The sequence below is a fragment of the Terrapene carolina genome, unplaced genomic scaffold (assembly GCF_002925995.2).
Source record: "Terrapene carolina triunguis isolate 2854851 unplaced genomic scaffold, T_m_triunguis-2.0 Scaffold68, whole genome shotgun sequence".
NCBI classification, from domain to species: Eukaryota; Metazoa; Chordata; order Testudines; family Emydidae; genus Terrapene; species Terrapene triunguis.
The window spans coordinates 74,061,516-74,133,604 of record NW_020664419.1 but is presented as its reverse complement, the minus strand read 5'-3'; the positions used below and the strand labels follow the sequence as shown (position 1 = coordinate 74,133,604).

Below are 72,089 nucleotides of genomic sequence, written 5' to 3'. Positions count from 1 at the left end.
GGGGTGTGGGCTCTGGGGTGGGGCCAGAAATGAGGAGTTCAGAGTGGATCATGGCTCCCAAAGTGGCTGTACCAAGGCTGCAGTCTCTCCCCACACTGCTCCAGAGATCAGCCTCACTTCCTGGTCTGGTGCAGCCTTTTTAAACTGCCTCCCCAACTGGACCATGCCCTGCAGCTGTTGAGGAATGGGGCCTCCCTGACCCAGTTCTGCTCCAGGCCTTGCTCTGGTTTAGTGTGGAGTCTGTAAACTGCGCCACACAGCCACAGTCCAGGAGGAGAGACTGGCTGGCATGTTAGACCCATCCAGTAAACCATAGGATTTAGAGATGGAAAAAGACATACTTGTCTTTACCCTTCTCTCAGGTTTGATTTTTCCCTAAAGTATATTTTCTAATGCAACAGACATTAGTTTTAGATGTGTCGAGCAATGGGGATTATAAGGCTATTGCACAGCCTAAACTATATAATTATCAGAAAGTTTGGTTAACTGTTGAAATATTTTCACACATAGGGGGGAAGTAGTGTGATAAAGGTACATTTGCTTACTGGATGTTCACACCAGTGGGCAGGGAACCGAGTTAACAGAATACTGCCAACGTTACCATGGGGGAGTGCTTTATTATCAGTCATGTAAATATACTGTTAAATCATTTCCTCAGGCTGATGCTTTTTACCCCTACAAAAATTACCCTGGTTTTGTACAGTCTCAGTGTTTGTGAGTGGGGGAAGTATTGCCCTTGAAGGGCTTCCAGGAAATGTAGTTAGTGATTCCAAAAGTACTGGGAGGGGACTTGAGCCAGTGGTGTTTGTAAGTTTTAACAAACTGGCTATTTGAACCCAGCCCTTGTTGCTGCTGGCAACACCTAACAGAAGGCCTAAACTGTCCTTGTCCACTTCCCCCACCCTCCCCACCCCCAAATTTCCAGTCATACATTGGGGCAAGAGAGGAAGAGAAATAGGAGAGCTAAACCCTGGAAGTGACAAGGCATGGGTTAATGAGTAACTGAAGAAAGACAGCAAGGAAGAGGAAAAGAGAAGGGAAGGAACAAGACTGAGGTTGATCTGGAAGAGAGAACTTTTAAAAAGTGGGACAAAGGGGAGCTTGGGGTTAAAAAGAAAGGAGGAGGAGCTGAGAGCAGGAGGACCTCAGGTGAAGCTCTTTTGTTAACGAAGGTCTGCAAGTCCAGAAGGTTGGGAACCATGACTCTAAACTGCCTCCTGTAGTAGGTCATGGTCTTTTACAAAACCAGAAATTCACAACCCCTCAAACTTTTCTAGTATTACTTGCTTCAGAACTAGCAGGGGAGTGATCATAGTCAGGAAAATTGTCTATTGTCTGGAATATTGTTTAGTGATACCATGATTAACATGTAATCCAACACTTTGGCATGGTGAAGCATGCAGGATCTGTGCCCATGTGAAACCACCACCACTGAGCATTCTTCAAATCATTCATTACTATATTCTGTGCACTGTTACATGATGTGGAATAGCCTTTCCAAATAACTTCCAGGAAGAATTTAGTAATAGGTCACAACAATTAATTTTGTTAATGATTTGTTGGAAGCCATGTGAGAAGGCAATGTCAGTTTGCAAATCAGCTCTATAATGTTCTGACTCTGAACCCGCATCTTGTAAAAACATGCAATCCGCTGTGTACTTAATTTTATTGGCAGAGACATTGAGCAGTGGATGTTCTAAGGTCAGTGGCCTATTATAAGAACAAAAGAATGGCCATACTGGATCAGACCAATAGTCTATCTAGCCCTGTATCCTGTTTTCCAACAATGGCCAATGCCAGATGCTTCAGAAGGAATGAACAGAACAGGTAATCAGCAAGTGATCCAATCCATTATCTTTGAGTGACACTCTCACTTGCAGTTTGTCATGGAGTAATGTGCTACATCAGACCCGTGCAGATGCCTGGTCACAAGACAGGCATACCCACAAGCTCAGAGGCAAGCGCTGTAGATACTTTAAGTTCCAGGCCCTGTTGACTTTTGCTTCTTGTGGGTGTCCAGTTAACAACCAAAAGTAAAAAGTCTTTATTTTTAGCCTGGCAGAAAAGAAAAGAAAAAGAAAAGGGTGTCAGTGTCCTAGCTGAAAGTCTAAGTTGGGTGGCTACAGAAAGAATATTTGCAGATTGAGTCCTAAGTATAGACTTCTAGGGTGCAGTCCAACAAATGGGTAACCTTAATCCTCATGACTCTGCAGATCTCACATATGGGGTGTCCCATCAAATCCATCTCATTTAGGGAGGGCAAACATAAATGTGTGTCTTTAAGACACGGTGGTGTGTATTACTTCTGTCTTCAATATCTTGGGTGAGATCAGGTGGTCTCATTTGCAGAATAAATTCATTATTGGACAACTGTCACCTAGAAATCAGAGGATGAGAAGACCACTTGAAGAGAAAAACATCATGAGATCATCCTGCCTCTTGAAATAAAGTCACTGAACTTTAGAAGATATAAGCAAAAACAGAAGTCATATTTGGCATCCATCACTAGACAAGAGGCCAGAGCTTTTGCAAGCTGAGAAAGATGTACTGGGCCAAGTACTATTTAACATATTCATAAATGATCTGGAAAAAGGGGTAAACAGTGAGATGGCAAAATTTGCAGATGATACAAAACTACTCAAGATAGTTAAGTCCCAGGCAGACTGCGAAGAGCTACAAAACAATCTCACAAAACTGGGTGACTGGGCAACAAAATGGCAGATGAAATTTAATGTTGATAAATGCAAAGTAATGCACATTGGAAAACATAGTACTACCTATACATATACAATGATGGGGTCTAAATTAGCTGTTACCACTCAAGAAAGATCTTGGAGTCATTGTGGATAGTTCTCTGAAATCATCCACTCAATATGCAGCAGCAGTCAAAAAAAGCGAACAGAATGTTGGGAATCATCAAGAAAGGGATAGCTAATAAGACAAAATATCATATTGCCTCTATATAAATCCATGGTACGCCCACACCTTGAATAGTGCGTGCAGATGTGGTCGCCCCATCTCAAAAAAGATATATTGGAACTGGAAAAGGTTCAGAAAAGGGCAACAAAATTATTAGGGGTATAGAATGGCTTCCGTATGAGGAGAGATTAATAAGACTGGGACTTTTCAGCTTGGAAAAGAGGCAACTAAGGGGGATATGATAGAGGTCTATAAAATCATGAACGGTATAGAGAAAGTAAATAAGGAAGTGTTATTTACAGCTTCTCATAATACAAGAACAAGGGGCCACCAAATGAAATTAAAAGGTAGCAGGTTTAAAACACAAGAAAGTATTTTTTTTCACGCAACGCACTGTCAACCTCTGGAACTCCTTGCCAGAGGGTGTTGTGAAGGCCAATACTATAACGGGGTTCAAAAGGGAGCTAGATTGATTCATGGAAGATAGCCATTGATGGACCTATTAGCCAGGATGGACAGGGATGGTGTCCCTAGCGTCTGTTTGCCAGAAGCTGGGGTTGGGTGACAGGGGATGGATCACTTGATGATAACCTGTCTGTTCATTCGCTTTGGGGCACCTGCCATTGGCCACTGTCAGAGGACAGGATAGTGGTCTTGATGGACCTTTGGTCTGACTCAGTATGGCCATTTTTATGAGTTCTTCAACCAAGGGGCAAGGGTTCAAGTCTCCAGAAACTGAATATAGGTGAAAACCCCACATAATCAATTATCTTTCACGGAGGAAGACAAGGGAAGCCAGCATCTGGTACTTCTGTAGAAGGTCCTGACTGAGGAAAAATCAGCCATGGCTGGGAAGAAGAGTGAGTGAGAAGAAACCATCTGGAACAAAGTCTGTACCTTGCTAGATTAAGTTTTAGACTTTTAGATGCATGTTTTTACTTTTATTTGCTTGTAACCCTTTCTATCTTTGTTCCTTTTACTTGGTATCACTTAACCTATGTCATATTGTTAACGACTTCTCTATTAGTAAACCAATTCAGTGCTGTGTTTAAATGGAAGGGTGTATTAACCCCCAGTTAAATTAGTAAACTGTGAGGTGCTTTTGTGTCTTTAGAGGAATAAAATAAACCTTATTTTCTCTCTCAAATTGTCCAGGAGAGGGCTGGACTTTGCAGAGCACATGGTTTTAGGGAAATTTGGGACTGGGAGTGTGGTGGGGTCACCTTGCTGATTGTAACCAAGGCTGGTGGAAGCCACAGTACAGCTGTAGACAGGCTGCTTTGGTCAGAGCTCCTGAGCCAGGACTGTCTAGCGCACGTGCAGGCGCGCGCACACACTCTTCAGGGTATAACCTGCATGCTTGTGAACATCCCAGGCTAGGAGTACCAGCCGCAAAGCATTCATTGCAGGGCACCCAAGGTTGCAGGACAAATAGTGACAACCCCTCACTGGTCTGGATTTTATCTCAAACCCTGTGACATATGTGGGCTTCTGTCCAGATAACAAGAAAGGAGGGAAGAAGAAAATTGTGGGAAATATGGATAATGTTTTCCTCTCCCCTTCTGGAGTAACAATACCTGGGGAATTGGTACCAGAGATGGTGTTTAGGGTCTGAAGGTTCAACATCAGGTGAGAATGATAGACAGATGGTTTTGTGATGTGAGGAGAGATGTTAAGAATGGGAGTGAAGAAGCTCTTGTGCTGAACTCCAGTGCCTACAATGCTATCTCCTTCAATATGATCACAATACCATTGTGTGTTTATTGCAGTAGTTTAGCAGGGAGGGGAACCTATTGTATTGCACATTGCAGAAGATCTCATACTCCTTACACTAGCCAAAAAACAAACAAACAAAAAAAGCAGATTTGAAGGCATTCATGCGTTTAACATTCACTGGGATTTTTCCTTGTGTAGATAGTATGAGATAAGGCCCTGTGTGTGTTTATTTCAATCTACCGCCATCCAATTATGTGCATGTCTGATGCATGAAAAGAACATACTGCATGAAAAGAACAACTGGATAGGGTCATAATTCAAAATGATCTGGACAAATTGTAGAAATGGTCTGAGGTAAACAGGATGAAGTTTAACAAAGACAAATGCAAAGTGCTCCACTTAGGAAGGAACAATCAGTTTCACACATACAGAATGGGAAGAGACTGTGTAGGAAGGAGTACGGCAGAAAGGGATCTAGGGGTTATAGTGGACCACAAGCTAAATATGAGTCAACAGTGTGATGCTGTTACAAAAAAAAGCAAACATGATTCTGGGATGCATTAACAGGTGTATTGTGAGCAAGACACGAGAAGTCATTCTTCCGCTCTACTCTGCACTGGTTAGGCCTCAACTGGAGTATTGTGTCCAGTTCTGGGCACCGCATTTCAAGAAAGATGTGGAGAAATTGGAGAGGGTCCAAAGAAGAGCAACAAGAATGATTAAAGGTCTTGAGAACATGACCTATGAAGGAAGGCTGAAAGAATTGGGTTTGTTTAGTTTGGAAATGAGAAGACTGAGAGGGGACATGATAGCAGTTTTCAGGTATCTAAAAGGGTGTCATAAGAAGGAGGGAGAAAACTTGTTCACCTTAGCCTCTAAGGATAGAACAAGAAGCAATGGGCTTAAACTGCAGCAAAGGAGGTTTAGGTTGGACATTAGGAAAAAGTTCCTAACTGTCAGGGTGGTTAAACACTGGAATAAACTGCCTAGGGAGGTTGTGGAATCTCCATCTCTGGAGATATTTAAGAGTAGGTTAGATAAATGTCTATCCGGTGTGGTATAGACAGTATTTGGTCCTGCCATGAGGGCAGGGGACTGGACTCGATGACCACTCGAGGTCCCTTCCAGTCCTAGAATCTATGAATCTATGAAGTATGTCCTGTCTACAGGCATGTCTATGGTAGAAGCACACACTGATAAGGACACCTGCTGCTCACTTTTTCCTCAAACTCAGGTAAGTCAAAATGGCTGAACAAGCTCTCAACATTTAAAAGGAACACCTTATATAAATGAGAGCAAAAGCAAACATAAAATATGTCATTGCAAAAGATAGTTTTAACATTGGTTGAAAATGTGTTTTTGAAAACAAAGGGTTAGAATTAGCATTCTTCTTCAACCAGAACTGTAGTATCTCTCCTAACAGCACTGGAGGAAATCCAGCAAAAGAGTTGAAAAGCCAGATGGATGAGGGAAGCGGTATAATAGTGAATACAAACTGTTATGAAACAAAGGCACTTTTTTTTCCATTTGAACTGGTTTTACTTACAGAATAATGAAGCTTTTAGGCACAATCAATGCTTCAAGCTACTCCGGAAAGAATCCAACAGAAATGAAATGAGAATGGGGCACATCAAAGCTTCTGTGTTTGCAGTAGTGACAGCTGTGTCTAAAAACTTGAGCTGAGGTGGAGAGTTTGTTATTCAAACAAGTCTGTTTGAAACAGCATTTTGAATTCAAGTGCACATAAATGTCTATTAAAACAAAGGGAAAGTGTAAGGATATAGAACAAATGACATATGATTTGAAATAAGATGCTTTTACAATAAAATGCCACAAAATTTAGTGCAAGAATAGAGTGCCGAAAATGTATTGCAATTCTATTGAATTTAGTCTTAAGGAGTTGTAAAAAGGAACAAACATTCTAGGACCAATGCCCATTTATCCTATTCTGCTCCACATGAAAGAAATGTGTATTAAACCAAGTGCATATCTGGAAAAAATTAAATCATCATCTACCATTGGCAAACCTAAAGGAAAAGTTCACAAAAAAGCTCAGTTTTGTATAATAAAAGTTCTCATGTTTCTTGGTCAGAATGGAAAAGCATGACTGCCAAAGGGAACATTTTTTATTGCCTTCAGTTATTCTCCTCCCTGGATAATATATTTTAGGGTTCTCCATTGCACCCTTTCATTCAATGATCCAGTGTTCTGTACTTTGTACCAGTGTTATCTAAACAATGTTCTCTAAATGGAGTCAGTTCAAACTATCACAACAAACACCGTAGGAATGAGGGACTCAGTGATATCTAACGGCATTATTCATTAGCAATAAAAGTTAACTGCCCCCCCCCCCCCCAGCCATGTTCCTTTTTAGCTTTTGAAAAATAAGGGTTCTTTTAACTAGTCCAAAGGTGCTTGATTTATTGAATGTTTTTCATGGGCCAAAATCTGCCATTAACAAATGGGGTTCAATGGGTGTGAATGAGTACTGAATTTGTTCCAAGGGACTAAATTCACCCCTGGCTCAAATTAATTTACCTCAAGGATGCATGTGATTCAGTATTGTAATGCGGAGAGGTGTGGGGTGTAGTGTTCTAAAGAGTTACAGGACACAAGCAAAATAAGTTTAGTGGTTTCATCCTGTCACCATAGAACATTGGCAAATATTAAGCCACTGACAGTTTTCAGGGCAAGATGCTCAGCTGGTGTCAGTGCTCCTCTGTGGAGATAATTTACACCAGCTAAGGATATGACCCTCAGTCTTTACACAGGAGAAACCCATAACTATAATATAAAACATGTTGTGGATCATAATTGAGCTTTAATAACAGATGTATAGAAAGTTTGCTTTTTAAATCTGGCATCAGAAAATGAAATGATTTACCACTGCTGTGCAGCATTAATGGTTTTAGCATGCTTAGCTTTAAAACAAACATATGCACAACAGCAATGAACGGTGATTTAATTTTGCTTCTTTATGCAAAAGTACATCAATATGCAAATGATAAACTTAGCAGCTGGTAAATTATTCACCATCGTGTCTTTCCTGAGCTTTTAAAACTCCATCCATTCCTGGTTCTCCTCCTACTTCTTTCATTCCTTCAATATCTCTTTAAGGCTATCTCCACAATTTCGCTAGGAGTGTGATTCGCTGCTTGTGTACATATACTTGTGCTTCCTCTGAGAGCTAGCACAAGTATAACTAGCAGTATAGCTATGGTAACACAGGTAGCAACAGCGGGAGGCACAGCCAAGCTGTGCAAAGTATAAACCTGCCTGAAAGCAGTGGGTATGTATTTGGCATAGCTCAGCCATGCCTCCACTACTGCTACCAGTGTTACCATGGATACACTGCTGTCTCTACTCATGCTAGCTTCATGAGAGCTAGTGAGAGTACGTGTACCCCTAGTTCCTCGTATAGGCATATACCCACTGAGGCTGTCTACATAGCAAAGGAAAAACCTGCAACTGGCCTGTGCCAGCTGACTGTGGCTCGCAGGACTTGGGCTGTGGGGCTGTTTCATTGGTGTAGACTTCTGGGTTCAGGCTGGAGCCCAGGCTCTGGGACCTTCCCACCCCACAATGTCCTAGAGCCCAGGCTCCAGTCCAAGCACAGCCATCTCCACAGCAGTGAAACAGCCCCACAACCTGAGCCCTGCAAACCCCAGTCAGCTGGCATGGGCCAGCTGCAGGTGTCTAGTTGCTGCGTAAACATACCCAGTGAGTCCTTTACTCCACTTTCCCCTTGTCTGGAGAGTCTGTTTTTTACCTCTGCTATTCTCCCTTTATTCCTTTTTCTTAGGTAACCTTTTTGTAGATGAAGTCGCAGGATAGTCTTTATAGTGATGACTCACAATCCCAGCCTCTCTCTCTCTGACATCTCCTGAATGTCACACCAATAACTTACATTAAATATGGACAAAGTGAACTCCTGATTTTTCCTTGAAATCCTCCCCAGGCCCTCCTTCTCTATCATCCTTCCTGCTACTCAGAGCTCAAAGTCATTTTTGATTCCTCCTCCTCCCTAGCTGTGTCCAATCTTACTCCTTCTTCCTCCATATAAAATTTTTCTAAGATCTGAACTTTTCTTTCTATCCACACCATGAAAGCTCTTGCTATCTTCAGTCTTCATTATTGTAACTGCCTTCTCTCTGGGCTCCCTGATAACCACGTCATGCCATGTCACGTCATACCCCCATCCCCATCTGCAGCTTCTAAGATCAGCTCCCCTCTCATCCTGACCATGTTACTCCCCATTTTCATCCTTCCATGACTCTCCCTTTTCCACTGCATAAAGTTCAAGCTTCTTGTCTTCACATTCCAGGCCCTCTATATATCTGCCCTTCCCTACATATTCATTCATCTCTTTTGTGCACTTCACTTTCTGCCAGCAAGGTGCCATTGTGCAATAAATCTATTGCTGCAAGTCCGAACTGGTCAGGAAACGGTTTTCCAGTACAACAAAACTTCTCAGAGTATTGAAAGATTTTCCCATCCAAAATGGGATGAAAAGTAAAAGTCTCAAAAATGTTAATGAAAAAGAGAGCCTAAAGAATAAATTTCAGTTTGGGTAAATTGAAGTGTTACATTCTGATATTTTCTAAATGTTTCACTGATTTCAAATATTTCATTTTTTAACTATAATAAAGTTCTAAAGGAAAAGTTGTTACACAATGAAAAAACAGAATTTTTCATTTTGAAATACCAAAATGAAGTGTTTTTGACAATTCAAAAATTCAAAAGTTTTCCAAGTTGAAATATTTCTCACTAAACCTCTCACTGAAAGTTTCAGTTTTGACTCATCGGCATTTGGTGATGAAAAATTATTTCCTAAACAAATTTTTGACCAGCGCTATTACAAATGAATTAACAGTAATCAACCCTACACATCTGCAGAGCCTAGAATCCTTATGCTCTCTCTCTGTAATACAAGCAAACACTAGAATGCAACATTGCCCACTCACAGTGGACAGGGTCCTTACGCCATTTCTGTTACACACACTATAGGGTTTTGTCCCAGACTCATTCCATCTACCCGGAGTTGCATCTAATTTAAGCTACAGAAACATAACTAAACAACAGTAGAACTTAACACACATGAGGCAGGGCTGTTCCACGAGTTTGAATTCAGTTGGCTCACAGTGGCTTATGGACCTGGTATTTTTCATCTCCGAGACTGCCATCTTGTACCTTGGAATTTAAGCTGCCACTTAGAGATCATTTTAATTAAGTGTAACCTGCCTTGCATTGTGGCTGCTGTACACCTGGTAAATCTCACTGCTTGAGGATCCCTCTGTGTAGAGAGATGAAAGCCTCCATGACAGATACTACATCACTCCCTGCCAGCCCATCGGCATGGGCCAGATAGCCTTGGATAAGGAATGTTTAGCTAGGGTATCAGTATTCCCTGGTGATCCCCAGCTGCCACAAGGTACCCTGGGCGCTGTTGAAGAAATGTATTATGAAGATTTGTACAAGTGACATTTTTTGTGTCTCCAGTCAATGGAGCTCTGTTGGGTAGACCTTGGGATAGTACTACTGCTTTTCTCCCAGTTCAACCCCTGACCACTCAAAAAGAGCTGCCTACAGACCCTCACTCTAAACAGATCTATCTTATTCAGTTAGATACGGTTTATTCCCAGTGTTGCTCCCTGTAAGACTTCTTTTCTCTCCCTCTAGTCCCCTCATCTCAGAGGACTACCCATTTTTTCCTCTAACTGGTGCTAGTGAGACCTACTTGGTCTGGCTACTAGGATGAGTCAGTAAAATAACTCTACACAAAGCCTGACATCCAGTCACACAACACTAATGCATATTGTAGTGATTATTAAGGACAGAAACAAAAGTGAAAGGTACATTTATCCAATGAATGTCTAATCCATTCCTCTTCTGCATGGCTGCAGAGTTCCCCTGTGTAACAGAGCCAGCGTGGTTCTATTGCCCTAAAGGAAGGTGGGACTGGGATGAATATAAATGGAGGTTTTCACCTTCTTGCACAGAATGAAACCTTTCTCTTTTTGTTAGCAGAGTAGTGAGAGAGAATGGGGCATGAATTGACCAGGATTGTTGCTCAGGGATCCAATGCTGAGCAGACCCTCCTGTCCTCCCTCCTACTCATGAGTGAGCTGCACCAGAGCCTCACAAGACTACTGCGTCACTGAGCTACAGGAGCCTCTGTAGAGTGAATCCTCAGCCACTTTCAGTCCTGAAGGAAAGGGGGGGGGGGACAAAAAACAAACAAAAAAAACCATCCTGCCTCTGTGATTTTCCTAATACTCAGCACAGCTACTCAGGCCTGGGCCTGGTTTCTGGATGTATCCCTTTCTTCTGATATACAGTAGTAAAATTCTGCCCAATGGGGAATTCCTAACTACACTGGCTCTGCCAGAGAAAACCCTTTCACAAAGTTACTCAGATACTGTTTTTATTAAAGCAGGGGTTCTCAAACTGGGGGTCATGACCCCTTAGGGGGTTGTGAAGTTATTACATGGGGGGGTCACAAACTGTCAGCCTCCACCCCAACCCCCCTTCTCCTCCAGCATTTATAATAGAGTTAAATATACAAAATGTGTTTTTAATTTGGGGGTGGTCGCACTCAGAGGTTTGCTGTGTGAAAGGGTTCACCAATGCAAAAGTTTGAGAACCATTGTATTAAACTAATAATAAAGAGATGACAGCTTTCCCTCCTAGAACAAAGAGTATATGGTAACTGATGCAGACAGTAGTCCATTAAAGTTTCCGTAAATGCTGGTTGCAGACTAATTCTTAGTAGAGAAAGTAAATGACAATGTGAAAGCAAGGAAGCAAAAAGTAAAATAACCCTTAACAAATAAGATCTTTCAAAGCCACCTGATGAGAATCATTTTTAGGCTCTGTCAAGTTAGCAAAGTCATGTATCAGTCACAGGCACACATGAAAACATCATGCAAAAATCATACAAGAACTGGAAAAATGGGTTATGTAAAGCTAGTTCATCAAAAAAGCATGAAGCACCAATGTAAATGTTTCCTCTGAAACATTTATTCCTCAAAAATATGGCTAATGTCTGATCTCCATCATGGTAGCAGAAATTCATTTTTTGTTTCTGAACCAATATTAGCCTTCACCTGTGTTATGCAAGTAGAAATCTGCACCTTTGCCAATTTGATACCTAGGGTGATCTTTTCTGGGAACCAACGTTTTGTTAAATATATTACAATGATAGGTTTAGAAACCTGGTTAATGTGATATTTTACTCTGAGCTGCTCACATAATATTTCAAATAATTTAAAAAGTCTCACTGACAAAAAATAGTGTTAATTTTCAAATGTACCCTTCTGCCAGGTGTTGCTGGCAGCAAAGAGAGCCAGGTTCAGTTATCTAGGAGTTCCTTCTGAAAGCTTAAACCACACCAGCTGAAACGCCAATCCAGAAACCCAGGAAATCTAAATTACCTCCCTTGAGTGTCCTTGGTAGGCAATACTTCCCCACTCACAAGCACTAATTTTGGGAAGGATATGGAATAAACTTGGGAAAGCCAGCAATTACAACCTCAGGCCCTCTCTCATTTATGAGTAGCTAAAGAGGCAATGTATTCTAGCATTAGCTACCTCCCTCCTCCCCAACTCTGCACTCAGTTTGTTGTCCAAGGTCAGCGGAGGCCAAAATTCAGGCAAATCCAGTTCATAATGGAAGTGCTGCTTATTCTGTTCCAGGGGCTTTATCATATATCCCAGCTGAAGCAATTACAGTTTTGTTGCTGCGTAGGTAGACCATCAGGTAGGTTGCTGCTGATTTGTATAGCTTCAGCCCAAGCCACCTCAGCACATATCCACTGCCTCAGCTCTACTGAGTCCTCAAAGAGAGATCAGTGGCATATAGAATCCTTAACAGACCCCTTGACATAAGTGAGACACGCCCAGCCAAAAAAAAAAAAGTTCTATTTCTTTGTGGTTAGCCCTGTGCAAGCTCCTTTACCTAACAATTTCAGATTGCAGTTATGGTCACTGTGACCCCTCGCCCCAGGTAACATCAGTACAGTTTACTGGCTCGTTAGTTTCCCTACAGGGATAATAGCTTTACAACATCCCCAAACTTAACTGAACTTTTACCAAAATTGCAAAAACTCTTCTATAATAGAAATGCAAATGACTGCTGGCCAGCTCATTCTTTTCCCCAACAGATGCTGGCAGAAAGCTCCCTCCCATAGGGCACTTCTGGAGTTTTCAAGCAGCTCTGGGGTACTCTTCTCTGTGTTCACCAACAGCTGTCAACAGCAACCTCAGTACACTCCAGAACACAGGGGTTATACTGTAAATTCGGAGTAATCCCATAGTGTAGACATACCCTAGAAGGCAAATCTTGTGTGATATACAGGACCCTCCCTTGCATAACGGAGCTCTGTGGCCATCTCCCCAATCCTGAGATCCCACACCCTCTCCACAGTTTCTGCTTGTGTGTCTCTTCTCAGAGAGATCTAGTACCAGAAGACTTTTCAATATCTGCGCTGCTGGGACACTACCATTATACACTGACTGTCAGTGAGGCACCCCACCCACAGGGACATATGGCAGTAGGGAAAGGAGCAGACTTTCAGACTGCACTTCTAGGATAGGATACAGGGCAAATGCAAGTAGCCACAGAGCATAGTTACAGCCTCTGCTGGAGAAATATAGCAATGCCTGAATCAGATGAGGTCTACGTAGTCTAGTATCATGTCTCTGATAGTAGATAGTATCATGGCCAGCATATGTTTCTAACATTTCCTCTATCAGAGGCTCCTCAACTCAGGATTCTCAGAGGTTTCCACAAGCATAAAGACTGCCAGATGTAGGTCAGACAGTCAAGATCAGTTTTACCAGAGGTCCCTGAGCAAGCAGCTAGCCAGGTCTATAAAGCATGCCACACTAACAAGTAAGGATTGTATACACCTGGCAATAGGTAAAGTCAGCAACACATGACGTGGGGGGAGGGGAGGCAAGGGATATGAGTGAAAGCCCACTCCTGTTCACTACCACTGGCTATTAGGATTGCAGCTCAACCCATTGTCCTACTCATAAGTATGACCCTGACTTCATTCCAGATGATTTAGGCTGTTTTGTTACTATCTGGGCCAATGGCAGCAACAATTCAAAAAGGGAAGAATAGGCTCAAGCTGCCCAAAGTATAGATACCTATATTTTCTTTATAAAGCTGTGCCTATTACTAAAAATAATCCACCTGATATACATAGTGTGAAAAATGCTTACAAGGGACACTACCTAAACGTGACAGGAAATTTTACATGGCTGCTCTATTTCTGCCTTTAGACACATTGATGCAGTCCTACTGAAATTCAGCTCAATTCCAGAGAGTGGGTGGTCCAGTCCTGCTTTCAAATAATTACATACGACTGTCACTGCCCTCTCTCTGAGCCCTTTGACTCACTATTTACACATGGTACCGTTGACAGCTTACTTCAAAATGTTAGTAGAAGATGACTGTCTTTTAGGCCTGTATAGTTCTTAAAAAACAAAAACAAAAAAACCCCCACACCTACAACTAAAGTTGGATAAAAAAAAAGTGTTTGCATTCTCTAAGATTCTATGAAAAATGCTGGAATACATTTTTTTTAAAAAAAATTGATTCTGGCTGTTTACAAGTTTAGAGAGAAGTGGACATTTAAAAAAAAAGTAAAACAAAATACACACAAAGAAGGTTTTAACTGTGAAAATGTTTCTTCGTTTTTTAAACCAGTTCTACCCACAGCCATTTTTCCATGGCGTGCTTTCCCACAGCTTGTGTTTAATGCAGCCTCCCTTTTTCCATGGCCTGTCTTTGCTCAAGCATTCTACCAAGGAAAGATATCTTTTAAGTTGAGACTGGTGCCATAAGAAGTTATTTGGTACCCAAGAGATGCATTGAATCATTGTGTTTCCTGAATTCCCAGATGGAGTAGGAGTTGCAGACGCTTATGCCACAGTGCCCTCCCATGAGGCAGACTTTCCACCCCGCTGACATCAATAGCTTGAATTCTTCCAGTTGAAGAAATCATTAGAGCACAGAGTAGAGAACTGCTATTGTGATGGCTGCCATATTGGCTGACACGTACCCAAGATTGAACTGGTGGCCTCCAGAGCTAAAAAACATGAGCTGCTACAGATTGAGCTAAAGAGCCAAGTCTTTGTAACTAACTGCTGTAACTACTCATATCATCTGTAGAGGACCTAAAACACACACTGAGTGGGTTACGCTGTTACTGCAATGCACACAAATCTAGGTGTTACTACCTAATAGAAATTCACCTGATTTTGCAATAAGTGATATGAAACACAGATGGCCATTAGGTCTGAATTTTAGAAATTAGATGAAACTAAGTTTGTACACTTCTGATCTTCATCCGTAAGCATTTTTAGAATGACATTAGAGGACATTAGACTCTGCAGGGATATTGAATGTCCATTTCCAAACTAAAAATAACCAGGTGCCACAAGTACTCCTGTTCTTTTTGCATAATTTCATAGTCGAACATTATATATAGGAAATAGGGTCTCCATAAAATTTATGGTAATGATAATGTGTGAAAACCCACTTATTTAAACTTTGTTTTCCAAATTTCAAATTTGCTCTGGATGGTGGTTGGCATTAATATCCTTGTGCTATGTAAAGGAATTCTAGGGGCTATATTTAGTAACTATAATATAACACACTGTCTTGAATGTGGGTGTATGTGTATCAACTCCGAAAGTGGATAGGAGAAACTGCAACATACAGCGTGTCCAATGGACACTTTAAAACTCTTGCATTATTGAATCCTGCTTCTGGTTTATTGCTGCATCCCAAATGAAACTTTATAGTTCTTTCAGTGAAGAATACAATAACTCACATCTGAACTGTATTTGTTTAGCTAAGCAAGAAAATTCTAAACTAAAGTTTTCCATCTCTGTGGCCAGGAACTGCATTTTCCTGAGAGGGTCTAACACCAATCCACAAGCTGGGCAGGAATTACAGGCCATAACTTTAAACGTTAATAAAGAAACATTCTGCCACACCACATGTTTGCATGCTCAGCAGAGCTCCCTTATGTTCAGCTATGATTAAAGAAAGATCATATATTCCTTTTGCCTCTCTCAAAACTCTGGCAAATTATACCTTTTCAAATGTAAATTTGGTTTTAAAAGAATGGTAGTCTGTAATGTGAATGAAATATAAGCCAAGAAGAATCAGATCCAGCAGCTATTACACAGGCCATTGGCCTTTATGGGATTTCTGTCTGAGTAAGGACTGAAGGATTTGATCCTAGAAGATTTCTGTCGTCTACTGTAAGTTCTTCAGAAATGTCCCCTGCCCCGCAGGTATACATTAGGCACTGCTGAAGAAGTTCTGATAAAGTTAAACACCTCTCCAAACTATGCCAAAGCAAGAACCAAACCTTATTTTTGACATGCCAAACAGTGCATCTAACTTTCTTCTCCCATCTTTTAAAAAAAGTTTTATGTAGCTTTGAATTCCCAGATTCTGACAGAGTCCAGAACTAGAGATGACAACATCTCAAAGAAAGGGTATTCTCAGGGACACCTCGGACCCAAATAAAAAGAAGGGGGTAGCAGAAATCTCATGAAAAAGGCTATCACTGAGAGATTCTTCAGAAGTTTTAGCAGACACTAGAGGTTTGGACAGTTTGAATTTATACCGTGTGAACTTTCAGATGCTTATTCAAGGCTAACAGCTAAAACTGCCATATGGTTTGCCCATCATTAACTTATATTGACAATCTGGCTTGTTTTTCATCTGCCTGGGCATGCATAGAAAAAAAATAACACAAGGAACACCACAGATTGAGGGATTTCACTTATTGGTTCCTTGTGAAAACAAAGTTTAAAGGGACTTGAAGCTGGAAGAGGATTAAGCAGGATCTCTTTAATTCTGAAGAACTTCCATGCCAATAGGCCTGTTCTAAGGATCATTAAAGTCAATGGGCAGTGGATCAGACCCAAAGTTTACAGCAAGGATTGGGGATTTCAGAAGCAGGTTTTGTGGATTCTGTAGCATCTCTGCAGTGTGGCATCTGGGAGGCATCCATTTCCGCCCACTTCCTCCTCCTCTCTCCCACCCCCCATATATAAAATATGAAAAGCAATATGAAAAAACAAAATCAAATAGCTATATACAGAGCTCTATTTGACTTTGTACAAATTTTTCATATTTCTTGCCTAAGTTTACTTTTTAATAAAGTTTGATTATGAGTCTTAAGAATTTTCAAATAAGTTGAATGCAATCCTGAAGAGAGTCAGGATTGCAGCATCACTAATCCTGGTTTAGTGGATGCAAACATTTATGATTCATGCCTCCATTCTGGAATATATTAAATTCCAGGAACCTTTGTAGACCATCTTGAGAACCCTGAAAAGCCAGTGTTTTTAAAGATTTTGAGATTTCACAATTAGTGAACAATACCTAGTATAAAGCAACAGAGGGTCCTGTGGCACCTTTAAGACTAACAGAAGTATTGGGAGCATAAGCTTTCGTGGGTAAGAACCTCACTTCTTCAGATGCAAGTAATGGAAATCTCCAGAGGCAGGTATAAATCAGTATGGAGATAACGAGGTTAGTTCAATCAGGGAGGGTGAGGTGCTCTGCTAGCAGTAGAGGTGTGAACACCAAGGGAGGAGAAACTGCTTCTGTAGTTGGATAGCCATTCACAGTCTTTGTTTAATCCTGATCTGATGGTGTCAAATTTGCAAATGAACTGGAGCTCAGCAGTTTCTCTTTGGAGTCTGGTCCTGAAGTTTTTTTGCTGTAAGATGGCTACCTTAACATCTGCTATTGTGTGGCCAGGGAGGTTGAAGTGTTCTCCTACAGGTTTTTGTAAATTGCCATTCCTGATATCTGACTTGTGTCCATTTATCCTCTTGCGTAGTGATTGTCCAGTTTGGCCAATGTACATAGCAGAGGGGCATTGCTGGCACATGATGGCATATATAACATTGGTGGATGTGCAGGTGAATGAGCCGGTGATGTTGTAGCTGATCTGGTTAGGTCCTGTGATAGTGCTGCTGGTGTAGATATGTGGGCAGAGTTGGCATCGAGGTTTGTTGCATGGGTTGGTTCCTGAGTTAGAGTTGTTATGGTGCGGTGCATGGTTGCTGGTGAGAATATGCTTAAGGTTGGCGGGTTGTCTGTGGGCGAGGACTGGCCTGCCTCCCAAGGTCTGTGAAAGTGAGGGGTCATTGTCCAGGATGGGTTGTAGATCACTGATGATGCGTTGGAGAGGTTTAAGCTGAGGGCTGTAGGTGATGGCCAGTGGAGTTCTGTTGGTTTCTTTTTTGGGCCTGTCTTGTAGCAGGAGGCTTCTGGGTACACGTCTGGCTCTGTTGATTTGTTCCTTTATTTCCTTGTGTGGGTATCGTAGTTTTGAGAATGCTTGGTGAAGATCTTGTAGGTGTTGGTCTCTGTCTGAGGGGTTGGAGCAGATGCGGTTGTACCTCAGTGCTTGGCTGTAGACGATGGATCGTGTGGTGTGTCCGGGGTGGAAGCTGGAGGCATGAAGGTAGGCATAGTGGTCGGTGGGTTTTCGGTATAGGGTGGTGTTAACGTGGCCATTGCTTATTTGTACTGTGGTGTCCAGGAAGTGGACCTCCCGTGTAGATTGGTCCAGGCTGAGGTTGATGGTGCGGTGGAAGCTGTTGAAATCATGGTGGAATTCTTCCAGGGTCTCCTTCCCATGGGTCCAGATGATGAAGATGTCATCAATGTAGCGTAGGTAGAGAAGAGGCGTGAGTGGACGAGAGCTGAGGAAGCGTTGTTCCAGGTCAGCCATAAAGATGTTGGCATATTGTGGGGCCATGCGGGTGCCCATAGCGGTGCCACTGGTCTGGAGGTATATATTGTCACCAAATTTGAAATAATTGTGCGTGAGGATAAAGTCAGCAGGGCGCCAGGGGGGAGGGCGGCGAGCCCCAGCGGGGGCTCGGCTCTCCTCCCGGCGGCCAGAGCGCCGGGGGCAGGGCGGCGAGCCCCGGCTGGGGCTCGGCTCTCCCCCCGGCGGCCAGAGCGCAGGGCGGCAAGCCCCGGCAGGGGCTCGCCGCTCTCCCCCCGGTGGCCGGGGGGAGGGCGCGGGGGGGAGGGCGGCCAGAGCGCCGGGGGGAGGGTGGCGAGCCCGGCTGTGGCCCCGCTCTCCCCGGCGGCCAGAGCGCCGCGCCGCCCCCCTCCAGGTGCCGCCCCAAGCACCAGCTTGGTTGCCTGGTGCCTGGAGCCGGCCCTGGCTCCTGCAGAGTTCTTCCTTTGTTGCTTGTTGTCTTAGCAGGCTTTCCCTCCCTTCCCCCGGGACTTTGGCAGCTTGTCCTAGGGATCTCCCTAGTTTGTCAGCTCTAGCTCAGGGCTTCCCCCACAGGATCCTATGCTGCTCCCTATGGGTCCACCTCCCTGACTTCTGGCCTGTTTAAGCCCTGTCTCAGGACTCCCAGCCTCTAGAGCCTGACTCTGCTCCTTGTGGGTTTTCCTCCTTGTGGGAAAGCACTGCTTTCTCTTCAGTCTCTCTGTGTATATCCTTTTCATGACCCTTTCACAGCTGGAATCACTAATTATCTTTAAGATTCCATATCGCCCTCAGCTGGGGGCTAGCTGGTAGGTCACAGGCAATGCTGAGACTGGCTTGCCTTAAAGGGACAGTCAGTCTGTGACACTGAAGTATGGACATAAGTGAATTTGGACCCAAGCGTGCAAGGTGGGGGAACTACAAATGATCCCTATTCATCAGCCTCTAAGCACTATAATCAGTGTTAAGAAGTTGTCTGCATTCTTACCACCATGTGAGAGGACACAAAGTGCCATGAAGAATCTATTACCTTTTCTTAGTATCCCTCTCCAATTAGAAGTAAAAAACTTTTAAGGAAAGGGTAGCACACTATAGGTATGAGTATGTAACAATAATTAGAGAGATGAGATCTCAAAGGGTACGTCTTCACTACCTGCCGTATCGGTGGGTAGCAATCGATTTATCCGGGATCGATATATCGCGTCTCATTAAGACGCGATATATCGATCCCCGAACGTGCTCACCATTGACTCCGGAACTCCACCAGAGCGAGCGGCAGTAGCGCAGTCGACGGGGGAGCCGCGGCCGTCGATCCCGTGCTGTGTGGACCCCAGGTAATTCGATCCAAGATACTTCGACTTCAGCTACACTATTCGCGTAGCTGAAGTTGTATATCTTGGATCGATCCCCCCCCCAGTGTAGACCAGCCCAAAGGTTCATCATGTGGCACAGGCCTTTCTCGTTCATTCATTCCTGAATAACAGCTGAGATTCAATCTGTACTGGTATTTCTTCCAAAAGCTTCAAAACTTCTTAAAAGAGAACTGAAAGGGGTTTTTTTTAGATGTCCCAACATATCAACTTTTACATATAGGAGAACTGGGCAGACAATTTACATCTAAATAAATTTTAACAAACATTTAAGAGTTCTCTCCCTGACCCAAAGATAAAGGTCAATCTTCTCTGGCTTGAGGGAACTCCAACAATTTAATCTCTCTGCAGCCTGAATGAGAAAGGGGTTATTGTTACCCTACAAGTGAGAATAGAGTGTTCCCCCTCTGTTGTATCCACCTGTTCTCTTATTTTATGCTTAGATCATACAAGCTCTTTGGCCCTATCTTGATGGGCAAAAGGGAAGTTGTTTTCATTTGAGTTAGTTTAACCTGACTGAAAGTTTCATCAAGACTCATTTAAAGACTTATTAGCTGGTCTTGTTTTAGCCAAGTAATCCACAACCTCTGGAGTCTCCCTCATATAGCCAATGAAATTGTTGTGTGCAAATTAGCTGTAGAGTAAGGGCTGTGATTGGTTGAGTTACCACTGATATCACAATATTCTAGGAAACTTGTTATGGGATAGATATATGCCTTACTGTCACACAGGTGCAAGTTGTAAAGTCAAAATGGCTGAAAACTTAAACATTGGATGGTAACAGATCAGTTACTGGTAATCCCAGTGATTACTGAAGCTGGTGATATTCTGAACAAAAATAACTCTCAACCATGCTTGTAGCTGTTTCTATCACTTCAGAGTGACTCAGACATTCTAGATTTCAGAATAGCACACACAGTGACCATCCTGAAATCTTATTACATAGATAACTATGAATAAATAATATCACTAGAAATGAGCATAAACAGTTTCAAAAGACCAAACATATTTTGCACTATTGCCCAAAAAGTGATTAGTAACCACTTTTCCCTTAAATCACTGATATAGTGACAGTTCAGGAATTTCATACTGATGTCACCTCCTCCCCAGAGAAATGCACAAATACATAAAACTACTTGATTTAGCATTCAGAGAGCAAGAGAACGAGCACACACTTATTGGGGAGGTACTCTCTTGCTCAAGATCCTTCCCTGGACTTTTGTGCTACTTATTAACTATAGCTGACTATAATAGCAGTGAGTAGGGAACTGGATGGGAATAAGGAGACCTCGATCTGCCACAGACCTGCTGTTTAATCTGGGGCAACTCACGTCACATCAGTAACCCTATTTGTAATGATATTCACCCTCCCTTGTAAAGATTTTTTCAATCTATGGATGAAAAGCACTATACTAGGGCTGAGTGCTGTTATTATTGAGGGAATTAAGAGATAATCATTTCTTAAAAATCCAGATGCAACCAGTGGAACCGTATATCTGTTAACCAGGGGAGTTTAGAGCTGCAAAAGAACTGGTACTTTCCAACATGAAATACATTGATTTGGGATTTTGTAACGTCAATTGACTAATTTTACTTTCAACTCTTTACCCTGTATTAAAATTCAAATTAAAGAGGAGGAATTCCTTGCAAACATTAGCTTTAATTAATAAAGGATGTGTGTGCCACCAGAAAATCAGAAATCCAAAAGAAATAGGTTACAGTTGGAGTTATCTATAGACACTTAAGAAAAGAGTGCAAGCATTTATAGAAAGAAAATGTATGTGTAAAGCAATAACATGATGCAATATAAGAAGCATTACCACTTCAGCCATGAATTCTCTTCTGCTACATGCAAAATGTACTACATACTATATAGGGCTCTTAATGCAATCAAACTAGCTCTTTTTGTAAAAAAAATAAAAATAAAAATAAAAAAGGTAACTCCTTGTCTGGATCTATGGATGCCAAGTGTCTGCCTAGAGAACAAGTTTAGAAATCAGATTTAAAATGACTAAACAGAAGTTTTAGCATTTCCATTATGACACACTTACAACAATGGCCTGATTAAGTATAGGTGGTACCCTTTGCCTCTGGTGAATCCCCAACAAGATCTGTGAGAGTGTTAGGGGATCCATGGTGTACACCTACACATGGATCAAGGCTCCTGGCACAGCTGCAGCTTGCCCGGGTCAGCTGACGGGCTTGTGGGGCTTGGGCTGCAGGGCTAAAAATTGCTGTGTAGGCATTTGGGCTCAGGCTGGAGTCTAAGCTCTGGGACCCTCCAACCTCTCAGGGTCCCAGAGCTCAGGCTCCAGCCTGAGCCCAAGAGTTCACACAGTGATTTTTCAGCCCTGGAGCCTGAGCCCAGCTGCAGGGTTTTTTTAATCTCTATGTAGACATAGCCAATATTGTAAATGGGCAAGAACCCCTAGCTTTTTCAACGGGGGCCAGACAAATGGAATTCCTCTCCTGTATGTAGTTTAGTTCTATGCAGGTGACAATGTGGCCTTAAGCTTATTGTTCTAATCTTTTATGGATCTTTTACTACTTTTGCTATATGATGTAAGATCTAGGGGAAGATCATGCAACCTTAGCTTTGCCAATTAGTTCTTCCTTATTCATGTGAATAATCCTGATGAAATCAAAGCAACCTTTCACCTGGGACTCCATTCTGCCCTTCTTACTTATGCTGAACACTTACTTACTCCACATGAGGAAGGGTGGCTGACTAACGGTCACATAAGGACTGTAGGATCTGGCCCTTGTTAATAGGAAAGACACAACATAGCTCTTTTAGAGACAGACCTAATTTTCAGCTTTTACTGTAAAATAATAGCTTGTTTCTTATTGCAAAGTTTTTAGATCTGAAGTCTGTGATCCCAAAAGAAAACAAAGCAAAAAAACAACAACAACCCCCTAGTCAAACAGATGCGGACAGCTGGAAACACATGCTGAATATTTTATATGGCACATTGTGGAAGAGCAAGATGACACTGAAGCTTTGGGACTGAATTCAAGTTCTCAGTCAGAGGCCTTTCCACTCCAATAAAGCTGAAATGCAAACAAAAACTTCTGCAAAACAAGTAAATAAACTAATTCACTTAACTTTGTGAGCTATTAGATATCAGGAATGCATGTTAGATAGTAATGTGTTAGGCAATAAACCACAGCTGTGTGTAGTTGCATCTAAGGCCCTGATCCAAAAACAAAGGAAGGGAATAAGAATCCCTACATTGACTTCAAATGGACGGTGAACCAGGCCCTAAGTTAATACATGTGACAGCAAGATTGGCAAAGTTTATAAGGCAAAGTAACGTGGTGCTTTAAGATAAGAAAGCCCTGTTAATTACATACTGTATATGGAAAAATAGATTTAAAGTGTATGCTAGCTAACCCATTTCATGATCCTCTGTGGTAACAGGCTGCAATACTAAGACCTGGTCTACACTACGAGGTTAGGTCGAATTTAGCCATGTTAGGTCGATTTTATAAGCAATGCAGCTACACAACCAACCCCGTTCTGCCGACCTAAAGGGCTCTTAAAATCAACTGCTGTACTCCTCCCCAACGAGGGGAGTAGCGCTAAAATCAACCTTCCTGGGTCAAATTTGGGGTAGTGCAGATGCAGCACTGTGCAATTCGATGGTATTGGCCTCCAGGAGCTATCCCAGAGTGCTCCAATGTGACTGCTCTAGACAGCACTTTCAACTCCAATGCACTAGCCAGGTACACAGGAAAAGCCACAGGAACTTTTGAATTTCATTTCCTGTTTGGTCAGCATGGAGAGCTCAGCAGAACAGGTGACCATGCAGTCCCAGAATCACAAACGAGTTCCAGCATGGAGCGAACGGGAGACACTGGATCTGATTGCTGTATGGGGAGAAGAATCTGTGCAGGTAGAACTCCAATCCAGCAGAAGAAATGCTGATATATATGCCAAAATCGCACAGAGTATGGTGGACAGAGGCTACACCAGGGACACACAGCAGTGCCACATGAACATTAAGGAGCTAAGGCAAGCCTACCAAAAGACAAAGGAGGCAAACGGTCACTCCGGGTCAGAGCCCCATACATGCTGCTTCTATGATCAGCTACATGCCATTCTAGGGGGGGACCCTACCACTACCCCACCACTGTCCGTGGACACCTGCAAAGGGGGAACCTCACGCAACATGGAGAAGGATTTTGTGGATGAGGAAGAGGAGGAGAATGTGCAGCAGGCAAGCGGAGAATCTGTTCTCCCCAGCAGCAAGGACCTTTTCCTCACCCTGGAGCCAATACCCACCCAGGGCGTATTGTTCCTGGACCCTGAAAGCGGAGACGGCACCTCTGCTGAGTGCACATTTGTAACTACACTACATGGATTAAAAGCAATTGTGTTTAATGTTTGATTTGCCCTGAAGAATTGGGATGCATTTGCGGCCAGTACAGCTACTGGAAAAGTCTGTTAACGTGTCTCGGGATGGAGCAGGAATCCTCCAGGGACATCTCCATGAAGCTCTCCTAGAGGTACACTGAAAGCCTTTGCAGAAGGTTTCTGGGGATGGCTGCCTTATTTTGTCCTCCACGGTAGGACACTTTACCACGCCAAGCCAGTAGCAAGTGGTCTGGAATCATTGCAGCACAAAGTATGGCAGCGAATAGTCCTGGGTTTTGGTCACATTCATGCAACATTCGGTCTTAATCTTTCTGTTTCAGCCTCAGGAGAGTGATGTCATTCATGGTCACCTGGTTGAAATAGGGGAATTTCTGTAAGGGTACAGTAATCCCCTCTGTTTGGTGATCCCTGGCACATTAGACCCCGATCATGCTGGGCTGTTTGCGCTTGGCTAAAAGGGATCATCCCAGAGAATTGCCACGCGGGGGGGAGGGGTGTGCTGCACATCCACCCCAAAACCCACCGCCCCTCCTTTTAAACGGCAACCCGCAGGCCCTCTCTTTAAACGGCAAAACCAACCGGCATTGGTTGCTATGGGAAAGGAGGGCGCTGCAGTTTGAAACCATTCCCACATGTTATGAACGCGGAAGAAGCCAACCCCATGTACCCTTTGGCTTACCATGGCTGTCTGGAAACTGAATTCCGTTGCCCAGCTGTGTGTGATGTGTCACCATACCAGCAGGCGCTCAATATAAAAGTCAAAATGCGACCTTGTACCTAAAGCACATTTGCCGTCTGCTGTGAATTACTTGATTCACTGTGAAAGAGTCTCCCTTTTGTTCTCAGACATGTATCTTCTTAAATTCTACTCTCCCTTTCCTCCCCCCCAGTCATGAACATACAGCTAAGAGTAGCATAAAATCCCTCCTTTACCTGTAAAGGATTAAGAAGCTCAAATAACCTGGTTGGCACCTGACCAAAAGGACCAATAAGGGGAGAAGATACTTTCAAATCTGTGGAGGAAGGTTTTTGTTTTGTCTCTCTCTCTCTGTGTTCTCTCCGGATCAGCAAGGAATCAGGGCAGGAAAAATACATCTCCCAAAGTCATACCTGAACTAAGCATCTAAGATTACAAATTGTAAGTAATAGGAAGGAAATGCGTTAAATTATCTTTTGTTTTAGCTTGTGAATTGTCCCTATGCTAAGAGGGAGGTTTATTCCTGTTTTTTTGTAACTTTAAAGTTTTGCCTAGAGGGGAATCCTCTGTGTATTACCCTGTATAATTATTTTGCATCCTGATTTTACAGAGGTGCTTCTTTTACTTTTTTCTTTATTATAAAGTTCTGTTTCTTTAAGAATCTGATTGGTTTTTAGTGTCCTAAAAACCCAAGGGTCTGGTCTGTGCTCACCTTGTTAACCTATTTGGTTGGTATATTATTCTCAAGCCTCCCCAGGAAGGGGGGTGAAGGGGCTTGGGGAAATATTTTAGGGAAACAGGAACTCCAAGTGGTCCTTTTCCTGAATCTTTGTCTAACTCACTTGGTGGTAGCAGCAGTACCCATCCAAGGACAAGGAAGTATTTGTGCCTTGGGGAAGTTTTTAACCTAAGCTGGTAGAAATAAGCTTAGGGGGGTTTTCATGAGGGTCCCCACGTCTGTACCCCAGAGTTCAGAGTGGGGAGGAAACCCTGACACCCTCTGAAGCTACAAATGTTTCAATGCTCCCCGTATCAACTCCATCCCTCAGGTTATCGCAGATTAGAAGGCGAAAAAACGTACTCGCAATGACATGTTTTCAGAGCTCATGCAGTCCTCCCACACTGATAGGGCACAGCTGAATGCATGGAGGCATTCAGTGGCAGAGGCCAGGAAAGCATACAGAGAATGTGATCAGAACATGCAGGAGGAGATGCTGAGGCTAATGGGGGAGCAAACGGACATGATGAGGCATCTGGTGGAGCTGCAGGAAAGGCAACTAGAGTACAGAACCCTGCTGTATCCATTGTGTAACCGCCTGCCCTCCTCACCAAGTTCCATATCCTCCTCACCCAGACGCCCAATAACACTGTGGGGGGGAGGTTCCGGGCACTCAGCCACTCAACTCCAGAGGATGGCCCAAGCAACAGAAAGCTGTCATTCAAACAGTTTTGATTTGTAGTGTGGCTACAATAAGCAATGTGGCCTGGTCCTTCCCTCCTCCCCCACCCCATTCCCTTTTACTAGTCAGCATTGTCAGTGATCTCAATATATTTTAATAAAGAAAGTATGAATGGATTCAAAACAATAGGGACTTTATTTCCTGTGCCAGCTGGGTCGAAGGGAGGAGGAGGATTGGCTTACAGGGAAGTACATTCACCAAAGGGGGCAGCTTTGCATCAAGGACAAACATACACAACTGTCACACAGTAGTCTGGTCAGTCATGAAACTGTTTTTCAAAGCCTCTGATGTGCAGCACACCTCGCTGTGCTCTTCTAATTGTCTGGCTGTTCAAAGCTGGCCACCAGGCGATTTGCCTTAACATCCCACCCTGCTATAAATGTCTACCCCTTACTCTAACAGATATTATGGAGCACACTGCAAGCAGCAATAACAATAGGAATATTGCTTTCACTGAGGTCTAACCTACTCAGAAAACAGCGCCAGCACTCTTTTAAAGGTCCAAAGGCACATTCTACCATCATTCTGCACTGGCTCAGCCTATAGTTGAACTGCTCCTTACTGCTGTCCAGGCTGCCTGTGTACGGCTTCATGCGCCACGGGAGCAAGGAGTAGGTTGGGTACCCAAGGATAACTATTGGCATTTCAACATCCCCCACAGTAATTTTCTGTTCTGGGAAGAAAGTCCCTTCTTGCAGCTTTTCAAACAGCCCCGAGTCCCGAACAAAGTGAGCGTCATGCACCTTTCCGACCATCCCACATTGATGTCGGTGAAATGGCCCTTGTGATCCACCAGTGCTTGCAACACCATTGAGAAGTACCCTTGCGGTTTATGTACTGTTTGTCAAGGTGGTCCAGTGCCAAGATAGGGATATGCATTCTGTCTATTGCCCCACCACAGTTAGGGGACCTCATTGCAGCAAAGCCATCCACTATGACTTGCACATTTCCCAGAGTCACTACCCCTGTTAGCAGAAGGTTATTGATTGCCTTGGCTACTTGGATCACAGCAGCCCCCACTGTAGATTTGCCCACTCTGAACTGATTCCCGACTGCCCATAGCAGTCAGGCGTTGCAAGCCTCCACAGGGCTATCGCCACTCGCCTGTCAACTGTCAGGGCAGGTCTCATTTTGGTATTCCTGTGCTTCAGGGTGGGGGAAAGCAACTCACAAAGTTCTATGAAAGTGGCCTTACACATGTGAAATTTTTGCAGCCACTGGGAATCATCCCATACCTGCAACACTATGTGGTCCCACCAGTCTGTGCTTGTTTGCCGGGCCCAGAATCGGCGTTCCACTGTATCAATATGCCCCAGTGCCACCATGATATTCCAATTGCCACATCTCGTGCTTTCAGAAATGTCTGTGTCCATGTCCTCCTCACAATCTTGCTCATGCTGGCAGCTCCTAGCCAGGCTCTGCACATACTGCAGGATAATGTGTGAGGTGTTTACAATGCTCACAAAAGCAGTGCGCAGCTGAGTGGGCTCCATGCTTGCTGTGCTATGGCGTCTGCATGGATAACCCAGGAAAAAAGGTGCGAAATGATTGTTTGCCATTGCTTTCAAGGAGAGAGGGGGGGGGGAGAGGAGAGACTGATGACATGCACCCAAAACCACCCGCGACAATGTTTTTGCCTCATCAGGCATTGGGATCTTAACCCAGAATTCCAATGGGCAGTGGGGGCTGTGGGATAGCTATCCACAATGCACCACTCCATGAGTGATGCTAGCCACGGTATTGAGGACGCACTCCACCGATCTAATGCGCTTAGTGGGAACATGCACGATCGACTGTATGAAATCGCTTACTAAAGATTGACTTCTATAAAATCAACCTACTTTCATAGTGTAGACATGCCCTAAGTGTCAGCTAGGGAGTCAGAGATCTGGGGTCAATTTCTGGCTCATCTACAGACTTCCTGTGTGACTATGAGTATATCACTTAATCTCTATATGCCTTGGCTCCCCATCTGTAAAATGAAACTAACAATACTTCCTTTTTCTATCTGTTTAGTCTGTAAGCATTTTTTTTTCGGCCACGGAATGTCTTTTACCATGAGTTTGCACAGTGCCTAGCACAATGGGGCTCTGATCTCAGTTGGGCCTTCCAGAGGCTACTAAAATAATAATAATATAATGTTTGAGAGTGAATGTATTGCTGTATAGTCAATAAAGCATATTGTAGTCTGGGAGGAGTCCAGAAAGCAAGAAAAAGGAGTTAAGCTGAGGCCTGCAGCCAAGGGGATTTAAATTTTGTTTGTCCTGATAACCGCAAATCACCAAAGCACCTACAGAGCCACAGATATAACGAGTCGCAGCTCCTAGGCTACAATATGTCTAAATCAACCTTACTATGTGAGGAGTATTAGAAACATGGATCTCCCTTTATGATGAGCTTACCTTAAACAGTTACCTGCCTTAGCCAGGCTCACCAAAGCGTGAAGGATCAGGGCCTTCTGTGTAAAAGAAATTCAATCACTGACCAGCCTGCCTGTCTGGAAAGAATAATTCTGTAAAGGAAAAAGACATATGGAAAGTGAACTGAAGTAGAAAAAATCCTTTAAATGCACAAATACATGAATGAATAAATCAATTCAAAATAAATTTTAATGTAAAGATCGCGCATAGGTCACTCTAGTACCCAGTCAGCAGGTTAAAAAAAACCACTTGTATAACCAATGGAGGTAGAAAATCAGCGCTAGATTGCTCAGGATGGTGCTTACTCATTTACTGCACAGTGCGTGAAAGGTACAACTGCTTGCTTTGAGGCCAAGTGGTAAATGCTCAAAATGAAATCAGTTCACTCCTCTCAGAGCCCAAGTACAATCCCTTAGGTTTGAGACCAGTGTTGCTTGATTCAAGAGCAAAGAGATGGAATTATTTGTAGAAAGAGCATATTGTAGGGTGGGACTACTTCAGCAGTCACTATCTCAATTATCTAATGGAGGAAGCTATTGATATAATGGAAGGAGACCCAGGAAAATGAAATGACAAATACCCTATTCTCTTAGTTAAGACTTACCTTCAGAGAGTAGAATGAATTTTCTTTAAAACAAAAGGGCAATTGAAGAGAGGGGATATTATCATGAGATAGGGACCACCATCATTTAAACAAGAGCTATTTCCCAAAGACTGGGAAAAGAATACTTGGATGAGGTGCTTTCTAAGGATATTGCTGCAAGAGCGCTCAGTGAAATGTAAGAAGAAAATATTAAGCAGTACATCTGAATGCAGAGTATCTGTACTAGGCTAAAATTCAGTCCACACTGTCAGGTATGTTGAACCAAAAAAGAAGTATTACTTGCAGGGAGAACTATTTAATATTTAATCCAGTTTGCTAGGGTCTTGCACTTACAGCAAGGGAAAATATGCATTCTCAATTTAATGGGACTCATAGTGTTTGCTTGCAGAAGCCTGGCTATGTGTTACTTTTTGAATGTTTTAAATGGCTTAGCCAAAACATGTTTTCCACTTGGTAATAAGGGGCCATATTCAACTCTCAGTTAAATCATTGTAAATCCAGAATAACTCAACTGAATCTGGAATAATTCTATTGAAGTCACTCAGGTGTAATTTAAATCAGGATTTGGCCCAAAGTTAAAATCAATACAAATACTTTTTAAAAGTATGTAGATATTATCCTGGATTTTGTTACATCTAAATTACATTTTCTTTTACCATCATGGATATCCTGTAATTAGGTATATTCTTTACTTAATATCTGAATATTAAATAGCAATAAAGACAAACCCTTCTAAATGTAAAAAACCTTGTTGTTCTAAGTCTTTGATTCCATTTGTTTCATTGCATTAAAGCATCAGGTACATCCTTGCACAGATGTAATACATAGAATGCAAGTATTTTGCTTTTTCCTTTATTGCAGAACTTATAATGAATGGACTCTAAAATTAAAAGTCTCTCTCTCTCTTTCTGCTCCTGAGATTTGAGGCACATTGATGGATTTATTTATTTATTTATTTATTTTGGGTAACATGCTCTGTAACTTCTGAAGTAAACTGTACTTGCTTACAATACTAGCTTTGTTTGACTTCACTTCAATTTGATTCAGCAACATTAATATCAAGACCAAAAACCTTCTCAGAATGAGGTCTCTACTTGAGGGTAAAAATTGTACCACCCTCCCACAGGTCCAAAATCCCACTGCCATTGGTCAGGGTCAAATACCACTGGCTCTGCTTTCTGAGTAACTCTCTGCCATTTGAGAAAGTAGAAGCCAAAGGTAAGTTTTACTACTTCTTTTCTTGATTGGTAAATTGGATTCTTAAAGATGGAAATAGTTTTTTTGATATTTGTTTTATTCTATCATGGAAAATACTAATTCAAATACTGATGCTATTTACTTTATTTTTTTTTCTTTAAACATTTCTTAGTTCTTTCCTGTGAAAGGTGTACATGAGCTTCAACAAAATATTTGAACTGACAGCTACAGTAGATGCCAATATAATTACAGTGTGTTCCAATATCTGATGCATAAAAAAAGTAGAGAGACACACAAACTTTGCAAGCAAGTCCAGGTACTACAGTAACAGTTATAGAGATACAGATTAATGGAGGTCAGAAGATAACTGATTACTTATTTTGTTGCTGATATTCTTGTTACATGAGATAAAGTCTTTAAAAACTCATACATTTAAACATTTATATCTAGGAAATGTAAAAATGGTTTTAAAATTATTGAACATAAAGAAAATAGACAATTCTTAAATGATTAATTACATGTAATATTGATATACAGGAACTGCTCAGAAAAGTTTACCCAAGGCAAAAGAAACCTATGCCTGATACGTTAGTGATAATACACAGCACACTTTATTGTTGGACCTTGGGGATGAATGCCAGAATCAAGCCAACTATAAAATGAGGCCAGTGACAATCCTGACAAAAATAGGGAACAGAAAATAAAGACAAGGAAAAACAAATTATTTCATGTTTTCTTTGGCTATTAAACCAGCAGCAACAATTTAAAAACTGGGACTACAGAACTGAGTGAGGGCCATAACGAATGTATTCTTCTTATATTTGAAGGCTCTGTAATAGAATTATTTGTAAAAAAAAAAAAAAACTTTAATAATCTTGTAAGACACCATTGAAAAGCTGCCATTCAATTAAGACTTGCTCAAAGACTAGCTAAGCTGTCTCTGGATTTTCCCAGAAGCAGATAAAAAAATTGTTTGAAAAAGCACTGGAAGGAAAAATGAGTGCCTTGTGCAGTTCATCATCCCCACTGGAATTTCATATCCTCGTGCCTAAACCTGCTTCATAAAGACCTTCTTTCAAGTAGCTGAAGTTCAGTCTGTTGCTCAAACTATGCAACCTCAAAAGGAAAGGTTCTCATGAATTTCTTATCTCTCATACACTGGGTAGTTTTTTAAGCCACTAGAATTTATAAGTGAAATAATAAAATACCATAATACAACTGAGGATTGTACCTAGTATCACAGGGAGTACGGTTTATTAGTCCTTATTGGACCTATTCAGCAATTATTACTGTCAATACTCCTGTTGAAATCAATCGTAGCTATAGGTAAGTAAAGGATCTGCAGAACGGATATTTTTAAAATATATCATGCCTTCCAACCAATTGAAATGCCATATTTCAACATATTGGTAAACAGAGTAAAAGTACTTGAAATAAGATACTACCGGAATGGTGGAAAAAAGATTCTACTCTTTTTGGGTTTGTAGAGGAAATATAGAATTCTGTTGCTGGACATTTTGAAAGGTGAATCATTATTACTGTGATGTATAAAAAGTCTACTAATTTGGCCCTGGATTAGCTTCTCAAACGTCATTTTATGCTGGAATTGAAAGGGCCAACATTATGAGAGTCAAAATGTATTCCTCTTTCAGCTTTTCAGCGCTATTCTCAGAGAGGCAAGTTTTGTCAAGAAATCCTCTGTTCATGTTCTCTTGAAACACGTGAAAATCAGTGGGCCAGATACTAAGCTGTTGTAAATCAGCACATGCCCAAAGAAGTCTGCAGAGCTATGCTGATATATACCAGCAGTGGATCTGACTGAATGATCCTGATTCAAATGAAATTGTAAGGTATATTCACATTAACATACTCATCAATTAATAAATACCTTCAATCAATGATCCTGGAATTTTTACAAAAGCTCCTCAGCCTTCAGAATTCTTGCTAACATTGCATATCCTGCTTGTATAAGATTGAAATTTTGCAGGTTATTTGCAATTGTGTATTTATGCATATTATGTTTCCATTTAGAAAGAATTGAACAATGAAGACATTTGCAAATATTTTTCTGGGACTTTTTATCTTTGAGACCATTGTGGCTGCTCCTACAATAGATACCTTAACTTATGACTCTGAAACCTATGATGTAGCATTGGAAGACTTGGATAATCTTTATGACTACAATGAAAACCTCCCCGTGGACCAGGCAGAGGTAATCTGAACTTCACTTATTTTGCTTTTCCAAAAAGTACACTGCATAAATGCAGTGGTTATTTAGGATATTTTTAACTATTCATCATTGAGTCAGGTCTATTTGTGTGGTGGCTATTGCATACAGTTGACTCAACAGTTTTCTGTGTAATTTAATATACCATATTTAACACATGATTTCTCCCCATCTTCACATGTGGTCCAAGATGTGCCCCTGAATTTTTTAGAGCTAATCCTTGAGATTATAGCCAATAGCCTCTGTTTCTCTTAGCTTTCCTCACTTGGCTCTGATACAGGTTGGAGGCTCTCATGGTGGTGCCACTATGTTAGTGGGACAAAACCGAGAAATGGAGAAAGTTGGGATGGAAGAAACATCCACAGCGCCCCATAAAGTGGGATAGAGCAAGTCTGTTTCCTGAGGTTGCATTATAGAACAATGGATACATGGGATACAGGTATTTCAGACCAAAAGCTCTTTCTATAACTCTTGGAACAGAGATGAAGGAAAGGAGGAGGGAAGGAAAGAGGAATAAGAGAAAAGAGAGAATGGAAGAAAGATCATTAAGGAGAAAAGACTAAAAGAGAAAATGATTAAACTGATTATAGTCCACTCCTGCTGTAAGGACTTAGGCAAACTCCCAAAGAGGCAATGGGGGTTTGCCTGAGTCAGCATTGAGTGCTAAGAAAATATGAAGAATAAAAGAATGTTAACTAATGTTAGATTTAGATAATAAAAACAAGACTTGTATTAAATATTATATGTTGGGGGTTCTGAATCTGAATCCTTCCTGTGCCCTCAGATGTTGATTAGGGCACAAACAAAGCAATGCCATCCCTGTCTATCATGCTGTTTGCCAGAAGGACTAGCTTGTTGTGTTTTTATAACTTCTTTATGAGGACAGGTTTTTGGCCTCTCATTTGGCCCCTAACCTGGATCACCAGTGAGCTGCTTCTTGTCTGGTCCCTACCCTTTGACATGCTCAGTTTGGACGGTCCTGCCAGGAGTAAAAGTTCCTACCCCCCCAGCTCTCAGGGTCATTGGAATGTGCAAGGTTGCATCAAGTTGCAGTCCCCACTCCACAAAGTTTTGGTGCTCATTACCTAACAGAATTATACAGGTTTACAGGAGTTGTTATTGTTTTAGGGTTTCATGATCGAGGACAGTAACTGTAACTAACATTTGGTAACTATGTAATAAACATTTCCCAACAGCCAAACAGTAGGCCAGAGTCAGATGGTGTAAGTTTGCATAGGTCTATTGAAATAAATGCTGAATACTAGCATAGAATCTGGCCCTAAGGTCATAAACACTCACTGATGTAATGAAGGGGAACTGTACTATTCCTTTTAAAATAGGGAGGAAGATTTCTGCTAAGCCCGGGATCAGCCTTTATGCAAAAATGCTTGAAATGGGTTTAAATGTTCCCAAAATACAAGGTCCACAATGAGCTGGTTGCTCTCGGGGATGTTTGCAAACTGCCTGCTAATGATCATCTTCCTTCCCTGCTCCAGACATGGTGAAAAGGTGGCTGACTCTCCCCTACAGAGATGACTCCCCTTAGTCTATCTCCCCTATGCACGGCCCCCATTTGCAGACACCCAGCTCTTCCCACACTCATGTTTCCTGTGTGTCTTCCCTGAGAAATTTACCTCCACTCACTGAAAGCCCCAGCTGCATGTCAGCTGAGTATATTTGATGTTGATTAATATGTGATACTTATGCCTTGCTTCCATCTGCAAAATAAAGGAACCTACATCACTACTGTAGGGCTTCTCATATTTAAGAGAGACAATTTTGCACCTGCTACCCTTCCTTTGTGATGTCTGAATTAAACCAGTAAATATATTACACCACCGAATGCTAGTGGTGAATATAATGAATCCCATGCACTCTGTTCTCTTTGTGAGTTGCCCAGTAAACTCCCATTTCATCAAGACATGGAGTGGCTCTCTTTACCAAATTCCAACAATTAAGGATCGAAACAGGGCTAGCTTCTTGTGGCTCACTTCCCGCTAAATGGTAGTGCAGGGTTCAGTGCTTAATTTGTGCCGGGGTTTGTCTGGACTGAGTCCCAGCACCTCTAGGCTTGGCCATTCATAGCCCTGGCATCTCTGGGCTCCCAGACAGCAGCCACCACTCTCAAGATGCCAAGCTCTGAAGACAGCACTGCCATCAGCAGCAGTGCAGAAATAAGAGTAGCAGGATATGGTGTATTGCCACCCTTACTTCTGCACTGCTGCTGGCGGCAGCACTGCCTTCAGAGCTGGGTGCCCGGCCAGCAGCCATCACTCTCTGGCTGCCCAATCTGTGCTTAATTTGTGGTCGGGTTTGCCAGGGCTGAGCCCTGGCGCTTCTTTCATTACAATTTAATGAAAGATTGGGCAGGGTTCTCAGCCCAATCTTTGCTCCCACCAACCAAAGAGAAGAAGTCTCTCCATCTCAATTTCCCTCCACTTCCCTATGAAAGTAATAAATGGGAGGGTGAGAGCCCCTCAATAGGAAAGAAATCAGAGCTAGAAAAGCCCTATTAAATTGTTTTATCAATCTCTCTCTCCAAGACAGGATTGTCTCCTATTACTGAGCAGTTCATTCAGTCTTATTTTAAATTCCTTTAGTGATGCATCATCCATCACAGCTCTTGGAAGGTTTTGTAGTTTAAAAGACCTCCCCGTAAGAACATTTTCCAGCTATCTAGCCAAAAATTTCCTTTGCTTAGTTCCATCTCTTTACTTCTTCCATGTCCCATCCTGAACAAGTCAAGGCACTCATAGTTCCCTGAAGTCAATGAGAGTTCTGAGTGCTCAGCACTTTTGAAAATCAAGCCACTATAAAGTAGGTGTTTAAACAGGGATTTAGGTGCCTAGGCACCCAAGTTTAAAAATTGTGGCCATAAATTATATTTTAATTGCTAAAATTAATTTGTAATTTGTTTAATTGCTAAAGTTAATTTGTTTAATTGCAAACAAAATTTATCTCCTCATTCCATCACTCCTATGCCTCCTATCTGACATGGAATCCAATTGTACTTATAGATCTGAGCTACATAAAAGGCTCTGTTTAACAGAAATTATTCATGCAAGGGCACAGATTATAGGTATTGGTGTCAAGTGATGAGTGATAGTGCAAAAACTCAGGCTAGCTGTAGAATCCCAGTCTATCCCATTTATGGATGGCTGCTCTTTAGGGTCCTGACACACTTCCATTCACTTCAGTGGGCTTTAGATCAAGCCTTAGACCCTTAAGGCACTGTAGACAATTACTCTACCTCTTGCATTAAGGACTTTAAAGTCAAGTGACCTGTGATTTTTTCAAAGTGCCTGATTTACACCAACATCCCATTAAATGTCAATGGGACCTAGACACCAAAGTCAGTTAAGTGCTCTTCAAAATTTTACCCAACAGGTATTATACCTGAGTATTCAAATATGCAAGCACCAAATTCAGTTAGATCTCTGCAGACTGGGAAAAGAAATAAGGATATTGAAAGTCTGAGTTCATTCACTATCTAGGTCCGTGGTAAACAGTGGGTGAGAGAAGAATCAGTTCCATTTTGTTTATTTAAAAAGAAAGAGTGTGTACTTGATATTCTTTTATGGAAGTCCATCTCTTCAGGCTGGAGATCATGTTGTCTGTGAAGTGAGTACCATCTCAACACTGAATTAATAGACCTGGAAAATGACAACCCTTAGACATTTATCTTGAACATGAGCACAAACAAAGAGCTGGTCGCTTTTTCTAGACTTGCAGGGCTCCACTGATGTGAAGCTGCTGGAAGGAGCACAGGCAGATGATCTTCCAGTAATGTGAAGTCATATGAGTGTGGTCTCAGAACTGAATGTTTGAGAAACTTAGTCACTAACACTTTCCCTCTGCCCTTTGGGGTTTGTTGGTAGGATGTATCGGGATGAGTGAGCCTGAAGAGAGGTATCTGTAGGAATGTTTGTGAGAAAGAAACCATTTGGAAGGTAGGTGAGGAAAACGGCAGCTGTAATTAGTGGAAGAGATCATGGGGGGAGTTGTGGGCACTTTTAAAAAATTGCCTTGTTGGCCAGATTTATTTATTTTTAAGTAAGGGAGCTCAGAGAAGAGGTCTGGTTGGGTAACTTAAGCAGCCTGCTAGAGGCAAACAGGGCCTTAAATATCCTATCAATTTACTTCCTCTGATTCCGAGGAGAGTCTATTTCCTTTAAATTTTGTGCTTGGGATCCAGGTCCAGGGGTTCATTTCTGTGTCTTCTGTTTTAGAGATTTTCTTTGGGGAATCTTTGTATTCCAGTGAAAATAAATGTATACTGGTATTTTTATAGACTCCATGGATTTTGTGGACTATTTTCTGTGAATTATGTCACCTAGCTGGTGGTTGTTGAAGTTATCTCCGGTGAAGCCTCTAATTTGTTAGTACAACGTTCAGGTTTGTAGAGTTAACAGGCTACAAGGATGCTGTCAGTGAGCCCCTGAGGTCCCTTCCCACTGTACGTGGATAATAGACCTAACTTTATCTCCTTCAATGTGTTCGTCTGGTATAATCAGTGTGTGTGGGAAACATGGTATATGGATGTTAGAAGGGTAAGATAGCTGAGGTTTTGTATTACTTAGGAGAAATGTATTCAATCCTTCACCAGAACTGGGGGGGCAGTATAATAGGTAAGGTTAAATTTTGGCTATGAAACCCAAAGTTGCTTCTAGCACCATTGCCCTGAGACCTTCAAGTTCTACTATGGCTTTGTAGTGGAAGGAAATTTATTGTTGGAGAGCCTTAAGTAAAGAAAAGAAGTAACTCAACTAGAAATTTTTGTGGTGTTTGTAAACAGACTAGTGCCAACCACAGACAACAGGAAAAAGAAAATAAACTTAAGAACCAGGAAGAAATGCTGAGGTCCTTACAGAATGAGACTAGGAAGGAGAGATTTAAAAGGCAGCCTTCAAACTTTTTAAATAGGGTTTATCTTCTGAAACTGACAGACAATCATAGTTTAAATATAAGTTGAAATACCACATCTTTTCCTCATAATATTTTTATTAATGATTATTTATATTATAGTAGCAACCAGAGGGTCGCAATCAATATTAGGGCGTCCTTGTACTAGGTTCTATAAAAACCATATACAAAGTCATATTTTCTTCCCCAATATTGGTGTAATCAAAAGACCAGACTGTCAAAGGCACTACTCATGTGAGTAAACTAATCATTGATTCCGGGATTCAGAGACTTTCATTCAAAGAGGGCTTACACTGAATCTGTTAAATGAAAACTTGATTTGAACAGCATGCAAGACAATACTGAGAACTGGAGACTGATTTATGCGTATTTCAGCTAGTAAACTCAAAGAAAATCCTAGCACAGTCTGATTACAGAGTATATTTACACATGTCTAATCTATTTTCCTTACAGCAGACAAAGCTGCTTTACAGCAGAAGGAAGGACAAATTAAGACAACATCTACACTATGAACTAGGAGTGTGATCCCCCGCTCTTGTAGACTTACTTGCAGGAGCTTGAGAGGTAGCACAAACATAAATAGTAGTGTAGCTGTGGTAGCATGGGCCATGACAAGTACATGGGGTTCAGGTGAGTATGTACTCGGCCCCACTAAGCCATATCACCACTGCTGCTGCCCATGCTACCAGGGCTATTTATACTTGTGCTAGCTCGAAAGGAACCAGCCAGAGTATGCCTACATGAGCTAGGAATCACACCCCTAGCTTGTAGTGTAGATGTAGCCTAAGAGGTATTGAGATGGAAGTAAAATGTTTTCAACTGAGATCTGCAATGTGATGGGGAAAATCAGTGAGCCTGAGAGATACAAGACGGCTATGTTAGATGACAGGAGCTAAGGAAACGGTAGCAAGTTTAAGAGAAGGGACAGAGATGAGGCCAGGGCAAGACAAGTGAAGAAATTGGATTGGGGAGTTGATGGCAGGAAAAGGGCTAAAACAAAACAATATCCTGTGACTGGTGTTGGGAGTGCAAGGTGGGAAACTGAGTCACAAATCCATCCAATTTAGGCTTAATTAATTTTGACCTTAATTTATACAATTTCAGACAGATTTGTTGTTATAATGTCTGCCCATATGTTTATGCCAGACAAATGGATAAGATGGACTTGGTAGAGGGCCCAAGTTACCACATTCCTGGGCACCGGGAAGGTCTCCTGTACTTCATGATGGTAGTCACTGCCTCAGATCTGGTCCTTCAGTCCTGTTCCTTCAGTTTCTGGCCTGCTGTTTGCCCAAGTTGGACCTTTATCACTTGGGTCTTTTTATACATTTTCTCATCATGCATTACTTAGCCTTTCTCCAATCAACATTAAGCACGTTAATCATTTGTTTTAGGTAATATGCATGTGCAAGTTTCAATGTACACAACTTTTGCTACTTATACAATTTTCATACCATTCTACATCTGTGTCACCCTGCTCTTGGGATTTCCCAGTAAAGCGGGCTTCTTGTCATTATGGGTTTATATATTTTACCTAAAATCTTCCAGCACATGTTGTCTTTGTCCTGTCATCAATTACATCTGCAATTCCATGTAAAAGGAGAATTGGAAGAACAGCACTCATGTCAGGCAAAGCTTTGGCCTAAATGTAACCTTATCTAAACTCATTCACTATCCATAATTGTAAATTACTAAAGTGTAACTAACAAAACTCTTAATCTGAACATTCTGCAATTCTTTATATTTCAATATCATTATTTAGAATGTGTGTATTATCATACACACATAGGCGATAAAAAATGCCACAGCCTCAAAATGTCAGCATTTTCTTTATCTTCCTTAAACATAGGTTTTGAGAGACTTTTTCACTCAGAGTCCAACCCTAGGTTTGCAAATCATTACAAAAAAGCTTTGTTAGTAATTTTCCTGTATTGCATTTGTCATAATTATAAAGGAAAGGGTAACAGCCCTCCTGTGTACAGTACTATAAAATCCTTTTACCTGTAAAGCGTTAAGAAGCTCAGGTAACCTGGCTGACACCTGACCCAAAGGACCAATAAGGGGACAAGATACTTTCAAATCTTGGTAGGGGGAAGGCTTTTATTTGTGCTTTTTGTTTTGGGGGTTGTTCGCTCTTGGGACTAAGAGGGACCAGACATCAATCCAGGCTCTCCAAATCTTTCTGAACAAGTCTCTCATATTTCAAACTTGTAAGTAAACAGCCAGGCAAGGCGTGTTAGTTTTTCTCTTTGTTTTCTCAACTTGTAAATGTACCTGTTTGCTGTAACTTTGAACCTAAGGCTAGAGGGGATTCCTCTGGGCTCTTTAAGTTTGATTACCCTGTAAAGTTATTTTCCATCCTGATTTTACAGAGATGATTTTTACCTTTTTCTTTAATTAAAAGCCTTCTTTTTAAGAATCTGATTGATTTTTCCTTGTTTTTAGATCCAAGGGGTTGGATTTTGATCCACCAGGAGTTGGTGGGAGAAAGGAGGGGGATGGTTAATTTCTCCTTGTTTTAAGATCCAAGGGGTTTGGATCTGTATTCACCAGGGAATTGGTGAAGAGTCTCTCAAGGCTACCCAGGGAAGGGAATTAGCACTTTGGGAGTGGTGGCAGCGGACCAGATCTAAGCTGGTAATTAAGCTTAGAAGTTTTCATGCAGGCCCCCACATTTGTACCCTAAAGTTCAGAGTGGGGAAGCAGCCTTGACAGCATTTTAAGGGGTGTCTTAATTTTAGGGCCTTAATAATCAAAACTGGGGAATAAGAGCCTACACAGAGGATGGCTCAGAAGACTGGTAATTGTCTGCACACTATTTTATCACATACTCATTGGCTTAAACTTTTATTAAGTAAGTTATTATTGCTCAGCTGCCCACACAAAACAAATTTGTGGTGGTAGTTTAATTCATAGTGTACAGGCACATATGACTACAAAAATTCCACCTGCAATTGGCACACTTGTTGGCAATCTCATTTGAGAAGATGAGGACTGAATAGGAGCAAAGATGAAGCTATTAACTCACTCCTACAAGTGAAGGCTCAGGTACATTGTCAAGGTAGTGTGAGGAAGCTTGTACTGCTTCTACTACCTACGCTATACTTTCTTGAGCTAGATAGAAGACTTCAGGGCATGTCTATATAACGCCGACAGACCCCGGTCGTCAGCGGGTGGGATCGAACCTGGGACCTCTGGAGCTAAATATATGAGCCTCTCCTGCATGAGCTAAAAGACATATGGCTGTTAGCTAAGGCTGTAGAGCAGACTCATTAATCTCTCTCTAAGTAGTCTCGGTACCACTAAATAGGACAGAACACCAGACCCAGGAGGTGTAGGTTATATTTACACTTACCGGGGAATCAACGCTGTGGTGATTGATTTACTGGGGGTCGATTTAGCGGGTCTAGTGAAGAACTGCTAAATCGACTGCAGATTGCTCTCCTGTCAACTCCAGTACTCCACAGGAATGAGAAGTGTACGGTAAGTCGACGGGAGAGTGTCTCCCGTCGACCCAGTGTGGTGTAGACATCGCAGTAAGTCGACCTAAGCTGCATCAACTCAAGCTATGTTAGTCACATAGCTGGAGTTGCGTAACTTAAGTCGACTTACCTCCGTTCTGCAGACAAGGCCTCAGGCTGACAATCCAACACCTTTCATGAGTATGACATGCCTTTTTAAGACTTTTCATTTGATGAAGCTAACATGGAGCTGGGAAATCCTCAATCAACAGGGGAATTAAAGCTTTCACAAGACACCATTTGTCTTTTATCTTAACACTGAAAATCTCCTGCTTTCTATTAGCTTCTTATGTAGCTCAACTGTGATGGAGGTAACAAACCCCACACTGGAGGAGGGGTTAAGGAGCTGCTCTGGGCCTTTGTGACTCAGACCTACCCCAGCTACAAAGCCTTCATAGGCTGGAGGAAGAGCTTAAAAAGGGAAGCAAATTAGCTCAGTGGCAGACAGGCAGGTGACCTGAACTCCTCTCCCGGGAAGGAACACCACAGGTACTCTTGCTGCCTCAGGCCTGCTGATACTGATCTGACCAACTTGCAAAGGAGGGACTGGTGACTTTTGAAGGTCAGAAACTTTATCTCTGTGTTCTGTTATTTACTTTACCCTGTGGGAAGAACAGGCAGTGGTAGGAAGTGATCTAGGGAGGCAGCTATAAAGCACCCCATACTGTAGGGTTTAGCTGCGATTGGAGCTTGGTGGAGAGGGTGGGCCCAGGCTCCCCTACCAAGATTTAAAGAGTGGACTATAGCAGATGTCTATCCCTCAGTGAAGAACCTAGCTGGGGAAGACACTGACCCAAGGGGAGCAACAAAGAGTCCTGTGGCACCGTATAGACTAACAGATACTTGACTCAAGGGGGAATTTCCAAAGCCCTTGCTGACTTCAGAAGTCACATTGTTGGACTTTGTATACCCCAAAAACGGTGGTCACCTTTGAGTGACCTGGCCAGAGGGCTGAGCCTCTGAAAGAACAGAGCTCCACCACCAGGTGGAGCTATAGTGAGAAAGGGGAACACCTGGAAAGAAGACATCTCCCAAACCCTGGCCTGAGCACTAGGCAGCACTAGTGGTAAGTGTTCGCACCAAGGTTTAATTGCAGCTCTTAAATTTGTTCAGTTATTCATGATTGCCTTCACCCACTTGCACTCTTCAAAAAAATATCAAAGCTCATGGATATTAAAGGATAGTCATAAAGTCACATGGCTGCAAATCTGTAACTGTAAGTAATTGATAAAAGTCCTGGAAAAACTGCCCTAGAACATATGGGTAGCAGATCAGCATGTCTATTCCCTGCCCCCAATATGACCCCTACATATGTGGAAAGTGGCATGCACAGGACCTTGAGCTGTCACAAAATGATCATAATGGTCCCTTTTGACCTTAAAATCTATGACTATGACTTGCATGAGTAGGGAGTTCCACTCTGACTACGAATTATCTGCCATCCACTCCTTTGCACTTCCTGAGCTGCAAAGAGACCAGATCTAAGTATCAAAACTGGCCCAGTACAGCTTTATACAGTACTATTGCTACCACTGGGTTTTTAGCACTGGTCCAACCAAAAGAGCTGCTGAAGGCTGACTTATTTCACACACCTAATACATTTCTAAACAAAACATCAGGACCAGAAACTAGGGCACCTGAAACTGCAAATGAAATTGGTAATCAGGCTGGATGGAGTCAAAGTCAGAATTTGATTTCATTGGTATTAGTGTAAACCCAGCGTCTCTCCATTTAAATCTGGTACAAGTACAACAGAAGTGGGAAGTAAAGCCTCAGTCATACCAGTAGAATTAGTGGTTACTCAGGATTTACACCAGCATGACTGAGATCAGCATGCAACCCACAAACTCTTGCCCTTGGAAAGAGGAGCCTCAGGATACCTATTTGCGATTCTGTGGCCAAAGATGAATGGATGGAACATTCCTACTTCCCATAAGAGATTCAGTGGAAGAACCCAGGAACCTTCCTGTTTCCATGGACAGCTGCCACAGACGTTAGCTCCTGAAGAATCACCATACAATAATTTTGTTTGCACAGAGCTATACATATAACAGTGTACCTGCACTGAAGAATTTGCCATCTAAATAAATGTTACTTTAACATGCAACTTGCTGCTGTCTCACTGGGTTATAGATTTTAAGATAAAGAGGAACAAAGAAAGAAACTAGGCTGAGGCAACTTCTGTAATAAACATCTTAAATTGCTAGGCATTTTCTTGTATAGTAGCTGCCATCTTCTGTACCATGCAATCTCCCTCTCTTCCTTCAAATGCCTCCCCAAAACTCATTTGCTTTCAATTAGTGTTTCATCACTCATTTCTGTTCAGGGGTATTTGCTCTCTTTTGTGCCTCACCATAAAAGTTCATAAACATCACAAAAATAATGTAAAGTAAAACAGCAAAAAGCTAATACATTAATTTGAGTTATGAATAATACTCTCCCACAATTTTACTCTCTGCCTACGATATACTGTGTATATGGACATATGAAAACTGGTTTGGAGTGCCTCATTCCATGAATAGCATCTAAAGAAAGCTGGAATGCTGGTGGAAGAGAAAGTCTATAGAACATTGGTACTGACTTTGGGGCTTATCCAAAGCCAGCTGATTTCAATGGAAAGAATCCCATTGATTTTAATGGGCTTTCGATCAGGCGCAACATTAGTAAATTTCATACCTGAGATGAAGAGTTATACAAAAAGTCTAACTAGAGAGTAATTTTTGCTTACCTTTGAGGGTATAAGTGTGCAACCTTAATGTTTTCTCTGTGTGTGCATAAAGGGATATATTTATACACAATTTGCTTATGTTTGGTATATTATGCAAGGCAAGGGAGATTTGTAACGATTTAAAGAATCACAATATTTAACAAAGAAAAACAAATTCCTATAGAAAAACAAAACAAAAACCAAACACATACGTTGGCCCTCTGCAATTTCTTTGTAAAATTCTTCACTTTCTTAAAATAAGAAAGGAATTGCAGAGAACTACAGAGAAAAAACCTACTAAATCATCTAGAAATGTTTTTGCCCGAAATATCTAATAAGGGAAATCCTGCCAAAAATAAACAAACATCTGAAAGACAAAGGGCCATTTTTGACAGTCTAGGAAACATCTTTCTCTTATTAAAATTTTGCGTGATCTATCACATATGTAAAAGATGGAGGCCTGCAGGACTCAGAAGCTTGATAATAAGAAACAGACTTTTACCTCTAGGTCACTGGTTCAAATCCAACCCCTGTGTAGTGGCCAAGAAGCCTTCATAGTTTGTGACTTGTTTGTAATACATATCAGTGGTTTCTGTCCATTTTCTAGTGGAGAAGTGTCGACATAAAAAATCACCATTTAAACTGGCATTTTCCTTGACAACTTCAGCAGAGGTACTAAGACTTAAATGGACTTTAAGAATGTCTCAGTAACTCTCTGTTTGCAATAGCCTCTCCAGATCAGTGTTTAAACTCATTGGCAGGACAAATATAGGGAAGCTCTCACTGCTGTGTTTGAAAGAAATGCAGTTTCAGTCATGTATCTTTCATAAGCACTAAATTTAAAATAAAATACCTGTTATATTACACAGGAACGCAATAGGAGAAATGATGATCTTATGCTTAGGGTATAGGAGTGGAGGCTGGAATAGCAGGATTTACTTCCTCACTCTGCTAAAGATTGTCTGTGACCTTGGACAAGTCACCTAGCGTGAAATCCTGGCCCCACTGAAGTCAGTTGGAATTTTGTCACTGCCCTCTATGAGGGCAGGATTTCACTTTTAATCAATTTTCTTCAGTTTCCCAACTGGAAAACCAGGGATAATACTTATTTCAGAGGGGTTCTGTGGGACTTAATTCATATCAATAAGTGCTTTGAGATCCTCAGAATATGTAAGTAGAAAGACTACATACTGTAAGCATCAATGTTCCAATGATGTGCCTAAAAATATGGATCATAGGGTATAATAATGGTGTGGTAGACAGGAATGTTGGTAGGAAACCTATCTTTATGACTTGACCCCTGTCATATAACATAGACCACGTTTACAAGAAGTTATTGGACATCTGTCAATAACTACTACCTCTGAACCTCAATGGCTTTCTTCCCCAGAATTTTCTTTGCAGTACAATTTCCATATCTTACTTGAATAAAAATGTGCACAAAGCCATTACTGAGTTTGGAAACACATTTTGGATGGGTTAAAACTTTTCCAAATCTGCACTTACAAAAGTGAAACTTTACAGATGTCCACAAAACAAAGGAAGTTGACTTCTGTAGACAGACATATGCAAACACTTTTGCACAACACCAGCACAGGGTCAATACGTTTGGAATGCATCTCTCTCTCCCTCTAGGCTTTCTCCATTCAGAGAACATCTGCCCCTATTTCCTGTGTTCTCTTGGTCTTCTTTTGATTTGTCCCCCCGTTCATTCCTGTTAAAGCTGTCTCACTCTCAGCCCCACAGATTGGAACAGTATGTGTTTTTGGTAGATACACTGATAAGGTACATCCTTACTTCCTATTACCCCCACATTGGCAAGCACTCATTTGCTGTCTTTTGAAGTTGTTAGTTTTTCCTTACTCCATTTGCCGTTTTCGCTTACACATTTAGAAACATTAGTGCTTCCTAATTCCAGCACCACATGCTTTCCTTTTAATTATTCTGAAGTGATAGTATCTGTGAATTGTTTCAATCAAAACAAATATTGCTGCTTTCCATACACAGTCATTAGGACAAGATAAAAACATAGAGCTTGATTCTGTGTGGTATTAAACAACTTCTATGAGCTTCTAAACTGCCTCACTGTTCACTGTCTTCAATGGAACTCATCATTAGAGCTGGTCAGGCATGTTTTGGCAGTTTTCCTATTGAAAAATGTTAATTCATCAAAACTGAAACTTTGCAGGAAAGAGTCAGTTTTGACAATTTTTTTTACTTAAATTGAAAAAATCAAAACAGATAGTTTCAAAATCATCAAAACAAAATGTTTCAGTTGACTGGAAATAGTTTTATTTTCAGTTTGTTGATTCATGAAAGTTTTCAAGATTGACTTTTGTTTCAGTTTAGGATAGTTTTTTTTTAGAAATTTTGATTTTCCAAGTTTTGGGGTGGGGGGGGGGAACAATATTTCCCCTCTTCAGCTCTACTCAGCACCTCAAAGTACTGGGACCTGTAATCACCCCCGAAGTTTAAATCAAACTATTTCTGTTCAATGAGTATAATGTAAATGGTTGCCAGGATCTCATCCATTCAGCATCATGGTTCTTAACATTACAAGCACCAATACAAAATTACAGCACAATATTTAAAGAGATTATAATAAGTGTGTTTTGTATTCCCGGACAATCCTGGAATATGTCTTTCCAAAACAAACATACTGAAAGTATAATCAGGCTAAGTACTTGTATGGGGGCATATGGACAGTTTTGTTCATGTTTAGGACATAGACCAAGTGCCATGTGTGTTTGTTCTTAAATTATTTGTCCTTCATGAAAGGCCTGATTTAAAAAAAAAATCCTAGCAGTAAAAGTCCTCCTCATTCAAATGCAGGTAGCTAGGATTTATGCACAGTAGTTCAGGCCATCCAGCAACCCACACTCGACTGGAGCCAAGGAGACAAGAATGGATGGGCTTGGCCCAGGAAGGGGCAGTGCCAAATCACCTGGGAGATGTGGGGATTCAGCTCCTCTCCCATGTCACCTGGTGCAACTTGTGTAAAGCCCCAAATAGTTTGTAAATCTGCCATTCCCCCCCAGCCAGTTATTGTGGTATGAATGCCCCTCTCCAGCACTGCTCACATATGGACACAGAGGAGTGAGTGTTAACTGCACCACCCTGCGCTTTCCGGAGAGAAATCTACCTCCACACTTGTAAAGGCAGGTTAAGTATGCAAATCATCTTGACAGCACCCATCCAAATTGCAAAATAAACTATTTACTAGGAGAAGAAAGCTCTAGGACTAGATGCAGGCTGCCAGTAATAATTGTATACAGCACACAGATGCCTGTGGTTTGGTTTCTAATTTTCATAACAATTCAGAATTCTGAATCTGGACTATTCTTCAGTTCAGCTTCTCTAGTTTGAAAATAAATAAATCAAAGTGGTTTAACTAGGGAGTCCATTATGGCCAGCACACCAGCATGTGATGTCTGTTCCGTTGTCTGGGCTGATGCAAGGACAGGCAGCTATATTCCATTCTATAAAGCATTCTTTAAACACAATACTGATTTGGTGTCAGGGGTGTCAGGCCTTGTGAAGAGGACTTTACTCTTTTGAGTGAAAATTCCTCATTGTCCCTCCCTTCTTCTTCCCCCCTAAAAAAGATATTCCTTAAACACCTACACAGTAACGATTTATGGAACCTGGGCAACAAATGAGGCATTTCAATTGGGTCCAAACACTAAGAGGCTTCCCTACACCTTAATATGGAGGAATATATGCCAATGTATTGAACAGTTTACAGGCAGAATTAGTTCTAGCCCAACTCCTTGGGGCTCATTTTCATGGTACAAACATAAGGCCCAAACCAGTAATCCTTTCTAAGGCACTTACTTCAGTGGGAGCTGAGCTTGAATTTTATAAATAATACTTGGCAGTTATCTAGCACCTTAAATGTTCAAAGCACTAGACAGACATTAACTACTTGTTCCTTATCAAATGAAAATATTAATGTTCACCCACCCTCAGAGGGGCATTTCAGATAGATAAGCATTGTTATTTCCATTTTACATATGGGGAAATGGCAGCAGAGAGATGAAGAGACTTGTCAAAGACCACACAGTGAGTCAGTGGTGGCAGAATCCAAAGTAGAATTTGTGACCAATTGATTCCCAATCCTGCATTCACTCCTTCAAACCTAGGGTGACCTGATAGCAAGTGTAAAAAATCGGGACGGGGTGGGGGGTAATAGGTGCCTATATAAGAAAAAGCCCTCAAAATCGGGACTGTCATAATAAATTAGTCTTTCAGTGTTTGTCAACCTTTTTTCACTGTCTGAATGGTTGACAGCACCGTGAAAGACTAATTTATTATGACGAGCACTGACTCCCTTTCCTGTTTTAAGATGAGGGTTCTTTTAAACATATTACAGTTCAAATGTGATATACATGTGCTGGTATGTTTTGTGGATTTATTCTGGCAGATTTTGCCATTCTAAATTCAGATGATTGGCATTTTTCTTAGGAGCTTCTTAGTAACTTTTCATTTGTCAGACAGAACATCACTGGCTGTATCACAAAATTGGTTCGTTAATGCTATCTTTGAATAAGTGTGAGAAAAGAACTTGGTTAATAGAAGTTCTCATTAATGCAGAATGTTTCTAACATTTTCCCTAACAAAGAAAATATCTGAGGTGCAAAGTGAATAAATGTGTTTCAGTTTTATAAGCTCTACAGTTGCAGACCAAGTCAAAGTCATCTGGTAGCTGCAGTATAAAACGCAGATGTACCAGAGCATGTCTGGCCTCTAGTGGTAGAATCTGATCAATGAAGCGTTGTTAGAACACCACCAGCCAGTGAATACAAACATGTAATGTACCTCCTTAATAGAACTGTGTTTCTCCCCAGATAGAGATTGGAACCGTGTTACCTTCTGTAACTAGAGAGATTCATTCACCACCACCACTGCCAGAAGAAGCTGAGGAAGAAGCATCAACACCAAAACTAATTGACGGTTCTTCACCACAGGGATCAGGAGTTCTTGGGCCCCAAACACATGATGGTTAGTGAAAAAAAAAAAAAAAAAAGCCATACCATTGCATTAGGTTGCTTTCCATGATGCACTGAGTCTGGTGGTGAGTTTGCTTTTTATTAAGCATTTATCTAATTTGGGATGAGTTGTCATCTATAAAGCTAGTCAAATTTTTCCCACAAAAAAAAATTCTCATCAGAAGTGGAGTGTTCAAAAACAAAACTTTTCATGAAAAAAAGTCATCAACATTTTCCATTTTTTGTGAAATTGTGACAATTGAAATTTTTATCAATATCATTTTTGAGCATCTGTTTGATGATTTCTAACAATTTCAGTAAGCCTTTCCATTAAAAATATTGATTAAAACATTGTGGCAACTCTGGGAAAAGACAGACAAGTTTCCATTCTTAACTTGCTAAATGGAAACATGGGCATTTCCTGTGTCTTTGACTATTGCTAGTCAGACTGGAATCTTTGACAAGCCCCAAGGGAAATTCCTTTAAAAGTTTATAATAAAATGCAAGCCCATCAAACCACAAAACACCATTACACCAAAGATCAGTAATTGCTATAGTCTTAAGTACATGGAAATTGGGGGTTCACCCATTTTGGTGGCTACCATGACAGGTCTCAATGTCATGTGGTGATAGAGATGCAGCCAGGGAAGAGCCTGCAGATTCTGTTTTGTACCCTGCCCATCAATATATCATCTTAGTGCCTAGGGGGACAAAAAAGAGAGGAGTTCTTATTTCCAAATGTGGATGTTTAGTGGATGGAACGGGATCACTCCCAGACCCATTTTTTTAAATGCCACCAACTGGACTTTACCAGGATAAAGGATCTGTACTGATGTCAAAACAAAACAGGGGTGGGAGGTTCTCTGGACAATTCTGAAATATCGAATGCAATTTTCTCCATTTTAGATTTTCAAACCTTTCAAAAGAGTTGTTATGCAAAACTTCCCTATGTTATGTATTATGAATCTGTCATACTTCACAGGGGCTAAGGGGGATCTATCAGAAAGAGAGACCTTCCTTTTGAAAATGTGGATAGGGAACTCCTGGCTGGAACACCTGTTCTTATGTCAGGTGTTGGTGCTGCTCTGCCAACTAACAGGAAGGCTGAGAAACCCTTCCACCTTCTCTTGCTGAATCCACTTCAGAATCCCTTGCCTCCTAAGTCCACACCAGCCCAGGAGGAGAAGTAGTAGTCTCCAAGAAGGAAGGAGAAGAGGCGAAAGTCTGTCCCTGTTTTAGCTGCAAAGTCCTGTCTAAGGTGACCATCTAAGACTCTGAACTAAGCCTGGTTGGGAAACAACAACTCCATTTCATGAAAAGTTTAAAGGCTTTAATATTTGTTTTCACTCCAATGAGGAATAACTCTATAGCCCAGTGATAATGGCACTCACCAGCAATGTCATTTGAAACGGGGACTGGAATCGGGGTCTTCAACTGCCCACATGAGTGCCTTGATCACCACACTATTGGCCATTCTAAAGTCTGTGGCCATCTCTATATCCTGGCCCTGAGAAACCATTTTAGTTGAAACTGATACATTTGCAAGAAAATTGTTTTCACAAAATGGCATTTTTTTGCCAGGAAAAAAAGTGTCAATTTTTTTTCCCAACAGCTTTACTCTAAACTCACTTAGGCCCAGATTCGCTACAACTGATTCAAGGAGGTTTGAGGAGGTGTAACTTACACCTCTCTGTGTCAGGCTTGCTCCTTGAAGCTAGGTCAAATCACCCAGTGGGAGGGAAGGCAAGAGGGCAGGCTGGAGTGTAGTTTACCTCTAAGATATTTCTCCTGGATCCCTGAGCACTTCAGACAGAGGTTCCAGAATAAGGGAGGATTTTAGCCTTTGGCTCCTCTTTCTGCTTGCCTGAAGAAAGCAGGTAGCAGACCTAGTATGCCCTTGGAGGGGTGTCCCTCAGCTGAGCACTGCTAGCAATTATCATGCTCTTCAGTGATTGACCTTCTTACAGAAACAAGCCTTCTTATCCTAGTTGGCCAAGAGGTTCAAGCCAAAACAGGCAACTCCAAAAAAAAAAAAAAAAAAATCTAAAAGCCAATCCAATAAGTACCGTTACTTTTAAATGGTAAGTTCCACTAACTTTCACTAACTACATCACTAACTGAACTTTTAGTAAAACTGACCAAATAAATTTTAAAAACAAAACTATCCAGCACAAAATGCTCAGTTGGTTCCACGGCCAAAACAGGTGAGAAACAGATGAGGTGGAGCAGGAATACTTATACCCTCCATCAGTGAAATGTTAGGTTTCAGGGATACGCACATGCCCACTAATATTCACTACTCAAAATGGTCTGAAGGCCATCTGGCCAAGCATACGATTTCCATAGTGTGGCTCTGTGGGGGAAATATCATGAAAAGGACCCACTCTAGCCTTCCATATCCCACACCTTTTAGTAGGAACCTTCTTTGAATGAGGTGAAATGGCTTGAGTTTCGATTTTCATGTTCCTCCTGGGGCAGCTAAATGTTTTCTTTGCAAATGCACATCTTTCAAGCAGTTTTAGCTCAAGGGATGAGAAATCTTTCCTGATGTCAAGCTTCTGGATCAGAAATGTTAATTAAAAAACAATGGGAAGGAAATTGATATCCTGTCTCTATAAGCCTCTGAAAAAACTCATTTCCTCAATAACCATCCAAAAGATACTGTTTACGGAACTAAACTTAAGTAACTGTAATAAGTTTCAAAGCCACCACATTTGAATCTTTAGGGTAGCATAGCATCTGAGGAGTTCAATGTGACTATAATCTCATAACCCTAATAAGAAGGAAATGTCAAATTAATTCTATTTCTCATATGAAACTCTTATGAAAGTGGATTGAAGTTGTTGTGACTGCTGTTCTTATCACAGTTTTAATCACCAGAGGAATCTATCAGTAACTTAGATGTTTCATATTACTGTGTATTAAGTTCATGTTCAATGGGTTCCATTACACTGAACTTTGAAGCACTAAGTATTGACTGGCCATATCATGTCGGTCCACTGTTAAATAAGACTTAGCAATCCAAGAAAGGAATTAGCCAATAAAGACCCCAAGAGGATTGTTCAGCGGCAACCCATACAGATAAGAGAGATGATGAATTCCAGTTCACGTATCTAATCTTTGTAATCAAAATTATAGCAAGAATGGAATTTGCACACAATATGGATTGTATCCATTGTGACCATTCATAGAAATCTGACAATCAAAGGAACTTGATCCATTCCACTGAAGTTTTAAACCTTCTGCTCTTCTGGGAATGCCACAGGACCAGGGGATGTCTGGGATGTGTAAGGATTCAAGGTTCAGTTTCCCCATATAATTATGTTAGTTCTACAAAAAAAATTTGGATCCTACAATCTCTGGGACATATATAGTAAAGATAACCACAAAACCTAGCATGTGGACAAATGTCAATATAGATAGACCCCACCCCCCCCATCCCAAACTCCATCTTATTAGATTCTGTACTTTAACTCCTTTATGCAAAAGCCTAAGGCCAAGACTAGTGAGTGGGACTAGCATAATCATACAGTGGTGGGCAAGCAGCTATCACCAGTTGCATGGCTGCTTATGGTAAAGGGGAAGCATGTAGGTAGCTACTCCTCACAATAGCAGTCCCTGCACTCTTGCCCTCTTGGGAGAGCAGGTGTAGGAGGGAGGGAGGATCAGAGTATCACATCAGGCCACAGAAAAGGTCTGGAGTACCAAGGGGAGCATTCTGCACCCGCTCTGCAGCCTCAGGGGAGCTCATGCCTACATGAAAGACAATCTCCCCAGTATTGCTCCTGAGCATACAGAAGCCTTCACAGCTCTGTACTGCCCCCCTACTGAACACTTGTGGCTTACAACCAAAGTCTAGCCCTAAGAAGAGACACAACAAGCCTTGCACCATGAGTTGAAGGTAAACAGACTGACAAGAATGCTTGGTCCTGATTTTCCACTTTGTTATTGTAATCAATAGTGTTGTATCCATGGCAGGGAAGGGGACTGGGGGAGTACAGGAGAGTTGAGTGTCATCAGTATAGCAGAGTATGAATCTAAGAATTGAGCCAAATGGCTCCAAATGATTTCAACTGTCATGACAACACCTAGGAAAAGAGGGAGCGAGCTTCCAAACCATGCAGAGGTTTCTAGATCAATGTCAATACCTTGAATTGCTCCTCAAAGCAAATGAGAAGCCAGTGAGATCTTTGGAGATGACATAATATACACCCTATAGCTAGGGCTTGAAACAAACAGCCTTATTCTATGCTAGCTGCAGATGTCAAATGGTGTTAGAGGTTAGCCTCATATCAAACACACTGTCATCATTTAATCTGGAGGTCAGAGACATGTAACTGTGACAAGGTACACAGAGGATTAGTGTCCACCATCTTCTAATCAAAAATAGACGAAAAAAGGTATTTTGGCCACTACTATAAGCTGGAAATCAAGAAGTGCTAAGGGATCCAGGACCATCCATATGTAGTGAGACACACACACACACACACACTCTCTCTCTCTACATGCTTCTCCTTTACCTATAAGCATCACCTCCATTTTATCTGGACTGACTTTTAATCAGCTAATCTCATCCATGCCCTGTTTACAGCCAGACCCTTGGAAAGCAGAGAGGCTACACCCTTTGGGGGGAGGGATAGCTCAGTGGTTTGAGCATTGGCCTACTAAACCCAGGGTTGTGAGTTCAATCCTTGAGGAGGCCACTGAGGGATCTGGGACAAAAATCAGTACTTGGTCCTGCTAGTGAAGGCAGGGGGCTGGACTCAATGACCTTTCAAGGTCTCTTCCAGTTCTAGAAGATAGGATATCTCCATTAATTAAAAAAAAGAATAGGATCCCATATATACATGTACTTTTTTTAGAAGCACAGAATAAAAATGTCAGCTACTGTAGGATTATTTGATTCATTTTATATTTTGAGAAACACATGTTAACAGCTACAGTTCCTTTAATTTCTATTTCCATCATCAATAAATCAAACAGGCTAAAGTATACATTAAAAACCTTCAAGTTTGGAAGGAATATCTAGAACATAATATGTTCTATAATTATTGCACAATGTGCTGTTTTCCAGTGCTTATTCTGTAATGAAAGAGGTGCCAGGGCTCAAGCAATTTTTTTACTTTCCTAACTGATGCGGCAAGCCCAGAGGTGCCAGGGCTATGAACTGCCAAGCCTAGAGATGCCAGGCCTCAGCCCTGGGAGGCCCTGGCACAAATTAAGCACTGCTATTTTCTTAATGATAATACCAAACTCTTAGATAATACAGCTTTTATAAAACTGGTCCAATCTTAATATTCTCAGTGCACACGCACATTTTTCTTCACATAATTGCTTTCCTTTAATTTTTTCATAGGTCTTCCAACTTGCCTTCTGTGTACATGTCTGGGGACCACAGTCTACTGTGATGATCATGAACTCGATGCTGTTCCTCCACTGCCCAAGAAAACCACCTATTTCTACTCTCGCTATAACAGAATCAAAAAGATCAACAAAAATGACTTTGCTAATCAAAGTATGGATGACAGTTCTGATGCAATTGGTTTCCCTTTCTTTTTTCCTTTTTTGCTTCATGCCATTTTAAGTGGTAAACTGTTTTATATAATCTTATGTCAAATCATTGATGTCAGTGGGACACATGCTGAAAGTTTAGCATCTGGTAAAGTGTTTTGCTGTATTGAGGCCTAAGCCTTCAGTAGCTTGACTTAGATTCACTAAAATTCAGTCCTAGAATTAGTGCAAATAGTACAATACAAATAATTGACTGTTTATCTATGCACTTGCTAGCATTTCTAATTAACTTTAAAGGGGAAAAAAACCATAGAGAATTTAATGTACAGTGGTTAGTTCTCTTCTTTAAAGAAAGCAATTATCATTTAGGCAGTATATCCAGTAATTAGCAAGAGTAAGAAGGGAATCTATGTAAAAGCTTAAAGAAGGTTCTTCGTTTAAAGATATTTATTGGTTTGCTCTGGTATGAACAGGAAACCCTTACGGAAAAGGAAATATTGAGGCTAAGATTTTCAAAAACGTGCTAAAGTTAGGCTCCTTGAGGCCTAAATTGTCAAAATCAACTAGTGATTTTGAGTCCCTCAATTTTTTAGGTAAGCAACTTATGAGGCCTTAAAGGGACCTGGTTTTCATAAAAGTTCAGAGCCCCCACAATTGATTTCAGTGGAAACCATTGGGTACTGAAAACTTTTGAAATCAAGCCAGTTTCTGGGAACCCAACTTTAGCCACCCAATATTGAAAATCTTGTCCTGACTGATTTTATTTACAAAGTAAAACACCAGTACTGAACCGTTAAAGTAGTGCACTTAAAAATTAATCATGTAATATAACACACCAACTTATATCATTAATTTTATATTAAATTGAAAATGCCCTATTTGACAAAGTAACACAAATTTATTCTTATTGAGTAAGACTGCTCATCTCAAACATGTTTACAATATCCAGAGACACTACCAGGCTCACAAACAACCTACTGAATTTTTTTGTGGAACCTCCCCCCCCAACACACACACTTTTAATGGAAAATACTTTTTTAACCAAATGAAAAAAAAATCTTTTGGTTTTGTTTATGAAAAATTGCTTCATTTTGGTAGGAAAAAAACCCCAAAAATTGAAACCCATTATCACTTTTTACTCTTTTCTACTGGAAAAAGGTAGAAAAAAGGAAGAAGTGGGTAATGAAAGTGTTTGGATGGAAACGCTTACTTTTTTAACCTCCCTCCTTTCCTTTTTCCAGTATGAAAAATATTTCGCTCTGAAAAACTTTAAAAATTTCAGAAAATTTAGAGAATTTGACATTTCACTCTGAAATTTTTCAATTATGAAAAATTTTGAACAAAACGAGTCTTTTTTATTCAATTTCATAAGATATTCACTTTTTTTTTTTTACCAGCTCTCCTCAGAATCTCTCAAAGTAAAAATTGTTCCAATTGTGTAATTTTGCTCTCAATGGAAGACCCCCCCCCCCACTAAAGGAGCTTACTGGACCTCCTAGAAGTATGTTCTGCTCTTGAAGCTTCCATAAATTGCATTTGTGCTCATTATTAATGGAAGCTGGCCCCTTTCAGAAGAGCAAAAGTTCTTCAAGCCTCAAATTGGCATTACTGCATTATTAAAGACCTCTGGGAGAAGTAATCAATGCTCTACCATATAAGTACACATGTATAATTAAATACCATATAAGGGAATGTTCATATGTAATTAAAATGCATTTGCTTTTTTTTTTTTTTTTTTTTTTCCTTTTTAGGTTTTAAGACTGTCAGAAATAAGTTCTGGAGTGTTCTAAATATTTTATTAATTTTCTCTGCCAGACAATTTAAAGAGGATTGATCTGACATCAAATTTTATATCTGAGATTGATGAAGATGCCTTCAGGGAGCTGCCCCAGCTTCAGGAGCTAGTGCTCCGTGATAACAAGATAAGGCAGCTCCCCGAGTTACCGCCTACCCTGACATTCATTGATGTTAGTAACAACAGACTTGGCCGCAAAGGAATAAAGGAAGAAGCATTTAAAGTGAGTTTGGGATTGACAGAAAAATCTCTCCTCCTCTCTGGGGGAAATTGTGGCCTGACCAGAGCACAGAGGTGCGATGTCCACCTTTGTGGGCGGGCAGAGCCTTGGCTCTCCTTTCCAATTTTCTCAGCAGTGTAGCTACACCGGCACTTTGTAGAACGCATACTTCGGGGCATGTATGTTCACTCCTTCTCTGGAACAGCAGGTAGACTGCAACTTCCTGAGTGACCCCCTTCCTCCTGGTAGCAAAACTATCATGTGCTGCTCCTTATTCCAGGCACATCACTAAATCACAATCCAGGCCTCGATTTTAATACATCTAAATAATGAAAATAGTGGGCCAGATTCTCATGCCTGATCTGACTCTTATACACTGTCCAGTTGTCCCAAAGGAGCTAGATTCTAGCTGTACTTGATCAGCTATGAATTCCTTCATGGGAAAGTGGCTCTCAGACAGCATAACAAAGTTTGCAAAATCAGCTCCTGCACCAACTACTTCCTCTCAGCCTAGCACCTAGCGTGAGATGGGGAATGCACAACCCAGCCCCCAGGCTCCCTGATGGCCTCTCACTCATGCATTGAAGTGGGTCTCAGACACAGGAGAAAATCTGCCCCACTATTCCACACAAGAGCTTGGCAAATATTAATGAATTCACAATAACCAGTGAAATAGGTAGGTAGTCTTATGCCTGTTTTACAGATGAGTGAATTGAGACACAGAGCGGTTTATTGACATCCCCAAGATGATCATAAGGGATGAGAACTCAGGAGTCCTGATAGTCTGTACCTTGGTGTAATTAGAAGATACTGCTTATCCCAGACGTGCCACTGTTGATACGCAATTGATACCATCTTACTTTTGGGGGTGGGGGGTAAAGATTATTATTTTGATACATTTTGCTTGAACAAAATTGATTTCTGCCAAACAATAACCTGATGACTCCTCTAAGAAAAAAAAAAAAACAGGCCCAAAGGAAGAGTTTTCTGCAGAAGCTGGGACAGACAGTATGTGCATTTTGACACAATGCTTAGGTGAAGACTCCACTTAAATATTTATTTGCCATTCTCAGTTGCTTTACCAAGACAGCTGATCTCTGATAGTAACTGATCTTGGCAATGCATGTTCCTATCTATATTTCATTGTAAGTTTTTTTAAACCTAGAGTCATGTTGATTTAAAAGGAATTGACGAGTTCAGTTTCTCATTGCAAAGGTGGATGTAAAACTTACTGTCTCCTTCTTGGAGATTTTACAAAATTCTAGTTTTTTAGGAAACACTCCCCTTCCTTCTCTTCCAGGATATGGTTGATCTGCATCATCTTTACATCACTGACAATAACCTGGATCACATCCCACTCCCACTCCCTGAAAGCCTCCAAGCTCTTCATCTTCAGGTAGATTAAAACACAATTGATTTTTTAAGAGCAAAACAGAACAACAGATATAACTGGGAGGGCAAACCAATATTAGTGCTTAATGGTTTGGTTTTTTAAACTTCAGGTAAACTCTTATTATCCAAATGGATCATGGGACATCTGAAACCTTAGGCTAATCGGGGTATTGATTACATGAAATTCACTCTTTCTACTCATTTCAGAGTCAGGTGACAAAAAATGAAATTTGAATAATCCAAACAGTAGTCCATCTATATATGAATCATTAAAATTTATCTGTGCGATGTAAATATTTTCAAACATAAAGAGCCAGATTCTCCACTGATATAATTTAGTGTAGGCAATGGAGCCATTTTTATTTACACCAATGAAGTAGCTGGTACACAATTCAGAACATAAGACTAGCAAAATCATTTTATCATTTGTCATGGGGTGCTTTACTCACCACTAGGTGGCACCAGCCCTTCCTGTTCCTCCCCAGCTGGGCTCCATCTTCAATCAGCCCTTCAAGGCCTGGCTCATCCCCAGGTGCAGGTTATCAGATTAATTGGCCTCTCCTCAGCATCATAAATCCCTTCTGGGCTGGTGTGGGGTAAATACGCCATTGCACATTCATACTTTGATTCCTACTTTTTAAAAAGTAAAGACCTGTATAGAATAAATGTATTCTAACAATGTTAATCCATTCTATTGGTTTCACATTGCTAAACTGGGGCAACAGTTAGTCCTGAACAATATGACAGACAGGCAACGAGCTGGATTCTCTCCTGCACCAATATCTGGCTGGCACAAAAGTGTGGGAGGGGCTCTCCATAGTGGTTAGATGCTCCTCATTTTGAGACATGTCATTTTAGTTCTAAAATAACCTATGTCCCACACAAATTTGGTGTCCTATCATTTTTATTGGTGAAAATTGTTTACCTCAGAAAAAGAATCACAAAGCTGGGGTTACAGGAAGAGTTAGTTACACTAAATGAATGAATCCCACAGCATTTTAAGCTTCCTGCATGAATTGTGGGTGTGTACGCCCTTTATTTAGGGCCTTTGACATGCATTGCATTCCAGATCTGTGCCTTGGCAAGTTGAGAGATCTGAGGATGTCAAGGGGCTGGTTATAGTTCCATGATTCTTTGGGTTGACCTCTGCTAGGCATGATTTTCCAGCTGGAATTGCTCTGGTCTCTCACCTGCCCACCTTGCTCCACCCTGTCTTCTTGGCCTTTTCCGGAGAGTGTGAGGGGTTGTTTCAGGTTGCAGTTTTATACCAGTTGAGAGCTCCCCCTAGCCCGGAGAATTGTCAGTTGGCTATCTGCAGCCAGAATCTCTTTTGCACTGTGAGCAGTGCAAAGGCGCTCCATCTGGGAGACAACCTGATCCTCTGTGCTTATGTTACTTTCTTTTTACAACATAGAAAATGTGTCAATATATTGGTTTTCAAAGACAATTATTGTCAAACATATACTTGTGTCTTTATGGATATATTTGCTTTTCTTTTTAGAACAACAACATTCAGGAGATGCATGAAGACACTTTCTGCAAAATGAAAGATGTTACTTATGCCCGTAGAGCTCTAGAAGACATCAGACTGGATGGCAATCCCATCAACTTGAGCAAGACTCCTTCTGCTTACATGTGCCTACCCCGTTTGCCAATTGGTAGCCTCATCTAAGCTTCGACAGTGGCCAGCACTGTCATTTGACATGGTAGTGTATATGACAAATGAACAAGTCATTGCTACAGAAAGCCCAATGCTTATTATTTTCAAAGCTCATTCATTTGACAGCTTTTTAATCAGTAATTAAATTAATGAAAAAGACAAACAATAATGTGAAATGCTAAAAGATGTACTGAAATATAGACTGCAATGCTATAGATACCAATGCATTCAATACAACAACTGCATTGAGTATATAGAAAAGGGGGATCAGAACAATGGAAACATGTATAACTTGGATGCAAACAGATGTAATGTACACATGCTAAAATTTAATAATTTTATATAGATTTAAATTAATTATAACACAATAAATGAATAACACAAAATGCGTGTACATAAGATCTATATCCATGACATTTTCATTCTAATTGGCTTCATACTCTCAGTGAAATACAAATTTTTGCTTTCTACTTGTTTTCTAAAGCACCAAATTGTTTTGGAGAAATACTAATAATATTCCAAAATATTTGGAAAATATTGAACCTTCCCTTGCATCAATACCAAAATGTGAAGAGTAAACATATACAAGTAAATAAATGTACATAAAATGCTTCTCAGTGCCTTTGTAGTAATAATTGGGCATTATAATCTTGATGAGACACAAAGCCTTGTTTTCTAGATCCAGTTCTTTTAGAGCAATAATAAAATCCTCATGTTAAATGGCCTGTTTGGAAAATATTGAACATTAACCTGTATCTGTTAAAGAAGCTGAAGAACTTTACCTGGAGTACCTTGATAGTCATACAGAACATTCCAGCTGAATAAGTTCAGTTTTGGCATGTGATCTAAATCTCCAAGTATATATATCCATTTCTTTGAGTTCTTCTTCATTCCTCCTGGAGTCTCAGCAATTAGGATCTGGAAATTCTCTCACCCCGGCAATTCTGAAGAAATCTGTTTTCTATTGAATGTTTAATACCTTCCACTTTGGAACATGATGGTCAGAAACAACCTGATGGATTCAAGAAGTTGGTCACTCATAAGGATAAAGAGAGAAAAGTGACCCCCTGAAAATCTTTTGAAATATTTCTGAAAAAAAAATTGTGCTAGCCAATAACAAAAAATATCTTCCCACCTACAAAAACTAAAATTCATTTGGTATGAACATTCGCCTGAGCTTAAATGAGCATGAGCATCATGTACGCGTCAAATGCAGCAGAAACACTTCCCCTACACTTCTGCTGAGCCAGGCAATGGAACACTGCATCTTCCTTCCCCATGCTCTCTGAACCACAACATGGAACTAGGCATGCTGGGGACATGGACAGCAGGTTTGTTTGTGCACGGCATGAATTCAGAAGGGCCAAAATGAATGCTGGACAGTCATAGCAGGCTACATCCACTACTCCCCCACTAAGCTTGACAGTATTTTTCTGAAAGCTAGATAGGAAGGATATAAGTTCTTCAGGATTGCAGCCTCTGTTCTCATTTCATACTTCTGCTCAGACTTCAATTTTTCAGAGTTTCCCAAATCCTGGTATATCAGGGAATGCAGGAAAATAGTTTATTTTTCCATTCTCCAACCCCCTAAACATGCTTTCCCCCGCCCCCCCCCTAAATGTGCTATAGCATCAGCCTTTCCACTTGTGAGGCTTCTTTTTGTCCTCACAGGGCACTGCTATCTCAGACAACAACTGGTGGATCAACAGTTTCAAAATCTCCCCCTACTTTAGATCAAAAAATCTTACTCAGCTCCTTTGTGTTTGGTAGTCCAAGGGTCACAAACAGACATGCATTGCATTTTACAAGATAGGTACTCCACATTGGTTTGTTCTGCAGCCATTTTGTCTAGCCCCCGGGGCTCATTTTACCCATCTTGTCATTCATTATTCAATCTGTGAGAGATAGGACAATTTCCTCTAATATCTTTGGGAGATCTCACTGTTTTAAATTTAAGTACCATTGCAGGATAGGGATTTTACCTAATTTCATGCAGGAGGGAGATCATAGCTCTCCAAGAACTAAGAACAGCGGGGGGATGTGATTAGGCAAACACTTCCGGGGAAGTACCACTGCCTAGAGAAGCTTGCATATGCTGGTTCAGACTGGATTTTTTAGAAAAAAGCAGACAACAAAAGGACTTTTGGATAAATAGCCTGAATTTAAGTTGACTCAAGGCCTGCTTTATGATCTAGCAAACAGACAGGATCTTATGCCCAAAGGAGACCCCAATCCTTCATGGAAAGGATTGGAAGGACTTGACCTATTCATAGAATCATAGAATAGAATAATAGAATATCAGGGTTGGAAGGGACCTCAGTAGGTCATCTAGTCCAACCCCCTGCTCAAAGCAGGACCAATCTCCAACTAAATCATCCCAGCCAGGGCTTTGTCAAGCCTGACCTTAAAAACCTCTAATGAAGGAGATTCTACCACTTCCCAAGGTAACCCATTCCAGTGCTTCACCACCCTCCTAGTGAAAAAGTTTTTCCTAATATCCAACCTAAACCTCCCCCACTGCAATTTGAGACTACTACTCCTTGTTCTGTCATCTGCTACCACTGAGAACAGTCTAGATCCATCATCTTTGGAATCCCCTTTCAGGTAGTTGAAAGCAGCTATCAAATCCCCCCTCATTCTTCTCTTCTGAAGACTAAATAATCCCAGTTCCCTCAGCCTCTCCTCATAAATCATGTGCTCCAGCCCCCTAATCATTTTTGTTGCCCTCCACTGGACTCGTTCCAATTTTTCACATCCTTCTTGTCGTGTCAGGTCCAAAACTGGACACAGTACTCCAGATGAGGCCTCACCAATGCTGAATAGAGGGGAATGATCACGTCCCTCAATCTGCTGGCAATGCTCCTACTTATACCGCCCAAAATGCTGTTAGTCTTCTTGACAACAAGGGCACACTGTTGACTCATATCCAGCTTCTCGTCCTCTGTAACCCCTAGGTCCTTTTCTGCAGAACTACTGCCTAGCCATTCGGTCCCTAGTTTGCAGCAATGCATGGGATTCTTCCGTCCTAAGTGCAGGACTCTGCACTTGTCCTCGTTGAACCTCATCAGATTTCTTTTGGCCCAATCCTCTAATTTGTCTAGGTCCCTCTGTATCCTATCCCTACCCTCCAGCATATCTACCACTCCTCCCAGTTTAGTGTCATCTGCAAACTTGCTGAGGGTGCAATCCACGCCATCCTCCAGATCATTAATGAAGATATTGAACAAAACTGGCCCTAGGACTGACCCTTGGGGCACTCCGCTTGATACCGGCTGCCAGCTAGACATGGTGCCATTGATCACTACCCATTGAGCACGATGATCTAGTCAGCTTTCTATCCACCTTATAGTCCATTCATCCAGCCCATATTTTTTTAACTTGCTGGCAAGAATACTGTGGGAGACCGTATCAAAAGCTTTGCTAAAGTCAAGGAATAACACATCCACTGCTTTTCCCTCATCCACAGAGCCAGTTATCTCATCATAGAAGGCAATTAGGTTAGTCAGGCATAACTTGCCCTTGGTGAATCCATGCTGATTGTTCCTGATCACTTTCCTCTCCTCTAAGTGCTTCAGAATTTATTCCTTGAGGACCTGCTCAATGATTTTTCCAGGGACTGAGGTGAGGCTGAGTGGCCTGTAGTTCCCCGGATCCTCCTCCTTCCCTTTTTTAAAGATGGGCACTACATTAGCCTTTTTCCAGTCATCCGGGACCTCCCCCGATCACCATGAGTTTTCAAAGATAATGGCCAATGGCTCTGCAATCACATCCGCCAACTCCTTTAGCACCCTCGGATGCAGTGTATCCGGCCCCATGGACTTGTGCTCGTCCAGCTTTTCTAAATAGTCCTGAACCACTTCTTTCTCTACAGAGGGCTGGTCACCTCCTCCCCATACTGTGCTGCCTAGTGCAGTAGTCTGGGAGCTGACTTTGTTTGTGAAAACAGAGGCAAAAAAAAGCAGTGAGTACATTAGCTTTTTCCACATCCTCTGTCACTAGATTGCCTCCCCCATTCAGTAAGGGGCCCGCACTTTCCTTGACCTTCTTGTTGCTAAGATACCTGAAGAAACCCTTCTTGTTACTCTTAACATCCCTGGCTGCTGCAACTCCAAGTGTGATTTGGCCTTCCTGATTTCACTCCTGCATGCCTGAGCAATATTTTTATACTCCTCTCTGGTCATTTGTCCAATCTTCCACTTCTTGTAACCTTCTTTTTTGTGTTTAAGATCAGCAAGGATTTCACTGTTAAGCCAAGCTGGTCGCCTGCCATATTTACTATTCTTTCTACACATCGGGATGGTTTGTTCCTGCAACCTCAATAAGGATTCTTTAAAATACAGCCAGCTGTCCTGGACTCCTTTCCCCCTCATGTTATTCTCCCACGGGATCCTCCCCATCAGTTCCTTGAGGGAGTCAAAGTCTGCTTTTCTGAAGTCCAGGGTCCGTATTCTGCTGCTCTCCTTTCTTCCTTGTGTCAGGATCCTTAACTCAACCATCTTATGGTCACTGCCTCCCAGGTTCCCATCCACTTTTGCTTCCCCTAGTAATTCTTCTGGTTGTGAGCAGCAGGTCAAGAAGAGCTCTGCCCCTCGTTAGTTCCTCCAGCACTTGCACTAGGAAATTGTCTTCTACACTTTCCAGAAACTTCCTGGATTATCTGTGCACTGCTGTCTTGCTCTCCCAGCAGATATCAGGGTGATTGAACTCCCCCATGAGAACCAGGGCCTGTGATTTAGTAACTTCTGTTAGTTGCCTGAAGAAAGCCCCGTCCACCTCATCCCCCTGGTCTGGTGGTCTCTAGCAGACTCCCACTGTGATATCACCCTTGTTGCTCACACTTCTAAACTTAATCCAGAGACTCTCAGGTTTTTCTGCAGTTTTGTACTGGAGCTCTAAGCAGTCATACTGCTCTCTTACATACAATGCAACTCCCCCACCTTTTCTGCCCTATTTTCTGCACCATTCATGGGGATGCTTGTTATGAGCCAAGGTGGTTATGAACTTGTAACCACAGAAAAAAACCTCGGTGGGGTTTGAAGGACTGAACACCTGCTAGAGCTCTTGTTGGAGTTGGGGTGATCTCTTGTAAACTTAGCATATTATTTTTGTTTTAGTATGTTCCCTCTGTTAATGCTTTCCCTTTAAGAATAAATGTGCTTGCTTAGAAAGATTGTGTGGTGATTTACATCTATGGGCAATTATGTTGCTTAGAGCATAAATCAGGCCCATTTAGGCAGTCTGACTTGCTAGGGAATTCACAGTGTAGACAAGCAACCTGGAAAAAAAAAACTGGTCAGGAGGTAGTGGGACACCAGCACCAAAGAGAAGTGACAACTGCGGAGCCTGAACCCTGAAAGTGGTTGCCTTTAGTGGATCATAGAGGGGGAATACAGGTGCAATTGCCCTGAACTGTGACATAAGCTATATGCAAATTTTTGGCAGTCAAATAGAAAGTAATGTTAGGAAAAATGATCATTTAACATTATTTTTATCTGCTTCACACAGGCAATTAGGATTTTCCACTACTAAACACTAATGGCAGAGGTCAAATTACACTGGTAAAGTGCAATATGTTTCATAACACTGTGTTTAAAATTTTTGAAAAATATGCAGTCCCTCCTGATAACAGTGGTTCTGAAGGAAACCATTTGTTTGGCTGTTCTAGTTAGAGAGACAGTCCAGGGGAAACAGTGGGACAGAGAAAGCAAAGGAAGAGTGTTGGAAGAAAGGGGTGTGAGTTATTCATACCCATTTACCGAGGCCTGAATATATGAAAAATAGGAATCTCCCTTTCTCTCACTGCATACAAACCACCTGTCTTTTCTGATTCATGTTTTCCTGCTTTGTTTTTTATACAACAATGACATAAAAATCAGCCACAGACTCCCAACCATTACTAATATTTATGATTAATCATGGGAATCTTTTTAAAGTGAATCCAGTGTTCACCGTTTGAAATGCTGGATCTGTTATGTAGGGCTCCAGCAGCTTCAACATATTCTGCTTTCTTTGCTAGTGCTGCAGCAAAGAAATACACCCAGAGGCAAATAAATGGCTATTTAGTCACTTTTTTAGTCTCAGGTCCATGATATAACAAAATGAGTCTAGTGCTGGAAAAATGCCATACCGTGAGAGACTTAAAAAGCTCAATCTATTCAGTTTATTAAAAATAAGATCTAGAGCCCAGATTAACCAATGTGCACTTGGTGCATTTGCACAGGGCTCCCATCTCAGGGGGCCCCCAACGAAAGGGAAAAAAAACCCTGAGCAGTGTGGAGACTCCATGCACCAGATCACAATGCCACTCACTCAAATTTGGCCACGCCGCCACTCCATCATGAGGGAGTAGTAGCCAGGCCAAACCTGAGCAGTGTGAGCCCTTGTGAGTGTAAAGCGGGTGAGGGGAACGGATAGAGCTGAGCACCTGGGATCAGGAGAAGCCACCCTAGCTCAGGACAGGAGCAGAGCACTGAACTGCAGGGGCACTGGTAAGTGGCCAGGAAGGTCCTGGGGCAGTGGTGAGGAGGTGGGAGGCAATTGTTGGTAGACTATGAGGTGAGTGGTGAGTGTTGGAGAGCTGCAGAGTGAGCGGTTGGGGGCAAGCAGGGGATGTTAGGGGCAATGCTGGGGAATGTGATGAGTGGGAGGTGTCCAGGCTGCTGGGATGTGTGTAGAGGCTGTGAGGATAAGTGGGGACTGGTGAAGGGTTGTTGGGATAAATGTGGGGTGAGAGGGGCATTCAGGGATTTATGGAGGGGTGGGGAGAGAGTCATTTTGGGGTCTGTATGAGGTGGGTTAAGTATCAAGTGGGGTTCCTTTGAAGAGCTCTCCCCCCTTCTCATAGTGCACAAGGACCCAAAATTCTTTAATCTGGGTCATGACTTGGCCATGAGGAGAAGGTACCGGGCACTAAAGGGTTCTTTAATCTACGGGAGAAAAGTATAGCAAGAACAGCTGGATCAGACAGAAACATAAGATCCCAATGATCAGATGTCTGGTGAACCTTAACTAACTGCTCTGGTAAACTTGATAGTGTGGTGTTCACACAAAGGGGGTAAATTTTCAACATAGTGGCTGGAGAGGAAAGTGTACAGCTTTCAGTACACCAGGAGCAGACTGGCATATCAAATCTCTCTGTATATCACACTGAAAAACATACATATCCTTTCTATGCCAAACCAAAATACCTGAACAGTGAATGAAAGCTTTGCTGGAACTTCTGTTTGCCAAATACTCAATATTGTGGCAGTTGTATGGAAAATCTATTAAGAATGAAAGGACAAGGGACTACATTCTTGTAGGACAACTGCTAAAGGGAAACAGAGTCTTTTATCATTGTCACACATTCAAAATTACTCCGCTCAGTAGTGACATAAAAATCTTTACCACCTTACACTGTAGGATTACTTAAATGGAATGGGTTGATGGTAGAAGTCTTCTTCCTAGTGAACAGCCCATCAGCAAAGATGTCATCATTGTTAGCACACTTTGTAGAGGCCCAAGATGCTAGCACTTAACAAGTAAATAGCAAAGACTAAATAAAATAAAACAAAATCATCATCTTAATAGAGATTTATGACTACTGAATTACCCTCTCATCCATATAGTTGACCCTTGTGAAATGGGGTTAAGGTATGTTAGCAATATAGTTTGGGAAATGGAGTCTGTTCTGTGAATAAAGAAGACCTGTCTATCTGGCAACTTTCTTAGTGCCTGATCCAAAGCTCACGGAAGGCAATGGAAAGACATCCATTAACTTCAATAGGCTTTGGATCAGACCCTTATATAAAGAATGAATAGGGAGATCTGCTATAATTAATGTGACATGCCACAGATACTGGAATGATATGTCAGAGCATCTCCAGACTAGTTCATTATACAACAGAGTCTAGTTCAGAGACCATATTTGTAGTTGAACCTCGCTCAACTGCATTAAACAAAATTTAACATCTCTCCTACCCTATTTGCAGTTCATCCCAGTAATTGTTGGGCTATGTTAGCTTTTGTTGTGGTTGTCTCCATAATAACTAAAAGCAAATGAGGTTTGGTTTCACATACCCATACATTGTATGAAGTGTTGTTGTAGCCGTGTTGGTCCCAGGATATTAAAGAGACAAGGTGGGTGAGGTAACCTGAAGAAGAGCTCTGGGAAAGCTTGTGTCTATCCCCAACAGAAGTTGGTCCAATAAAAGATATTATCTCACCGACACTGTCTCTCTAATACCCAGACATCTTCAGTTAATCATTTTACACAGACTACTACTGCCATCGTGTGTTGATACATTATACAACTTTGTATTAAATCAAAGCCTTATATTAAAGATAAATGTACTTGTCCTTCATTCAAGTTTGCTGTGCTCATCACTGTGAGCATCTTTCCCTTTGTAGTCCCAGTATATCAGTCTGCTAGAATTTTCACCGTGGCCTCCTTACTGAGTACTAATGGAATACGTGGAATTGGTTTGAGAGTAAAGCAAGGCAACACAGAATGAAATTTTGTTTATTAAACCAAAAGAAAAAAAAACTAACTAATTCCTTTTGCTACACTCTGTTTCAAAAACAGCATTTTAAACACACTCCATTCTTAACTGGGTTTTTTTTCTGATTTTGTATTTAAATAAAGAAAAAGCCTGCCGGAACTATTTAGTGATGACAACTTTCCCAGATTGAGATAATACTGAGGCATAATATTCAAAAGCCCTCAATGGGTATTGCCTTAGTTATCTCAGGGATTGCAGCTCCCTTTGTGATAATAACCACATATGACAACTACAATTACACGGGTACCATGAAACTAGCAACCCACAGGAAGAGGCATACAGATGGGGGGCATGCAGATATATTAGATAGCTAGAAGGCAGGGATATGCTGTAACCTGTAGTCTCCCACGGCTACTCCTCTGCAATCAAAAGGAGGCAGACTGCAGGACCCCATTACAGAGCTTTATGGGCTGCATTTTAGCCCATGGCCAGGTTTTATTTTTGGAAATCCCTAAAGGTAGAGTACATAAAGCAACATGCTCCAGTGATTGGGCATGGGACATGGAAGCAGGAGAGCTGGGTTGAATTCCTGTCCCAACCATTTGCTCCTAGTGACCATGGAGAAGACACTTAAGCTCTCAGTGTCTCAGACATCCTATCTATACAATGGAGATAATAACGATCACTCACCCTTATAAGGTGTTTTGAGAACCTCAGATGGAAATCTCGGTATATGTAGCAAAATGTTGACTGGTATTAAAGCTTGAGGTGGGGCTGGGGCCTGGAGGTAATAAAGGGGTGACACACAATTTTATTTCTCAGCCCCAGCCTCCTGACCTGGATCAAAGTCACAAAGGTTAATATCCTTGTCACACGACAGGGACCAGCATCCACTGACTTCAGGGGTAACTGCAACACTAGGTCTGACCTATCCCAGAGTTTGGGGAGTTTGGATCAGGCATCTTGTCTCAAGACCATCTCTAGTTAAAACCCATGCACAAAGCATGGCAGGTATGTGGGGTTTGAACATGGTGCAGTTGCCCCACAGCCTCAGGCATCAGGCAAGAGATTTGGATCTCCTTAAGCCTCCTAGGCAAGAGAAACAATCTCAGGCCCCCTCCGGGCAAAAGTGCCTGTAGAATGTTCAGTCACAGCCCCGCCCATTGCTTTGTGATTGGCTGCCTGTTGCCCCCGGTGACTGGGATGCTATGTTCAGTGTGGACAGGACTCCTGAGGCAAAAGGAGGCCGCCACCCCCGGTGGCACTACACCCGCGGCCTGTTGAGTCTGTGCAGGGACAAGGGACCAAGCGGCATCTCGCACCGGGGGCTCATCATGTTACGAGCCGCTATAGGAGTTGGGCATGGCCCCAAGGCAGGAGGAGCTGGAAGGAACAGCAGCAGACAAGGACAGCAGCTGCAGGAGACCAGCTGGTTAAGGCCAGGAGGAGCTGGCAGTAGCAGAAGGAATCAACAGTACAGAGGGAACTGGCAGACGCAGGAGGAGGTGGAGCCAAGGAAGCAGCTGGTGGTGCAAAAGAAGAAGTATCTGGTGGAACAGGATCCTTACATATCCCTGACTAGCAGGTGGAGGAGCCGGCATTGGTGGCAGCAGCTTTCCATGCAGGGTCAACAAGATCAGTGGCCTGCAACAGCAGGCAGGGCCCTGGTGTGGGGGAGAAGAAGCCTGGGAGAGTTTTCTCACTGCCACTATGGCACTGGGCAGAGGCAGCCATGGGCTGTCCATCCCTCTCCTAGGTGGTACCACTACAGACTCCCTAGAAGGAGGCGGTGTTGGTGGATGGGGAGAGGCAACAGCAGGGGATCCTGGAAGAAGCAGCAACCAAAGCATTGGAGCACAACACGGCGCCGCGGGGTCCCCAAGTTCCGTGTACCAGCAAGTATGCGTGCAGCTGTAGCTGCACTGCTACGACCCATGAACCTGTGTGGTTGGCGTGCACCAGGGATGCGTGCACCAAGGAACACGACCCAGTTCATCATGCATCAGGTGTATCAGGACATGCGGCGGCAGGAGAAGGAAGCAGCAGCAAACAAGGGAGCCGCAACAGTGTCCACTATAGTTGGGGAGAAGCCAGCGATGCAGCACCCCAGAGGAAATAACATCTGCAATCTGGTGGCAGAGAACTTCTCTCACATGGTCACCCTCTCTGCCATGAGCCCAGAGAGGTGCATCTCTGATGGGGAGGAGGAGAGAAGACAGCAAAGCCAATTTGGGCCCTTCTGTCAGGACCTGGGGTCCCATCTTGGTATCTACTGTGAGACATAAAATAGAGTCATGGGCAGTGCAAGGAAAGTGTCTGACTCGTGGAATCATCAGCTATTAAGAGCAGTCCTGCTCTTGACATTCAGGTCCCTGAATAAATATATATCTGCACTCCTAACCATGCTGCCTACTGCCTAGTGATTCACATGCACTGAGACAGGACCAGGATGATGAAAGCTACAGAAGTGCATGGGCTAGTTTTGCGTAGATGTGTCCTTTAGCCCTGATAGGTTCCTCAAAGGTCTATTTAAGTCCCTCTTTTGCACATATATCCCATTCAGGAAAGCATCCCTATTCAGAAAAACACTTAAGCACGTGTGAAGTCAATAGGATTCATGCACATAATTAAAGTTAAGCATAAGCTTATGCATTTTCCTGAATAGGGATGGACCTGCTTATGTGCTTAGGTACTTTCCTGAATCAGAGCCCTAGTTAGGACATTAGCTGGGAGAATCCTACTTAATTCATTAATTTATTTAGATTTATGCAAACATTAAAATGTACTCATCCAGAGCCTTGGGTAACTTTGGGGTTTATATACTAAAAAACCCAATAATATGATAAAAATAAATGCATCAGCTTCCCTAAAACCAGCAAGACAAGAAAAAAAAATCACACTTCAGCCACAAAACACTGCTGTCAATGGATGTATCCTGACCCTCAGCTCACCCTCCCCTCACAGAAAGCCTGTGAAAAGAGAGAGGCTTTACAATGTGTCCTAGCTTCAATCTGTTAGATGATGAAAGTGTAGCCCCAGGTACCACAGAGTACGTATCAGTAGTCTAATCTCTCAGTGACAGAGACATGGATTGTGAATGCACAGTCCCCATCAGAGAGAAATCATCGCTAACTCCGAGACAGACAGCCATAAAAAAAAAGCCTTCCTGGCCACTGCTGCTATATGATCAACTAACCCCAGCTGGGGATCCAACAAGACCCCCGATTAAGAATTTGAGTAACAAGTGACAACCATATACCAAAAGTTGAAAGGGCACATATAACCCTAGCCATATCTCCCAGTTCCTTGTGCCCACCCCACAGGCAGCATCACTTCTGTCTTATCTTCATTGAACTTCAGCCTGGTCCAGGAGCTTCCTTTTGTATAACTGAGTTGTGGGTTGGGATTGGGAGGTAATGAACTGTCATTTGTGTTGTTGAGTTTGAAGTAGGTGGGGCTGCAATTGTTCCCCTTCTCCTTGATAGCCCATATTCCCCTTGCCCTTTCTCTATAGATAGGGCCCTACCAAATTCTCGGCCATGAAAAATGCATCATGTACCATGAAATCTGGACTTTTGTGAGCTTTTACCCGATACTATACAGATTTCACAGGGGAAACCAGTCTTTCTCAAATTGGGGATCCTGACCCAAAAAGGAGTTGCAGGGGGGTCGCAAGGTTATTTTAGGGGGGGCGTGGTGTTGCAACCCTTACTTCTGCACTGCCTTCATAACTGGGCAGCTGGAGAGCAGTGGCTGGTGGCCGGAGAGCGGTGGCTGGTGGCTGGGCGCCCAGCTCTGATGCCTCGCCAGCAGCAGCGCAGAAGTAAGGGTGGCATTACCATACCATGCCACCCTTATTTCTGTGCTGCTGCCTTCAGAGCTGGGCAGCCAGAAAGCGGCGACTCCTGACTGAGGGCCCAGCTCTGCAGGCAGCAACGCAGAAGTAAGGGTGGCAATACCATACCGTGCTATCCTTAGTTGTGCGCTGCTGCTGGCGGTGGGTCTGACTTCAGAGCTGGGCTCCCGGCCAGCAGCCTCCGCTCTCCAGCTGCCCAGCTCTGAAGGTAGCACCCAGGTTTGCCAACCCTCCCGGTTTTGCCGGGAGTCTCCCGGAATCGGGCTTTATCTCC

At 41.9% G+C, this 72,089-nt stretch overlaps 1 protein-coding gene across 1 annotated transcript; it reads left to right on the top strand.

The window, feature by feature from the left end:
* The first annotated feature begins 30,452 nt into the window (after nucleotides 1-30,452).
* On the top strand, nucleotides 30,453-60,091 carry EPYC (epiphycan). The gene is made up of 7 exons (XM_024220348.3): nucleotides 30,453-30,556; nucleotides 32,567-32,747; nucleotides 48,761-48,914; nucleotides 54,258-54,416; nucleotides 56,228-56,430; nucleotides 57,728-57,823; nucleotides 59,321-60,091. The coding sequence occupies exons 2-7, from the start codon at nucleotides 32,580-32,582 to the stop codon at nucleotides 59,489-59,491; spliced, it is 951 nt and encodes a 316-aa protein (XP_024076116.1). The 5' UTR covers nucleotides 30,453-30,556; nucleotides 32,567-32,579; the 3' UTR covers nucleotides 59,492-60,091.
* The last annotated feature ends 11,998 nt before the right edge of the window (nucleotides 60,092-72,089 follow it).

What these genes read in the sequence shown, in the direction of transcription:
- EPYC (XM_024220348.3), top strand. Translation starts at nt 32,580, where the DNA reads ATGAAGACATTTGCAAATATTTTTCTGGGACTTTTTATCTTTGAGACC. An exon ending in TAAAGGAAGAAGCATTTAAA is followed by an intron (nt 56,431 to 57,727) that starts GTGAGTTTGGGA and finishes CTTCTCTTCCAG; the next exon opens with GATATGGTTGATCTGCATCA. An exon ending in TCCAAGCTCTTCATCTTCAG is followed by an intron (nt 57,824 to 59,320) that starts GTAGATTAAAAC and finishes TTTTCTTTTTAG; the next exon opens with AACAACAACATTCAGGAGAT.